This window comes from Hibiscus syriacus, unplaced genomic scaffold, assembly GCF_006381635.1.
Source record: "Hibiscus syriacus cultivar Baekdansim isolate YM2019G1 unplaced genomic scaffold, ASM638163v2 tig00117048_pilon, whole genome shotgun sequence".
Taxonomy (NCBI): Eukaryota; Viridiplantae; Streptophyta; class Magnoliopsida; order Malvales; family Malvaceae; genus Hibiscus; species Hibiscus syriacus.
The window spans coordinates 2,653,950-2,714,897 of record NW_024063538.1 but is presented as its reverse complement, the minus strand read 5'-3'; the positions used below and the strand labels follow the sequence as shown (position 1 = coordinate 2,714,897).

Sequence of the window (60,948 nt, the reverse complement as noted above, 5' to 3'; positions counted from 1 at the left end):
CGACCAACAAGGTCCGTTTTAAGGAAACAAGCGATGGAAATAATGATGAATCAGCTAAGGTCATTGACGGTCTAGGAACGATACCGCAGTCCTATGCGGCGGCTTTGGCCAATAATACTCGTGTCACATCCCACAGAGATGGGATCCAAAAGGAGGAAGAGGAGGATGTCGATATCACTGAGGAAGATTCCACTACTGGAATCAAATTTGGTTGACCTTCCATTCAGTTTTCGGATAGAGCTTATCAACTTATGGAAGCAAGCATGGCCCGAACAGCTGTTCTGAAACTTCTAGGGAGGAATATTGGCCTCAACGTTCTAACCAAGAAAATTTTGTCGCTTTGGAAACCGACTCAACTCTTCATGCTAATGGATCTTGACAAATGTTACTTTTTATCAAGGTTCCAGTCGGAGGAAGACTATGATAAGGCCATCGTGAAAGCTCTTGGATTGTTTACAGTTCAGCTGTGGATAAGGGATTTCAGCACAACCCAACCGTAACCCACAATGATTATTGCTTGGATACAATTCCCTGGGCTGCCTGAGTACATGTACAAAAAATCCTTTCTTACCAATATTGGTAAGCTCGTCGGAAAAGTGGTGAAACTGGATTTTCATAGGAACACTAGCAACAGAAGAAGATTCGCCAGAGTTCAAAAAGCCTTTAATCTCTCGAATAGTTATTGGAAACAAAATTCTAAATGTGGAATATGAAAACCTTTCGCTTATCTTCTTTGCTTGTGGAAGATTTGGCCATTCAAAGGAAGTTTGCAATTTTAACCCCCAAGAACCTAGCCCTGGAGAGAATCCGAATAACAACCATTGTCGTAACCGGTTTTCACCCGGGCACGAATTTTTCTTGGTGGAAAAACAAGTGAATAAATGGTTTTTAATGAAAATGTTTTGGAGTCGCCATCGACATTTTTGGGTTAGGTAGGTCGATTACCTCAAAATCATCTTTTAAAAGAGTTTTTAAGAAAACATCAGTTAAAAGATAAACCGGTATGCATTTAACCAAAAATTATTTTTTTAGTAATAAAAAGGGATTCGTGGTCGGTTACGTTTAGGGAAAGATTAACACCCCTATAACGCCCAAAATTGGTACCTTTTTATTATAAATTGTCTCTATTAGCAGAAATTTAAGAATTCGAATATAAATTTAATTTATGATCCTATTATTTCAGATTCAATCGGATAATTTTAAAGAAAAATATATTAAAATATATATTTTTTATAAGTAAAGAATTTACTTATTTAAAAATATCAAAAATGACATCTAGTTACTTTAAGACAACCATTTTCTTAATATTAAAAAATAAATAAATATTAATAAGAATAATTATTCCTAAAAAATTTATATTAAAATAATTTGATATAAAAAAATAAAATAAGTATATTTTTAGGATTTTATAAGAAAAATATTTATTTATTTAAAAATATCAGAATATGGCATCTAGTTACTTTAAGACAACCCTTTTTTTAATATTAAAAAATAAATAAATATTAATATTCAAGCAAATATATACATTTATATGACTAAAATAAATTAATAATTAAATTAATAAATTAAACATTTGAAATTAGAAGGGTAAAAAAATTTAAATTGCAATTAAATAGTGACTAAAACAAATAAAATTAAAACAACAAGATTAAAATGTAAAATATTAAACTTAAGGCTTTAATTTGAAATATTATGAGATTAGGGATTAACAGTGTAGTGTAACCATAAGTAATTATTCGGGGTTCAAATATAAATTATTAAAATTAAAAGGATGAATTATGATATTTTACCTAAAATATATAAATAAGCATAGTAGGACTATAATATAATAAACTAAAATTCAAATACCAAATTAAAATAAACAGAAACATGCTTTTCGGGATTAAATTGTAAAGTATACAAATTACAGGGACCGCTGGTATAATTTCCCCATGCGCAAAAATTACGCAGGGGTCCCTCCCTTAAACGATGTCGTTTAAGGGAGGGTATAAATACCCTAATAAACCGGCCCTTAAGCCATTTTTCCTCATTTTTTTCTTTTTTCATTCTCTCTCTAAAAGAGAGATGAAAATTTTCTCTCCCTTCTCTCTATGATTCCCTCACCGGAGGGAATCCGACCACCGTTGGCCACCGTTTTTCGGCACCTATCCGAAAAATGTCAAAACACCCCATATGAGAGATCCAAACGTCCTAAGGCCAATTCCAGTCTCCTTTTCCCCTAAAAACCCCTAAATTACCTAGATATACAGAAATACCTTAGGTATTTCGATTTCTTTCAGCGGCGCGTGGAAGCTCTGGTCGCCGTGCAGTCTTCCTCGGTAAGCTTATCTCTTTTTCTTTTCATTATGTTTTGTTATTTTGATTGCTGGGTTTTTTTCTTGCTTGTTGTGTGTCTTCTTTTTATTTCGTAGGATCGGTGGCCTATAAGGCCACCGCGTTACTCGCCTAGGACTGGGTAATAGAGTACCCTTCGGTGAGTCAGCGAACCTACGATGGTGACTCACCCTAGAGCAACGATGTGGACGATTGCCCTTAAGTCTTCTGGAGACTCATGTTGAAGCGGTGGAGTGTGGTAGCAGGTAGTTGTTGGATGTCAGAGGCGGTGGCCGGAGTAGTCCCTAGGGTATCATAACCCTAGGGTTTCTTCTGGCGCATCTGTGACCATTGGATCTCTCCAGATCCAACAGCTGATGGTGTTGGCAGCTGGAACATGAGATGAAAACCCTAATCAGGTTTAAGGTTACAAACGTGGGCCAGTTCGGGTTGTCTGGACTGGGTTGGGCTTCTAGGTCTCCTGTTGGGCTTCTGAGATTTGTAATTGGGTTGGGTTGTTGAATTTTGGGTATTCAATAGTAATAATAATTTATTTATTAATAATAATAATAAAAAATAAATAAAATAAAATAATAATAAATGAAAAAATGGGCAAAAAACTAGTGTCTACAACTGCCCCTCTTTGCTCATTCTTGTGTTAACAAGAATAGGGAAAAGACGAAAAAGACAATAAGTTTTTTGTCCATTTGACTTCTCTTGATTAAGATGGAAATGTTGATGTTGATCTATCTCCTTATGCGATGAATTAAGCTAAGGTTGAACAAGTTCTTCAGATTATGAACTTCTTCTTCCTCTTCAAATGAGTTCTTCTTATTACAAACTCCTTCTGGAAACGTTGATTCTACTCTGTCTCCTTCTGCGATAGAGTCAAGCATAAGGTTGAATAAGTTCTTCAGATTATGAACTTCTTCTTCCTCTTTAGATGAGTTCTTCTTATTGCAAACTTCTTCTGGAAACGTTGATGCTGCTCTATCTCCTTCTGCGATAGAGTCAAGCAAAAGGTTGAATAAGTTCTTCAGATTATGAACTTCTTCTTCCTCTTCAGATGAGTTATTCTTATTACGAACTTCTTCTGGAAATGTTGATTCTGCTCTATATCTTTCTGCGATAGAGTCAAGCAAAAGGTTGAATAAGTTCTTCAGTTATGAACTTCTTCTTCCTCTTCAGATGAGTTCTTCTTATTACGAACTTCTTCTGGAAATGTTGATCTATCAAGTGATGGATTTGAATCTTTGCTAATCTCTGGAATTCTTGTCAAATATTTGACATTGATAAAATGAATGGAAATGTCCATATTTTTGCAAATGCCTACGCATGATGCATGATATAGTTTTAAAATTGTGAGCTTATGTATTCTCATCAATTGATGTTTCATTTTCTTTGTTGAGTCTTTATCTTTGCTGAGATTTCTTCTTTGCTCTTTGCTTGGATTTGACTTGCTCTTTTTCATAGACTCTTCACTTAAATCTATTTTCTCAAATCATTCTGTCAACTTCTCCTTACTAAGAATTTCTTTTGTTGCTTTTGTGCTTTATTTGTCTTCAAATGACTCTACGGCAGTAAAAACTTGTTCGCCTTGCAACAACGATTGCAATTGTTGACATTAAGACATACTTTGGATTCCATGTACTTAAAAAGTATTAACATAAAGTGATAACCAAAAATCTGTTACTTATCTTGAGATTATGTTAATCCACTTATAAGATACTTATAAAAGAATAAATTGAAGCTCGAAAAGATGAACTTGTAATATAGGAAAATTTGTTCAAAGTCATGACAATCATAGGAAATATAGAAATAAAAGTCAAATGACCCAATAAATCATTAGCATGAGTATTTCTAAACTAATCAACTTGATATAATTTAGAGCACTGATGTAAACATATGTCTAGAAGATCTCAAACGTTGTCAGAATGTTTGTAGATGTGAAGTTCCTCCCAAAATGTCAAGCTCTGGAGAGGGTTTAATTTCCAGATGCATAATATCAACATGCATTTGAGCCGCCCTTTCAGGTTTTCAACTCAAATCCTTCCTTTGGTTGCAAGACGCCCTTTGCGGGTTTTCATCTTGACCCTCATTTTCTATTTTCTATTATATTTTTCTTTTTTTCTTCAAGCATAATATTTCTTGATAGAATCTGAGTTTATTGGGGTTATCAGAACTTTTCCATCCATTTCTGCCAAAATCATTGCTCCTTCTGAAAATGTATTTTTTACAACATATGACCCCTCCCAATTAGGTATCTATTTCCCACGAAAATCTTTATGTATAGGCAAGATCTTTTTAAGCACTAGATCACCCTCTTGGAACTCTCTCGGATGTATTTTCCTGTCATGAGCCTTCATCATCTGCTTCTGATACATCTGCCCATGGCAAATAGCTTTCAATATCTTCTCTTCAATAAGGTTTAATTGATCAAATCGAGCTTGGACCCATTCAGCCTCATCCAATTTTTACCTCCTTCAAAATTCGAAGTGATTGAATCTCAACTTCAATCGGTAGGACTGCTTTCATCCTATAGACTAAAGAAAAAGGTGTTGCCCTAGTAGATGTTCGCACTGTAGTTCGATATGCATATAAGGCAAAAGGTAACTTCTCGTGCCAATATTTATAAGTTTTAGTGGTCTTTGTAATGATCCTCTTAATGTTCTTATTTGCTGCTTCAACTGCCCCATTCATCTTTGGGCGATAAGTCACTGAGTTTGCATGTTTGATCTTGAACTGTGCACAAATTTCAGTCATCATTTTATTGTTTAAATTAAGAGCATTATCCGTAATGATTCTCTCTGGTAGCCCATACCGACATATTATTTCTTTCTTTATAAATTTGCAAACTGTAGATCTCTTAATATTGACATATGAAGCAGCTTCAACCCATTTAGTGAAATAGTTGATTGCCACTAGGATGAAACGATGTCCATTTGATGATTTTGGTGTGATTTCCCCAATGATGTCTATTCCCCACATAGAAAATGGTCAAAGTATTGTCATTACATGTAAGGGCGATGGAGGTGCATGAATCTTATCTGCGTATACATGGCCTTTATGACATCTTCTTGCATAATCAATGTAATCTGTATGCATGGTAGCCCAATAATACCCATATCTCATTATCTTTCTAGCCATAGAAAGACCATTTGCATGTGTTCCACATATCCCATTATGTACTTCCTCAACGATACTTCTTGCTTCTCTATTATATACACATCTCAATAGCATTTGATCATTGCTCCTTTTATACAAAGTCTCACCATCAAGAAAGTATCCTGCAACCATTATTCTTAGTGTTCTTTTATTAATCTCATATGCATTTTGTGGATAACTTTGATACTTGATATATTGCAAGATATCATAATACCATGGATTGACATCTGCCTCTTCTTCTACACTATAACATTGTGCTGGAATTTCATACACTTGCATTCTGATTGGCATCATCTCCAATTTCTTATTTGCTTGGAACATATCGGCTAATGTGGCCAAAGCATCTGCCATTTGATTATCCTCTCGAGGGACATAATTAAATGTAATCCTTTTAAATTCTTTTACCAATTCGAGGGTTAAATCTCGGTATTCCAACAATTTGGATCTTTTGTCTCCCACTCTCCTCGTAGTTGATACACCACCAACGATGAATCTCCATATACCTTGAGAAATTTAACTTTTCTTTCTATGGCTGCTTTCAATCCCATGACACAAGCTTCATATTCTTCCATGTTATTGGTGCAAAAGAACTCCAATCTACTTGTAAAAGGATAGTAGATATTTTCTAGAGAAATTAACACTGCCCCAATTCCTCGTCCCAAGGCATTGGATGCTCCATCAAAATAAAGCTTTCGGAATTCATCGTTTAATCTGACTTTTTATCCATGGAGATGCACAACAAATCTTCATCTAGAAAATTAAAACTCGGGGACTGATAATCATCTGATGCACGACTAGCCAAAAAAATCTGCTATGACACTTCCTTTTATTGCTTTTTGGTTGACATATATGATATCAAACTCGGATAATAACATCTGCCATCTAGTCATTTTGCCTGTCAAAGCTGGTGATTCCATTAAGAACTTTAAGGGATCAAGTCTGGATATCAGCCAAGTAGTATGATATAACATATATTGCATGAGTCTTCGAGTAGCCCACACCAAAGCACAACATAATTTTTGTATTGGTGGGTATCGAATTTCATAATCAGTAAACTTCTTGCTCAAATAATAAATGGATTTTTCTTTCCTTCCAGACTCATCATGTTGTCCCAGTACACATCTCATTGATTTTTCAAAGACTGTTAAGTAGAGAATTAATGGTCTATCAGGAACTGGTGATACTAAAATGGGGGCATTGGATAAATATTTCTTAATAATATCCAAAGTTTCTTGGCATTCATCATTATAAACTTCAGGATTGTTCTTTCAAAGTAACTTAACATTGGATCACATTTGTCAATTAATTGAGAAATGAATCGAGATATTTAATTTAATATCCCCAAAAAGCCTTGAACTTCTTTTTTTTTTGTTTTGGGTGGTAGAAGATCTTGAATTGCTTTTACTTTATTTGGATTAATCTCGACTCCTTTTTGACTGACTACAAATCCCAAAAGCTTTCCTGATGTTACCCCAAAAGTGTATTTAGCGGGGTTGAGCTTTAATTGATACTTTCTCAATCTCTGGAAAAGCTTTCTTAAATTTTGAATATATTCTTCTTTACTTCGAGACTTGGCAATCATGTCATCCACATATACTTCAATCTCTTTATGCATCATGTCTTGGAACAGAGTTACCATTGCTCTCTGATATGTTGCCCCTGCATTTTTCAATCCAAATGGCATTACATTGTAATAGAAAGTGCCCCACATGGTTACAAATGTAGTTTTTTCCATGTCCTCAGGATTCATTTTTATTTGATTATACCCTGAAAAGCCATCCATAAAGGAAAACCATGCATGTCCTGTAGTATTGTCCACTAATGTGTCTATATGAGGTAACATAAAGCTATTTTTTAGACTAGCTTTGTTAAGATCTTTGTAATGAACACACATTCAAACTTTCTCATTCTTCTTTGGTACTGAAACTATGTTGGCTACCCATTATGGATATTTGGATGCCTGTAGGAAACTTGCATTAATCTGTTTCATCACTTCCTCTTTAATCTTCAACAACATTTCTGGCCTCATTCGTCTGAGCTTTTGTTGAACAAGTTTATATTATGGACTGGTCGGAAGTTTGTGCACCACTATATCTGTACTCAAACCAGGCATATCTTGGTAAGACCAAGCGAAGATATCTTTGAACTCTTGAAGGAGATTTATCAATTCTCGTTTTATCTGGACTGACAAAGTAGTACCAATCTTCACATCTTTTATTTCTTCATTGGTTCCCAGATTTATAGTCTCAATCTCTTCTTTGTGAGGTAAGATTTGTTTATCTTATTTTTCTACCAGTCTTAACAATTCGGTAGGGACATCACATTCTATTTCATCCTCACACTCATTGATTTCTTCCAAACATATAGGCCGCTCTAAATTTATCTCAGATTAAATTCAGAATAATCATGCTATTAACATTGTGACACCTGCACAGGGAATTTAAATCGAATATATTTTCAAATGGACATAGTAAATTTAAAGAATGAGAAAAAATGAATGTAAATAATGTAAAAATGTGAAAAGAATGGTTACCATTTGAGAATTTAAAGAAAACATCTTATATTTGATATTAAGTAGACTTAACATAACTGTCATTACAAAATAACAAAAACTTTTCATATTCATGGGCTAAAGCATAAAGGTTGGTTCTGGGTATTACTCTGAGTTAATCCTAAAAACTATAGGGAGATCCTCCGCAGTCCAGTTGTTTAGTGTTTTCCCAGGAAAACAAAGGCGAATCCCAGACAAATATATGTCAGCCTTATTGTAATTTGTGATCATGTTGATGAACAATTATTTCATATCTTCTTCAATCATGCTTTGATCTTTCATCAATTCTTATTCTTTAAAAGCATCGACCAGTTGTTGTTCTACATTAACCTATCCTCCAAATTTGAATGTGAACTTCAAATGAGGAAAAGACATGCGTCCCATGAAATTTCTTTTCTTTCAATCTTGCTCTTCTATCTTCACTCTTCTCTTCATCTCTTTGCTCATTTGTTGAAAATTAGGCTTAAATCCAAGTCCAAAACGATCTCTTTTCATCTTCACATCTATAGGAATTGAACTTCCCTGAAGATTCTTTCCCAAACCTCTTCCATTTTAGCTCCTATGCCTAAAGTCTATCGTACAACCATTTTAGTGCAATCAGATAATCTAGGGTGCGGAATTTTACCTCCTTCAGTAATAAAGGTTGCATTGATAAACTCCAAAGCTCAGAAAGAACACTCAAGGGCATCATCATTTGTTTCAATATATGGAGTATCACTTGCACAAAGCAATGATTTCTTCCTCAGCTCCCACACATATCAATTGACCATCAATAACAAACTTAGTTTTTGATGTAACGACGAATGAACAACTCCTACAAATGAATCCATGGCCTCCCCAATAAACAATTATATGTATGGTGAATATCCATTACCACAAAGTCAATGTTGTATACTACTGGTCCTATCAACAGTGGTATCTCCATTTTTCCCAGTATCTCTTTTTGAGTACCATCAAATGCTCTCACTACGTTATGATAATTCTTCATATGTGATTTATCCACAGACATCCTTTGAAGTGTGACCAATGGCATCAAATGGAGACCAGATCCATTATCAATCAATACCCCTGGAAAAACATGGCCATGACAATGCATAGTAATATTCAAGGCTTTTACAGATCTCATCCCACTTTCAGGTATTTCATCATCAGTGAATGTTATGTAGTTATCAGCGGCTATATGTCCCACAATTCTATCAAGCTTGTTTAGAGAGATATCCTCAGGGATAAATGTCTGATTAAGCATCTTCATCAAAGCATTTCGGTGTACTTCCGATTTCATCAAAAAATCCAAAATCGAAATTCGTGCTTGCTGCTTGTGTAGCTGCTCAACTACACTATACTCTTTATGTTTCAAGAATTTCAAAAACTCTAGTGCTTGTGTTTCAGTTATTGGCTCATTGATTGTTGGTGGGGGCTCATCACCTTCTGTTATACCATTGTAGCTTTTCCTTTTCCTTTTGCTTTTGCATTGTCTGTTTCTTTTGATGTCTCAGGAGAGTAATATCTCCCACTTCTTGTGAAAAAACCCTACTTCACTCACTGTTTCAGTTGTCAAATCAATTCCATGTGCTTTATCTTTTTCTTCTATTTTTTTCGAAGAGCTAGGTCCTCCTACCATTGAAATGTTGGCAGTATAATTCTAAGGTACCTTACGGGTATCTTAAACAGAAATGGTAAAGGGATCCTGATAACCACTTTTGGTTTTACCGGTACGGGATTAATTATAGATGGCTTCACAGTGATAACCACAGGCTCACTTGTTCTATGCAGAGGTTTGGAATCTTCTGATGCACAGATATCCTCTTCTCTTTTTCCTTCATCTTTCTTGAAGAATTCTATCTCTTTATTGTCCATTAACTTTTGTATTAATCCCCTAAATTCAAGGCATAACTGAATTTCATGTCATTTTTCCTGGTGATATTCACAATAATCTCCACAATCATTAGGTTTTGGCTTAAAATCTTGATGAATCATACCAGCTTGGGAGAGTTGCCGGAATACCCTAGCTGATGGGACTAATTTCAGAAACATCGACCTTTGCTTTCCTCTTCATGGATTGCATTCACCCCTTTATCTCCGTGATTTGGTATTGGATGATTTGATGTAACTGGTGAATTGGACTTCAATCTCTCAACATTAATCAAATTTTGAACTACCCTTTTAAAGGCTAAACAATTCTCAATGGAATAACCAACAATTCTATCATGGTAATCACAATGTGCTTTTAGATCATACCAGTAGGGGAATGGTGATTGTATAAGAGTCAAAGGATAAGGACATATTATATCTACCTTTAATAATGAAGCATAGATCTCAGAATAAGGCACTGGCAGTGGTGTAAAGGAAAACCTCTCATCTCCTTGTGAGGTCCTCTGGATTCATTTCGATTCGTGTTTGTTTCCTCTTCTTAACCCTTGGTTGGGTTATCATAACACTTTTTGCGGTATCTTTGTTGTAAACATTCACATTATTAATTCGTTTTCCTTCTTCCGATACATGGGCTTTTTGGAACTAGATCCTTCACTGTTTCGATCTTGCCACTTTTGAGTTGCCAAAATGACCAAATCAACAAAATTCCTGGTTGCATTTCCCATTAAATGGCCTAGGTTTGGAGCCTTTAAAGTGTGTACAAACATCATGGGGCTTCCTTCTCTGACAGTGGTTGAACTTGTGTCGTTGTATCATGCCATCTCTGAGTGTACTGCCTGAATGTCTCATGTCTTTTTCTCCATATTTTGGAGAGTTCATCTGTCAGGAACCATGTCAGTTACGTGGTGATATTGTTCTAGAAATACTTTTGCTAGATCTTTCATGATCTGATATGAGCTTTAGTAATTGAGTATACCACTTGATGGATGGTCATGCCAAACTGTCATGAAAACGGTGAATCAATAATTTCTCATATTTCACATGACTACATTCTACGATAAAACATCGTGATATGGGACGAAGGGTATGTAGTACATCATATCTTTCAAGTATGAACTTTGAACTTAATAGGGAGAATTACGTTAGGACTAAACTCAACTCACTAGCATCGAACTATGGATTTTATTCTTTCTTCCAGGCTCTTGATCTATCGAGTAAATTCTTTATTGCTTTTTCTTTCTCGACTAACTCATTCAGATCCGAAGTTAGATGTTCGGTATTAACTTCCCCTATCTTTATACTTGACACAAGTGGATTATTATTTGAAGATGTGGGACCTATTTGTTGATTTTCATTAGGTCAGGCTTCTTGAGGTGTCCAAGCATGAGCAGGGATGTACATGTGTGAAACTAGGATGATAAGTAGATTCTGAAGTAAAACCTGTAGGATATATGGGGTCCTGGTCAGAAGATGTAGGATTTTCAACATGACTTTTTTTTTAGATTGTTTCTTGAATATATCCTCCATTTCTGCAGCATCTCCATTAGTGAATTTGTAATGTAGCCTCAATCTTCTCTAATTTAATTCTCATTTCTCTTGTTTTTTATGCTCTTCCTCGAGACGTTCTATCTTTTCTTCCATTCTCTTACTTGCTTTCCTAGTACCGTAACGGTGTTGTTTTTTGTTTGGCTAGGAATCTGTGATTGAAAACCTTTTTCATTTTATTTTTTGAATTTTATTTAATGAATGTTTATCTTTGTGAAACATTTTGATATTTGAATAAAAATAAGTTAATGAATTTTAAGATTTTCCAAAATGATTTCTAAGTTTTCATATAATTATAATATAAAACATACTCCAAATATTTCAAAAATCATTTTTTCCAAAGTTAAAATAAGTTTTAATCTTTACTTCAACAGCTAACTCCCCAATATACCTGGGAACTTCACTCATTTGTATCATGGCCTTGACTACCAAACTGCTTCTATCTTCACTTCATCCTTCATAAAAAACAGTCAAATTTTGTCATTGTTCATTAGTTCCTTGGAGAGTTTGCTCTAACTCAGTGATTCACACTTGACAGCTTTGCAGAGTACTTTCCAGATTCCGAATTTGCCTTCGTAGTAAGCATTCTCCTCATAACTCTCCTTAAGGTCACTAGGCCCTAGACGAACCTTCTCTTAGAATAATGATTCTTCAAGTTTCAGGATGTAATCATTAAATTATGTATTCTTGTTTCGACACTGATCCAAATCCTTTTCAAGTTTTTTTCATGTTTCTTGTGTCCTTTGATTAAGCTTCTGTATCTGTACATTCTTGTCTCTATATCGTTTCACCCAATTGTTGGTTACCTCTTGCCCTGCTTCGAGTCTAGTATTGAAGTTCTTTCTCTCCAAATCCTATTTTTCTTTTCAACATCGAACTCTTCAATTTTTTGTCCCCTAACCTCAAGTTTGACAATCATTTTATTCATTTCGGCCTAAATCCCTTGAACATGATATTCTTCTTAACCTCAAATCTCTCGAGAATGCACTTCTTCATATCTTCTAATTCTTTGACTCGATCCTTCTCTTTCTTCATTTCATTCATAACCTCACGACTCTCAGCTTTATACTTTATAATTCGCTCCCTTTTGTCGACCTCAAGTTTTTCCATTTTCTGTTTCCCTTTCTCTAGGTTCTTGAGTAAACGACCATTTTTCGCTTTCAAATCTTTGACTTTGCCTTTCTCAATGTTTAACTCCTTGGTCAACTGTGTTGTCGCTCTGCTTGATCCTGATGTTGTCCTGGATTTTTGCAGCTCATATTAATTTTTTTTTAACTTTTTCAACACACCATCTACTTTTTCTTTGTTCTCTTTGAGCATTACAAATTGTGCAGTATGAAAGTCAACATCGACACCCCACATAACTTTATCTCGTTATATATGCTCTAATTCTTTTAACCAACCCTCTTTCTCTGCTTTAAATTCAGTTCTTAGAATTTCTATCTCTGATGGGGCTATCCGAATTCGATCTTCCATAGAGATGTACTCATTTTGGTCAGATAGAGGAATAATCTCATTCTTTCTAACAGTCCTCCATTTCTTTTAATCAGGGGTTAACATTACTTTAGCTGCTTTGGCTCGAATACAGAAAGTTGTTTTCCATGCTTTAACTGCATCAAGGATGTTTCTTTTGTAATTGTTCCCATGAAATGCAAACTCAGATGAATGTAACCCAGCAGTAATCGAAAAAAATTGACGACCCTCATATTGTCTTATAACCAGGAGTGATGCATATCCAATTCCTCCCCATAAGCCTAGCAGCATCACCCAGTTGTAGTCACCACATTTATAAAAGAACTCTCTTTGTATTTGCCAAGGAGCACACTAAACGATGTCGATGCTTTGCAAATTTCTAAGGGCATCCATCTACATGTCTTTAGTGACTTGTTTTGGCCATTCTTTCTCAAGAAACTCTTTCAAAGGTGATTAGTCCATATTAAAGCGACGATATGAGACCTTTTTTGTCCTCCAAAAATGGTTGCGGATCCAGACATATAACAGTTGTACGCATCCTGAAAATTTTCCACCTCCTAGCATTCTACAATCACTCAATGATCGAAAGGTTTCTGCTAGAATTGCAGAGACATGATTGACCCTTTTTTGTAATTGCTCGAATAATCCACTGATGCAGCTTCGATATATCCCAAGCTTTCGGGAAGATGACTAGCCCATATATACCCAGAGCAAAGAGGTCAAATCGCACTTTATCATCTGGATGACTTTGAATGATTTCTTTAATATTGGTCGAAGAAATACCTTCACCTTCTCCTTTTTGTTTTGTACGAGCAACCACTCATTCCTCGTGTACTCCTGCAATCTTGGCCAATTTAATTCTGAAAGGTTGAGTTTTGATTGACCTCGAATAAATTTGATTCTTCAATAGTAGGCACCATGTCTTCTTTATTGAAAGTGAAGCAATTGTATCCTGGATTCCAGAATACAATCAAAGCTCGGAGCAACTCATAATCAATTTCAACATAAAGCAAATATGGAATGTCCTCATAACACTGGTAAAACTGCAGCTTTTTATTTGAATCTCATTCTTCCCAAATGCTTCGAAGGTCTTGAACGTCATTCCTTTTGAGAAAAATTGGAGCATAACCTGCTAAGTCTAACATATAATAATCTTGCAAACTGTCTCCCTCCTATCTTTGCAACTCTTCAGACCACTGTCGTACCTCCGAGTTTGGAACTACTTGATTCGAATACTTTTTGTCCATTGATGAATGCTTTCCAATGAGACGATTAACTCGAAGATCAATACCTTCAATCATGTATGATGCCATGCACATAACAAAAATAAAAGAAAAAAACATAAAAATAAAATGAATTAATTCAAATAATAAGGAAGGAAAATTTTATTTTTTATTTAAACATGCTTTCTACATAACATACTTTAAATAACATTGTAATCCCTAATTCACATAATTTCTAATTCAGAAAAAATAAATTAAAAGACAAAAATTAGAGTTCATTTCTCCTTTGTGTACACCTATTTTGGACAAAATTTCGGCATGGTCTTAGATCGAGCGAATTTCTAGGGTTTATTATATGTAGGGTTTTGGTTCTATGAGTAAAGGTACTCGAATTGTCCTTGTCGGTGCCCCCTTGGGTTACAAACCCTCAATCCTAGTCCATTACAGACTTAAGCGGATCAAGTTCAATTCGAGGGGACACATTTCCCTATGCCTGACACGGAGAATAAATCCTCACGAAGACATAGAGTATATGAAACCCGAAAGCTACTTGCTAGGTCTGACACGGAGAATAAATTCTCACGAAGACGTCGCTTTCACTCCCACTTAAAAGGGAAAATAGCTCAAGTATAAAGCTTATGTTTATGCAATGCACGTGTTGTGTGTGAGCATAAATTATCAAACCTTTGACAAACACTAAACAAAAACTGAATCCTAATATCTGAAAAATCAATAAAAAATATATTAGTATAGAATGATATAAAAAAAATAAATAATTGAAAGAAATAAAAAATTATAAATCTGAATTCTTGATTTTTAATTTTATAGAGACAATATATAATCGATTTAGGTTTGACCAGAGTCCCCAGCGAAGTCGTCAAGCTGTCGTAACCGGTTTTCGCCTGGGCATGAATTTTCCTTGGCGGAAAAGCAAGTGAATGAATAAATGGTTTTTAATGAAAATGTTTTGGAGTCGCTATCGACCTTTTTGGGTTAGGTAGGTCGAATACCTCAAAATCACCTTTTAAAAGAGTTTTTAAGAAAATATCAGTTAAAAGATAAATCGGTATGCGTTTAACCAAAATTTCATTCTTTTTAGTATTAAAAAGGGATTCGTGGTCGGTTACGTTTAGGGAAGGATTAGCACCCCTATAACGCCCAAAATTGGTACATTTTGATTATAAATTGTCTCTATTAGCAGAAATTTAAGAATTAGAATATAAATTTAATTTATGATCATATTATTTCAGATTCAATCAGATAATTTTAAAGAAAAATATATTAAAATATATTTTTTATAAGTGAAGAATTTACTTATTTAAAAATATCTGAAAATGATGTCTAGTTACTTTAAGACAGTCATTTTCTTAATATTAAAAAATATATATTAATAAGAATAATTATTCCTAAAAAATTTATATTAAAATAATTTGATATAAAAAAATAAAATAAGTATATTTTTAGGGTTTTATAAGTAGGATATTTATTTATTTAAAAATATCAGAATAGGACATCTAGTTACTTTAAGACAGTCTTTTTCTTAATATTAAAAAATAAATAAATATTAATATTTAAGCAAATATATATACATTTATATGAATAAAATAAAATAATAATTTAAATAATAATTAAAGTAATAAATTAAACATTTTTAAATTAGAAGGGTAAAAAAAATTAAATTGCAATTAAACTGTGACTAAAACAAATAAAATTAAAACAACAGGATTAAAATGTGAAATATTAAAACTTAAGGCTCTAATTCAAAATATTATGAGATTAGGGATTAACAGTGTAATTTAACCATAATTAATTATTCATGGTTAAAATATAAATTATTAAAATTAAAAGGACGTATTATGATATTTTACCTAAAATATATAAATTAGCATAGTAAGGACTATAATATAATAAACTAAAATTCAAATACCAAATTAAAATAAACAGAAATATGCTTTTCGGGATTAAATTGCAAATTATACAAATTACAGGGATTGCTGGTATAATTTCCCCATGCACGAAAATTACGCAGGGGTCCCTCCCTTAAACGACGTCGTTCAAGGGAGGGTATAAATACCCTAATAAACCGGCCCTTAAGCCATTTTCCTCATTTTTTTCTTTTTTCATTCTCTCTCTAAAAGAGAGATGAAAAGTTTCTCTCCCTTCTTGCTAGGATTCCCTCATCGGAGAGAATTCGACCACCGTTGACCACCATTTTCTGGCGCCTATCGCCGCCGCAGGCCATCGTTCATGGTGGTCGTAAAATGTCAAAACACCCCAAATGAGAGATCCAAATGTCCTAAGGCCGATTCCGATCTCATTTTCCCCTAAAAAGCCCCAAAATTACCTAGATCTACAGAAATACCTTCGGTATTTCGATTTCTTTCAACGGCGCGTGGAGGTGCGTTGAAGCTCTGATCACCGTGCAGTCTTCCTCGGTAAGCTTATCTCTTTTCTTTTCTTTTTGTTTTGTGGTTTTGATTGCTGGGGTTTTTTTTCTTGCTTGTTGTGTGTCTTCTTTTATTTCGCAGGATCGGTGGCCTTTATAGGCCACCGTATTACACGTCTCAGACCGGGTAATAGAGTACCCTTCGGTGAGTCACCGAACCTACGATGGTGACTCACCTTAGGGCAACGATGTGGACGGTTGCCTTAATTCTTCTGGAGGCTCCTGTTGAAGTGACGGGGCGGGGCAGCAGGTGGTTGTTAGATGTCAAAGGCGGTGGCCGGCGTAGTCCCTAGGGTATCATAACCGTAAGGTTTCTTTTAGCGCATCTATGGCCGTTGGATCTCTCCAGATCCAATGGCTGATGGTGTTGGCGGCTTGAGCATGAGATGAAACCCTAATCGAGTTTAAGGTTAGAAACTTAGACCGATTCAAATTGTTTGGACTAGGTTGGGCTTCTAGGTCTCCTGTTGGGCTTCCAGGATTTGTAATTGAGTTTGGTTGTTGTATTTTGGGCCTGCAATAGTAATAATAATTTATTTATTTATTATTATTATTATTAAAAATAAAATAAAATAATAATAAATGAAAAAAATAGGCAAAAAAACTAGTGTCTACAACCATGATTTGACTAGTTCAGAAAAAACAGTCATGCGTAATAAAAGCATAAATTCCGACAGAGCCTCTGAAGCCGATGTCCCCTTGGAAGAAGAACCGTACGACCCTTGGTTGATGGTGGAGAGGAGATGCCGGCGGCCTACAACAGGAACGACGAAGAAGACGGAGGATCCTAAGGAAACTTCAAGACCCGGATCGAGATTCACGAACCTGATTGATAATTTCAATCCTAAAGACTCATCAAAGCAAAGCAAGGGAGATTGTTGGAGAGAATCGTGGAGTTGCTATAAATCAATTATTCCCAATCAAAAAGTTAATGCTCCTGATTCGACCAATTATATGGCCTCTAGTTGTAAATTTTTGACTAAATCCAAAGGAATACCAAAGCCAACGGTCACATTCAAGGAGCTTTCACACAAACCCACTTTGACATCCAAAGTGGATCGTTGTCAGGCCTTGGTGTCGAGACCACGTGCTGATTTCTAAACCTATGGAAGCCCAACCCCTTATTCCCAATCAAAAAGTTAATGCTCCTGATTCGACCAATTATATGGCCTCTAGTTGTAAATTTTGACTAAATCCAAAGGAATACCAAAGCCAACGGTCACATTCAAGGAGCTTTCACACAACAAACCCACTTTGACATCCAAAGTGGATCGTTGTCAGGCCTTGGTGTCGAGACCACGTGCTGATTTCTAAACCTATGGAAGCCCAACCCCCTAATCTATCCCATGCTAGCCTTCTCCTGCACGAGAATCAGGCTAGCGTTGCCATGCAGACGACTACCAACCTGGCTTCCTCAAACACGTTAATTGATAGAAACTCCGGCCAAGGCTCTCTGAAGCTGGATTTTCCTAAGTCAGCTAGAGTGGTAAGCTTAAATGGTTCCAACTTGCAACTTTATTTCTAATAATAATCCTATCGTCGAAAACTCTTTGGGTGCAGATGGTCAGCTCCTTGCGACGACCCTAATCCAATTTCCACAAGGCAATCACGTTCCATCAGCTCAAATCCAACGAGAAATAACCAGTCGTGCGCTAAACTCACTTCTTCCGTCGTGGAGCACCAGCTAAGAAAGGGGAACTCTTAAGTTTATAAGTGATTGTAATTCAGTTTATTAGGTTAGCAGATAGTTAGAGGTTTGTTATTCTGTTAGGATAGCTTAGCTTTGTGTATATAAATCATTGCTTTGTAGCTTGGTTGATATGAATGATGGTTTTTGACAGGAACCTCGGGTACTATTCGTAACAAATTTATGAAATTCAAAAGCATTTCACTAGATCAGGCTACTTTTCGTGAAGCTATGAATGGTGTATTCAAGAGCAGGTTCAGTCCCAAATTATTGAAACGGAACAAACAATGATAATCGGCCTAGTCCAGGAGAGGTACCTTCTATTCCAAATTTATTTATGAATTTTACATATTTAACGTGGAATTGCCAAGGTAGGGCAGATACAAGTTTCCGAGATTTTCCAAGTGTACATGCGGGAACATAAACCAAATCTAGTGGCCATACTTGAACCGAGAATTAGCGGCGAAAAAGCAGATGAATTCGTAGTAAAGCTCGGGTTTGATTTTTCCTTTCGGGTGGAGGCTATTGGATTTTCAGGCGGAATCTGGCTTTTCTGGGATTCGTCCATCGCAGTCGATGTTATTGCAGGCGCTCCTCAATTTATTCATACTAGAATCACAGGTATTAGCTTTCCTTACCCTTAATCGTAACCTCTCTCTATGGTAGTCCTTACAGGTACAAGCGTAAGGCTTTATGGAGGGACCTTAGTGCCATCCATGTGAGTTCTGGAACCCCTGGATATTTGGAGGAGACTTCAACGCTATCTTGAATGGGTCGGATAAAAAAAAGCAGAGCGAGAGGAGTAGTAGGAAGCAATTTATTCTCCTGCGCCTCAAGACGAGTTAGGGGAAGACCATCCCTTGTGGAGACGGCACCATAAAGATACCTGTACAGTCCGATCAGCATTTCATGAGATGTAAACAATTGGGACGTGGAGGCTAAGAACTGGAATATTGCTTGGGACTTCGATGGACTGCAACGGATACGTCAATTCCTTTGGCATATTCTTCGTAAGGAACGAGCGAAAGGAGGGCTATCTGCTGAGTTTACTTGCCCGTGTGTCATGGGGAGATGAAACTAGCTTCCATGTTCTTCGGGAATGCCCGCAGCAAGAATGTTTGGGAACAATTTGTTCCTGTAAATAATATGCATTTTTTATTCCATGCCTTTGGTTGATTGAATTCGTACTAATCTTATTAATTCCACATGTCTTGATCAAGAGACTACCACTTTAGGCATTTGTTTGGATATGGAGATTGCGGAAACAACATAACAATTTTATCTTTAATGGAGAGGTTTGGTCGACAGTGGAAATATCAACTCCGCATGTACGTGCGCTCAAACCATTAAAAGCAACCGTGGCGATAATCAGCGAGGTGGCGTCCAACAAAATGTAAGGAAACGATGGCATCCACCTAAAGCTGGAACAGTCAATCTCAATACTTATGGAGCCGTCGATCTAAGAACCATCGACGCTACTGCTGGAGGTTTAATCAGAGAGAATAACAGGCAGTGGCTTGGAGCATAGTATCATATTGCGGTTGCGGTGTCCGTCGTGAATGCGGTTGCGGACGTTAACGGTGGTTGCGGGCGTGATTTATTTATAAAAAATACACTATTTCTAAAATATTACGTAACGTGTAGCGTCAATATTGCATCGTGGTAACCTCCAAAAACATTACGATGCGGCCGTTACGCTGTGTTGCGGTCGCAATTTGGTAATACGCGGCTTCCCATTGCAACATTGGACGCTACTCACCTTCCAAGTTGAGCAGTGGGCGCTTTTTGATGGTCTTCAACTTGCGTGGAACAAGGGATTCAAAGTTGCCGTAGCGGAACTCGATAACAGAGAAGTGGTGAATACGCTCATGATATTCCACATATGCAAGAGGATCCAATTATCCGAAGAATTCGAAAGCTAATCTATAACCACTGGAATGTGGAAATTTCCTGTATCCGACGTGAGATGAACGAAACGGAAGAACTATAGCTCACCTAGCAAGAAATGACAGACTCAAGTCTTTTGGAGCCTCACGACCCTCCCAGTGAAGTTCGACAAATGCTTAACATGGATAGATCTGGCTGTTTAGAGTTACACAGATGAAACTATTTTGATATGATGTCATTTTTTTAGTCTAAGTAACTTATGAAGTTTATGTAAATTCTGTGGATGCTGTCATATTGGAAGAATGTTTTAAAATACATCGGACTTTGCTCAGAATTACTGCTTCTTTTATATGTGGAAATAGATAAGATCTCTTAAGCATCTCTTATTTTAGTAATCATGCCTGCACCAAAATACGCATACAAGAATAGACACTACAAATCACGTTGGGAGACTCTAGCCACCCAAAATATAAGCTTTGAACATTTATCAGATTTTGATGTGGATTTTTGACAAAGCAAAAAACACTAAAAGAGTGGAACCTCTCTATTAAAGCTAGCCTTTGAACCAAATAGCTTTCTTAAACAAATAATGCTAACATTTACAAGTTTTTCATTTTTTATTACTATTTTAAACATTTCATTTTCACAATAATGCTTTTTTTACAAAGTAGTCTTTGAAAAAAGAAGCACCCCCTTCACTTCAACATTATCAATCATTTGTTCATTATTTTCAACCCAAACTTCACCTAAGCAACAATGTTGTAGAGCAAAACAGACGATGGAAAATGAACCAAATACACAGCCCACAGTTCACTTCTAAAATAACCAATAAATGACTCTTTCTGACCCTCAATGAAAATCTCTGTCAAGATGTTATATGCTAATAATAACAATACTTGCAGCATTTTGTGTTTCTCAATTCAGATTAGGCACTTTGTTTTCATACATTATCTCCATCAAATGCTCCAAATTTTAAACATCCATTTGACTCCAAAAGAGAATGCCGTATTATTTGAGCTAACCTGCTACTCTGATATCACATATCAAGGCTACGAGGAAGGAATAACGAGCAAACTAAGACGTCATCGACGAAAAAAAAAAAAAGAATTCTTCTGTACAGATATAGCCTCCCAAAATTCCCTACACCACTTACTGGAAGAATCAAAACAACGGCTGAGCTGGTATTGAAAATAAAATACAGAGGCCGGAAATGCTGTGAGGTTGGCACATAAGAACCGCAACGATATGTGTAGCAGAAGCAAAAACTACCACCCACTCACAGCTTTCATGTTGGAATTTACTCTTTGATCAATCGATGAGAACTCCAGGCCACCGTTTCCGGGGAAAGAATGTTCGATCCTTTACGTATTTCATCAGCTCCAGAACTGAATGGTGCTGGTAATTTCATTCAGTCAACAGTCCGATTCCATCAGGTCGTTCTACCCATCACCATTTAAGTCCTCGGAAGATTCTTTAATTGCCTCTGCAGTCATGAGAGCAACAACAGCCTTGTGAATTGCCAGATCAGCTCTGAAAAGCAATCTCTTGGCTTTTTCTCTCTTGAACTTGGCCATTTTTAATGCATGCTGGGCTGCACTAGATGCATCATGCAACGTGAACTCGTCAATCAGAATTATCCCACTGTTCCGGGCCCTGTCTTTGAAAAACCATCAGGAAGTAATGTCGCTGACTTGGCCAGTCAATAAAATCCCTGTTCCATCGATGAATTCCATTTCTCTTGCCAATTAGCCTCTGATTGTATAAATTCACCGTCTGTGCTTTGTTTGATGATAGAAAAGTGCCATACTTCTTCAACTCGGTTCTTTGAAGTTTCCGGAGGTGATTCTTATCAAACCTATCACTGCCCACTGGGAAATACCCCATGCTACCAACATCCAGTGGTGAAAATAACCTTGGTGAAGCTTGAGACAGTGGCGAATCTTCTAAAGATTCATAATTATGTGAGGAATATAGAAACTTTTCATCCCCAAACAGGAACCCATTTGATCTTCTGCCTGAAATGACAGAAAATGAATTCAGTTTGCAAAGCGAAACATTAAGAAAAATAAGAATAAAATGAAAGTGTAAGAACATTTACCAAAGGAATGGCAACCCTCGTGATCTCCCAAGGCATGTTGGCATTGACCTGAAACTGAAATTCTCCTCTGGGATCTATGCTTTGACCCTTTATTCGGAAGTTCCAAACCCGGGGTTTCATACAGAAAGCAACATGGGTGGCTTTTCAATGGATTTAGGGTTACATTTAGACATTGCTTGCTCCCACTCTCTCACTTGCTGTCGGTACCTTTCCCACAATGGCGGCTGAATGAAAACCAAACATTTTATAATAAGTTGGACATCATAAAATACTTGAGATAAAACAAAACACATGAACAAACCAACCACGGTAACATAGTGAAATTGTCATGTAAAATCAGAGCCTTGAAAGATGAATTTGAGAATTCTTCGGGCTATAAAATAAGACTGAAAATAGATGGAAACGAAATGAGTGAACTTTCCTTTGTTTCAATTTTGCCTAAATTAAAATAGAGTGTTGGGCCACCACTTGGTTTCCCAATCTCAAGTTCCTCAGTTTCTAATTACCCCAAATTATCCGACAATAATAATCTAAATATCAATACAATCCTGGTCGCTGTACCCCGCTGTTTGTGTCTTTGGTGAAAGACATTGCTTCTCTAGTGGTAGGACAGGATGTTATAGTTAGGCATATTTTGAGAGCATCCAATTGGGAGGCGGATGAGTTGGCAAAAGAAGGAATTGGATGATTCCAGTGTTGTGGGTCTGGGAGTTTTGTGTTGTTTTCAGTTGTATGTTTCTCGTCAGGGTGTTTTTATTTGTTTTGAGATGTATGTTGTGAGTGGAGGGTGTTTGGAACAGGCTTTGTAACTATGTTCTATTAATAAATTTTGACACTCTTTTCCTCCTTCCAATGTCCTTCAGGTTACTGCTGTAACATGAAGGTTAAGAAGGGCGTTTTTAATGAGGCCTCCATATATTTTCTATCAAAAAAAAAAACTCAACGTTAAGTTTTTGAGAAAAAAATGGAAGTTTAGGTACTAAAACAAACCAAAACTAATAGTTTAGGCACTAAACACATTAAGTTTTTAACGGCGGGTACTAAAATGACACAAAAACTAAATGTTAAGTATGATTTTGAAAAAAACTGAAAGTTTAGGCTAAAACGGAGCAAAACCGATAGTTTAGGTACTAAACACGTGGTTTACCCTATAAATAATCCAGAAACTACAGGATATTTTTGTCATGTTCTTTGAACAAGTACTAACTACTAAATAATTATTTGTTATTAGTTTTAACACATTAAAATGCAACCAATACTTAAATAACTGAACAATGTGATCCAGATTTTCTGTTTTGTCCTTTCCAGGTTCTTGATGGCAAGTACATGTGTTTGCGAAGAAATTACATTTAAATAAATTAATAAATGAACACTATTCAGACTATTGAATACATCTGTGCAGAACCAAGTACTTCAGGTGGCCTTGCACCAAAAAGATGTTGACTATTTCAACCTGCTAGTAAAACTAAAAGGCATTGACTAAAAGAAACAAAGGAATTAAAAAGAAGGTTTTTCGAAAAATACCTGCAGATGACGAATTAAAGACATTCCAACTCTCTGCCTCTTCTGTTGCCAATGCCCATAGATTGCTGTGATTACTTTCAGGGACCCGACTCCAGCCATGAGCTCTTGTATTTCTTCAGTAGTAAACTGAGTGCACTGTTCAGTATATGCAGCCTTCTCAAACATGTCCATAACCTTCTCAAACATGTCATCAGAAAATTCCAAAGAATTGTCAATATCACTTTGTGAAGATTTGCGAATTCTTGAAATCCACTGTTCGTCATCACTATCTATGTCGTATAAAACACGGGATGGATCCAAAACCATCTCAACATCATTTTCAACCTGGCACAAGTACTTTGAAGAACAGCGAACAAATGTCACTTCCATTGCGTTTTCATCATATTCCTCTATTAAGCGAACCCCAGGAATAGGAATGTTCTTCACAGAAGCAGCACGAACATTAAGGTTGTAGCACTCTTCATGCATCTCCTTGAAGAGAGCCCACTGACTCCTGTCTGTGAACTCCAAGATCCAATCTTTCCCCCCTTTCCACATCATAGCAAGTGTAAAACGATTGGTAATCCAGGCTGCAAGAACTGATGTGCCTTGTAAGAGTACCTTGTAGACCCCGATACTTTCACAGCCAGCATCCATTCATTATGATCAAAAGTTCAAGCACAACCTGCACCCCACCCTCACGCCATCCTCTGTCACCAATAGTAATTAGTACATTTGCATCGCAAGATAATAACTCCAAGTTCCTTTGGGAGCCTCTAGAAACATTATATGATCTCTTCTCATTTGCCCTCCTAATTCGCTTGTGAAGGGCTCTCTGCTGCTTTATTTTTGAGCTGTAATCTAAACTTCCAACAGGCATTGAGTATGATACCTGAGTTCGTGGCTTCTTAGGTCCATTTCCAAATAACTGTTGAAGAAATCAGCCGTTCCATCCGACCAACCATGAGCATGATAACCAATTGATGAACTACTTCTATTTCGATGCCATGTACTTCTAGGAGCAGTAGGATTAGGACTTGGTATAATACCACCGATCATACTCCAAGTCCAATCAGTAGGCTGTTGAGAACTGGGTAATTCACTGTCACCATACTTTCCATATTGATCAAAGGGAGGAATCTCAACCGTAATACCATTCAAAACAGAACTACAACTTGCATTCTTCTTATCACCATCAACTGGAGACTTCGAGGACAAACAAGTTGCTGGGACTCTGAATTGTCACATTGCTGCTTCCAAAATGAACCAATGGCTATGGCTCCAACTTCTTCAGGTTCATGAGAATTAACAGAAGTTCCATCCACAATTTGATCACCATTTTTGTACTTCTGTGAGGACTTCTTCAGACATACATTACCACAAACAGAAAGATCGAGAGTTGTTGACTCAGCACCAGTAGCAACATCCTTTAATGAAGCCTTCAAATTTTTTTCTACACTACTTTGAGAATTGTTGTTCATGCAGTCCTCTCTATTAGAGCGGTAATCCAACAACAAATTGCCAGAGCTTCCTGGTTTCTCAAAGGAGTCACAATCACGAAAGCTGGTGCAAGCAAGACTACGTTCCATAAGTAGCTTAAGATGCAACCTAATAAAGAAAGTAGGTGCAGCACCAAAAGAAAGAGCAAACTGGGGAATATTTCTATGCTCCTCAGAACTTCCAGAAAACTGGCCAACTTCCAGAAAACTAGACTCTCTGGAGACACCCATAAGGCTGATGACCGGCCTATACTTTATCCTTCTTAAACCCTGGTCAATAACAAACAAATTCCATACCATTTACAGTCACCAAAATGATGAAGGTATTAATATGACTGTACAGCAATTTTAGAACTCACCAGAGCTCATGGTTGATAGTTAAATGACCACAGATGATAGAACATAAAGCTAAAAACTAAAATCAAGAACTAAACCAGTTTTAAGGGAAGATAGCAAAAGACAAACTAAGTATTTCCATGCAATCATAAGTAAAACAAACAAGAATAACGACCTTTGAGGTTTAAATACCAATATCAATGGAGAACAAGCATACCTCAACTGACGAGTCTTTGAAAGCAGGAGAACCATGTATCCGATTGGTTCCATTCTGAAGTGCCTTAATGTTATCAAAGTGCACTCAAACATAGGTAATTGCCTATTAAGCAGACAATGTCTTTTCAGTTTAGAGTTCAGTAACATCCATTTTGAATGCTTCACTTCGTGGAAGTTGTAAAAAGCAAAGACAACCTGCTGCCTAAGATCTTGAAAGCAAGAAAATTTGAAACTGATTGAAGTTATAGGCAACTGCAGATCAGGACACTTCCCCTGCTCAGTAGGTCGATAAAATACCATCAGGACTTGGAAAACAAAAGCTATAGCTTGTTTCAAGGAACCTTCAAACAGGAAAAACCTCAGTCCAACTTCATTATCAACAAAAAGGATCTCCATATGAACCATTGGCCAGACAGGCATCACCATACCACACTGCAGCAACAACAAAGTACGAACCAGCCAAAGGTTACCTGTACCAAACAAGTTATTTGAGACAGAGAGCACAGGGAAGCTCAACCCAAACCTGACTTGTTTTGAATGAATCAATGAAATATTCAATTGTAACTGCCCTGCATTATCACTAAACAACAATTCTAGTTCAGGATCCAACCGTCCCATGCAAGCACCTTTGAGGTTAAATACCAATATCATGGAGAACAAGCATACCTCAACTGACGAGTCTTTGAAAGCAGGAGAACCTGTCGATTGGTTCCATTCTGAAGTGCCTTAATGTTATCATAGTGCACTCAAACATAGGTAATTGCCTATTAAGCAGACAATGTCTTTCAGTTTAGAGTTCAGTAACATCCATTTTGAATGCTTCACTTCGTGGAAGTTGTAAAAAGCAAAGACAACCTGCTGCCTAAGATCTTGAAAGCAAGAAAATTTGAAACTGATTGAAGTTATAGGCAACTGCAGATCAGGACACTTCCCCGCTCAGTAGGTCGATAAAATACCATCAGGACTGGAAAACAAAAGCTATAGCTTGTTTCAGGAACCTTCAAACAGGAAAAACCTCAGTCAACTCATTATCAACAAAAAGGATCTCCATATGAACCATTGGCCAGACAGGCATCACCATACCACACAGCAACAACAAAGTACGAACCAGCCAAAGGTTACCTGTACCAAACAAGTTATTTGAGACAGAGCACAGGGAAGCTCAACCCAAACCTGACTTGTTTTGAATGATCAATGAAATATTCAATTGTAACTGCCCTGCATTATCATAAACAACAATCTAGTTCAGGATCCAACCGTCCCATGCAGCACCAAGTACACCCAAATCCTGAAATTCATCAACACAGCCGAGGGATGTGATAGATTCAGACATTACTGCCAATACAATTGCTTCTAGAAGCCTGACATGATACTTATCTGGTGAAAACGCCTTCTAAAATATACTATAGGATTTCTATTGGGGTAACTAGTGCTATCCAAGGAAGAATCCTCAACCCTTCTGCTATCAACTGGTCTGTCAGACAATGCAGTGGCATTGAACAATTTAAATTTACTTCCCTTCAATGAACCTCCACGATGACAACCATTTTCATCTACAGCTTCATCACACGACAATTGTTGACCAGGAGAACTAAGAGATGAAGCAGCTATTTTCGTCTCTTCACAGAACGCAAAGGGCATGATTTGACACGATGACTGGAGCGAGCCAACCAAGAGATGATGGGCTCAGAATCCATATAGCTCCCATTAGCACTGTCGTCTGTAATGAATTTTTCTTACCCTCTCTTGTTGAGCTTTACATTCTTAATTCTATCATCAGAACCTCTTTCGCACTGAGTTCTTTTCCGTTGATATTTGTAAGGAAGTTCGCTAGGAAAAATCAGGAGTTTTAAATCTCTCATTCCGTAAATCAATCCATTCCTCATCACGGTCATCATATTTGACATGATGAAGCTTTTTCTCTTTATCATAGTCATAGACAAGGCCATAATACCAATTCTTGTCTAAAGGCCAGAACACCTTAATTCTTCGGTTTAATACCCATTGTGCATCCAAGTCTCTAGAGAAAATTTCATAAAAATGACACCTTCTCCTTGAGGTGGCCTTCCCTTTATGAATTTTCCTTGGTCTCAATATCCTAGCATTAACAGAAGCAGATTCGGAACCAGACAAATTCTTAGATCCAGGACTAGCACTCTGACCAGAAGATATGAGAAAAGATAAACCATTCTCGGATGGTGATACAGAAACTTTGTTGTTTGAAGAAAAGCCAGTACAGCATGGGTTAAACCGTGATGATAACATTCTTGCTGCATTTTCTTCAAGATTCTCTTCATCATCTTGAAAGACATCACAAGCCTCTACTGAACTCTCAGCCTTGTTAGCAACACTTTTATCACCCTTTACTGAATCCTTCCTCTTCCTAGACTTCCTACATGATTTTTTTATCAAAGAGTCACCGCCATTTACAGCTGAGTAACCAGCAGTACCATCTTCTTCCTTCAAAAGCTGAATCGATCTTGGCTCACTGTTCCGCTTCCTTAAGATCATCAATCTTCCTTTTTTTTCAAAGACTCATTCTGAGTGCCAGAATCTTCACTGGTTAACTTCACTTCCTCATTAACAACTTCTTTACTATTAGACCACCCTGTCAACTTCAACACTTGACCATCCCCAAATTTGCGCAGCCCCCCAAACCGCCGTTTACGCTTTGGGATCCTCGCATCATTGTTACCCAAACTAACTGAAACATCACCAGCACTGCTACCATTTTTTGATTTCTTACTCAAGCCAACTTCTTCGAGCTTTCTGGATCGTGCAACCTCGAACTGAACCCACCATTATACACTTCAGTCAAACTCTTGCTACTATTGCTATCAAGGACGGCTCTAAAACTACTGAGAGGAAGAGATTTCCTACTCTCTTTCTCTTGGAGTTATTATCACTCCTCTTCTCACCATCACTTCTTGTGAACTTTCTTTCCTCTTCAAGCTCCTATTCTTAGAGGACTCCTTTGAATCACCAGATTTGTACAACTCTTAAGATCCAAATATCTTGATTTCTTAGGAATTTCCACTCCATGAGAGTTTCCTATTCTACTTTCCATCAACAATTTCTCAATCCAAACAGGGAAACTGAATGTCCCACACATTCACATCACACGTGTTTCAGATCTGTAAAACCAAATTGCAACTTAAAAAAAACGAAAAAAAAACGAAAAATCCCTCAAATTTCTTACGAATTAACCGACCGATCTCAAAATCCGTATATAAAGATTATTTCTTCAACAAATCGAACAATTAGCAAATAAAATCGAAATAAAATGCATGACTTACCGGGATCGGTGCATCAAAGAACATCAATTTCTCCGCCGAATCGTGAATATCAAGAGTACGAGTACATGCTAGGGTTAGAATCTAGGGATTTCGAATTGAATCTAAATCCCTAATAGATTTGTCGATTTTAAAAAAATTATTTTCAAGATAAGTTTGTTTTCTAATTCCTTTCTTTTATTTATTTATTATTATTATTATTATTTTACCATGAGAGACGAGACGAGACGAGTTTAGGGTTCCCTTCGGTTTCACGAGAGTAGGGGCTTAGATCGAAAAATAACTCAAAAAATGAAAAATACGTAAAATGTATACTAAACTTGGCTTTCGATTAAGCTACGTGGCAACATATTAACCCTCGGATTCAGAATTGACATCCTAGTCGGAATTTGTCTAAAGCTACCTGATTAATTAATACGGGTAGATATTTTCGTGGAAAACAAGGAGATTAACGAACGGTCACGATTGGCTGTGCTGAAAGATGGACGGTCAGGATTTTGAATTGATATCAGAGATGTGTGGCCCTATTTGCTAAAACCGGAAAATTGGTGGTTTTATTCCACATTTCCATTTTGGTGTATTTGCAAAATGAGCCCTAATGTTTTGAAGGAATAACAAAATGACAATATAATTTTAAGTAAGAAAGTCACTCGCTAGAATGAGTCGTGACGACAACTCGCCTTATTTGGGAACACGTGGCAGGACAATTGTGTGAGCTGTGCCACATATTTATTTAAAATATTTATCTTTAAATAAATTTTAATTTTCTAATTACCAGAGGTCTTTCACGGAGCTGCTCTTAATATGAAGTTGAGGGTAGCCTAATAACCACCTTTCTCTTACTTCATGCATTGTATTTTATCTTTATTTTTAATTTTTTAATTATCGGAGGTCTTCTACAGAAGTTGCTCTCAACATGGAGTTGGGAGCAACCTACTACCCTACCTCCACTTACCTCATTACATATGAGAATAAGGTTTTGATGTTGTTGTTGTTGTAAATATTATTAAAAGAGGAAAATATTATTTTTTGTTTGATGCAATTTGGCCTCGGATTCTTTTTAAATAAAATTTATCTTTAATATTTAAAAATCTTACTTGATATTATTAAGAGAGGAAAATATGCTTTATTCTACAATGTTTTTCTATTAAGATTTTATCTAATGAGGTAGCATATTATACGTATTAAAAATATATTTATTTTTTTATTATATTAGTAAGGTTTTAACAAGACGTGTTATATTCATAGATATCTAAAAGATAATATTATGAATATTTGTTTATATAATCCTTAAATCTAATTAAGCTTAGTGTGTCATATTAGACTAATGAAGCGACAACTACTAAAAAAATCAACATAAATTGAAATAATCATAATTCAAACCATCTAATTTACAAAGCATTTAAAATAAATTTGCAAAATATATCTTTATTTACAAGTTTAGTTAAACAATTTTAAAATATAAATAAAGTTTAGGATCAAATATGAGTGACCTGTGGGTACATATACTCATCATAATACTTGAATATTGTACCGTGGAAACATATATTAAAATCTTGTGACGATGATATTCCTCGCATTATTTAAGTCTGTTAAGATGCGAACAGAAACATCCGAATACTGAAGTTCACAAGCTTAATAGTATATCACTAATAAAAAAATACATAATGAATCTCATAAAATATAAGCAGTGATGATATACCTTATTCACAATCCAAGACATGACATGTTTAAATAAGATATTATAAGGTTCATGATTTCCTCAATTCATGATTTCCTCATTGTATTAAGAGTCTAGCCATGAACTATCAACATAACCAATAAGACAATAATGACTTATACATCATCAATATATAATAGCTCTTAATCTTTATTTAATATCGAGTGTAGCCATATATATGTGATCTTTAACTTCTACAAGTGTTTTGTCACTAAAACCATAATAGTATAATATGTATACTACAATCGCCATTAAAGTCGTAATAGATAGATACTTATTCACCACTAAGACTGCATCATTGTATATATTTCCAGTGCCACTATGATCATGTATATAGATATATCGTATATGTATAATAACAATTACCAATGAAGTCATACAAGTAATCATATTACACCACTAAGGCCAACGTTATATTTTCTCACACCTGTAACACCCTGAAAATTGGGCTAGTATTTTCGAGTAAATCATTGGGCTTAGAGTTTATGATAATGCTTTAGGAAGCAATTGGGTAAGTATGACATGAAATTGGGATTAAGTTGAGCCCAAAAGATATTAAAAATGGTGTTTTTGAATTGGGGGCAAACTAAGGAGGATCATAGGAGTAATTCACCCATTGTTTAAAAAAGGTTGATCTTCCATTAAGATGTCTATGTCACATATTGGGAAGAGAAAGCCATTCCTTTGTCTTCTTATTCATCTTTTCTTTTCTTCTTCCTCTTCTTCAAGTCTCCCAAAGGTGGTAACTTTATTGTTCAACATTCTAAATTTGGATTTATGAAGGTAAGAACTACAATTTTGTAACACCCTAAACCCGTACCGACCCGAATACGAGTATGGGGTGTCACATTGACTTTTCAAACTTTGACTCTTGAAAATATTCAAAGAAAATTTTAAAAAAAAACTTTCATTAAAATAAAAATTGTTTATTTACATAAATTGACCAAAATAACCAAAATCGGTCAGAGCATCTTCAGCTCAATCAATTAGTACATGCCAACTATGTTCATATTAACCAAACACATTTAAATCATTTATTTTCTGATCTGAAACGTTGTAAGGAAAATGATGACCTGTCTTGCTCCTCTAAACTTCTCTTATTGGCTTTCCAGAACCTACGTGTAAAACACGCTAAGTCTATGACTTAGTGAGGCATTAAACACATTAAAGTAACTTTAACTACTTAATCTGCATGAACATATCATATCATGCTATCACACAAAACAATATAGCATTTCATGTAATCAAATGTACACATATACACATCATCATATCAATCATATAATACCATTCATATCACAAAAGCATATACTTTACACGTAATATCTATGTTATTATTATCTCTTTGTTAGCCCATGTACATCTGTGAGAACTGTAGATGTGTGAGTTTATTGAGGTTATGCACTATGATGTCACCACAGCTCATATAGGGTCCCACTAGGGGTATGAGATTGTCCCGAAGGACCTATGTACTGTATTGTCCCGAGGACCACTCCTTAAGAACCATATACATATTTCAATGGATCACATATGTGTCTCATAAGACCCTGTAAATGTTCCAAAGAATACATATATGTCCCGAAGGACCACGTAGAACCCTCGACTCTTGGCATGCCAACTATATCTAGCTCTCTTACAATAACATGGGCATTAGCAATCTATGTCACATATTCACATGTACACTTTCATATCACGTTATATAGCTCATAGCTTCTTTCACATATACATGTAGTCACATAGCTTCTTTTCATATTCTCATAAGATTTCATAGCTTATATCTTATACTTTGTTTCTCATGTTCACATATATCCTGTCATATGGCTATATATACATCACATAGCACATACTCTCATATCATTAATTCAAAGCATGTTAACACATATAATCATGCATACATACAATTTATGTCATGCATATACGTATAACATATATTCATGCATTCAACATAGTAAATAGACTTGTCACAAGTCTTGTTTCCATTTAGCACATAAACAATTAATATGCACTCACCTGAGCTTCACTAAGTTCCAATCCACTTTATGATTTTCCTTTCTTTCGATCGAATCTACTTCATGATCGTTCTGGAACTTGTTCGTGTTCGATATCTACATATCACTATTGATATATCAGTATCCAATTGATATACTATAATCTATCATTTCTTAGACTAAAAGAAATGTCTATTTCAATTTCCCCTTGAAGTGCATCGATGCATTCTACAGTGCATCGATGCATTCTTTAACATGTGCATCGATGCACTACCCATGCATCGATACACAAATTACCTTCGATTTGATTTTAAGGGGATGCATCGATGCACTTTATGCATCGATGCACCAATTGCATTCAATGTTTCTTCTTTAAAGAGTGCATCGATGCACATTGAATATGCATCGATACACCTTGCCCAGAATTTGCATTTAGCACGAAAATCATCAACTCTTCCCTTAATTCTTCTATTTTAAGCCTCTAATATGTCATTAAACTCAACTACCATTACTTAAACCAACTTATCCATGTAAATCATCTTAACCAAAATCCTATATTCCTTATGAAATTCAAGAATCATACTCAATTTAACATGTTCCAAATTCCATTCAATTGCTTCTAACTCTTAATTAGACCCTTGACAAGTCAAATCCAGCTTTAAAACTTCAAAAAACTTTTCTATAACAAAAGTCCATTTTTACACTCTTAATATAATTTCCTTTTTTCTCTATTCTTGATGTTTAAAGCTTATATAAGCTTTCCTTAAGCTTATATAATACTCAAAGAATCAAATCAACTTATAAATCCAAGAATTAAACAACTGAAATTAAACTCACCTTGCTCAGCACGTTGGAGAAGAAGAATAAGAAGAAGAAGAGTTTTTCCAAATACTCCTCCCCCCCACGTGTTTATCTCTTCTTAGAGAGATAAAAAATATCTTTTATGACAAATGACCACTTTGCCCTTTCCTTTAATAATTACTAACACTTTATGGAAATATTCCCAAATAAATCATTAAAACTATTTCATTTTCTACTTTAGTCACCAAATTCTGAAACTTTACAATCTGATCACTAACCCAGTTTTGAGGATGTTACAAATCTCCCCTCCTTTAAAGAAAATTCATCCTCGAATTTTCACTGAACAAATCAATAAGAACATATCTTCTATTGTTCTAATGTTACCTCCTTTACTTAATCTTTTATTCCTTTAATTCTTCAACTACCTTTTAATAGCCAAATTCGTTTTCCATCATCATTTAACCAAGAACATGACCTTAAATCTTCTTTAAATACGATTCAATACTTTAAAGAATCTTTCACATCACCTTACACACTTTCTTAATTCTATATCCAAAATTATCATCTACACTTCCATATAACCTTTATCGTATCTGATCCTTTAACTCATCCCTTTCATTTATTTATTCCATTATTCCTTTTATTTCTTATACCTAAATCATATATTTCATTTCATGTTCACATACTCTTGTCTTATCACCTACACTCATCTTTATGTACCAATCTTCATTGAATCCTCATAAGTTTGATAACCCATTTACTTATATAGAACTTTATTCTTTATCATTTCTTATACTTGTATTTTCCTTTCTTAAGGTTCCATACAAATACTTATCTTCTTTTCTACATCATAGCTTCTGATCAGAATACATAACTATATTCAATTTCACATCATAATTGATTAACTTTTTTTACTTTTCTTCCAATCTTATAACCTTTACTCTGACAATTAATCAATAACATCTGTTCAATCTAGGGCACAAACCCTAGTCAACCAATCACATACATCCTTTCCAATCGAAATTATCTCAAAATTCATTTACTTAACTTGTCAATTTCACCTCCATTCTCATACATCCTGAAATTTCCGTTGTTCAACTCAACATTATGACTTCCTTGTCTTATAAACTGATCATCGATATACACATTCTCAAACTCTTCTTATCAATCCTCAACTTATCCTCAACTTTACTACAATAAAATCCTTATTTCCTTTACTATACCATATTACTATGATCCAAATATAAACTGTATCCAGATCCAGTTCATATTTGGTTATCATATCCTGACAATATTATAATCTTATAATTCCAGTATTTTTATCACATACTCTGGTTAGCCAACGCTAACTCTTTCCATCTTAACTGCAACTCTTATCATAAACATACTCTTGTTTATACTCAATACTATCACTCGTTTCAACATAAGCTGACTTTATACTCTATACATTTGTCACTAATGCACTTATCCTTGAGTTCTTCTATAAGTACTCACCACGTCATTCGTCTTTCTAACGTTTATGGTGACACTTGTTCACCATATTCTATCTTATCCACATAATAACAAAAACTAATCCTTGTCGCTTTTCCGATTAAAACAATAATGATCTTCTTTCACTATTCTAATATGATTTCAACTTTCTGAAATCAACCTTTGATCTTATGAGGCACTTCCTGAGGTGTCCTCTCTTCCATGCTGGCCAGGGTAGGTGAATTGCTACAACCATCAGATTCACCCCCGCTTTCTTTGAAATTCTCATAATCAGATCTATACTATATTAAACTAATCTTATTCTATTAGCAAGACAACATACTCCTTACACATCAGATCATATTTTTTTTCACTCTGTTGGCATGTACACATTTTATGACACTTTGGACTTTAGTTTATGCAAAGAATCGGCTAAACCGTAGCTTTGATACATTAAATGTAACACCCTCAACCCGTATCCGACCCGAATACGAGTCTGGGGTGTCACATTGACTTTTCAAACTTGACTCTTGACAATATTAAAAGAAAATTAAAAAAAAAACTTTCATAAAATAAAAATGTTTATTACATAAATTGACCAAAATAACCAAAATAGATCAGAACATATTCAGCAGCTCATCATTAGTACATGCCAACTATGTTCAGATTAACCAAACACATTTAAATCATTTATTTTCTGATCTGAAACGTTGTAAGGAAAATGATGACATGTCTTGCTCCTCTAAACTTCTCTTCTTGCTTTCCAGAACCTACGTGTAAAACACTCACACGCTAAGTTTATGACTTAGTGAGGCATTAAACACATTAAAGTAACTTTAACTACTTAATCATGCATGAACATATCATATCATGCTATCACACAAATAATATAGCATTTCATGTAATCAAATGTACATATATACACATCATCATATCAATCATATAATACTATTCATATCACAAAAGCATATTTTACACGTAATATCTATTTTATTATTATCTCTTTGTTAGCCCATGTACATCTGTGAGAACTGTAGATATGCGAGTCTATTGAGGTTGTGCACTATGCTATCACCACAGCTCGTATGGGGTCCCACTAGGGGCTATGAGATTTGTCCCGAAGGACCTATGTACTGTATTTGTCCCGAAGGACCACTCCTTAACAACATATACAATTTCAATGGATCATATGTGTCTCATAAGACCCTGTAAATGTTCCAAGAATACATATATGTCCCGAAAGACCACGTAGAACCCTCGACGCTTGGCATGCCAACTATACCTCTAGCTCTCTTTACACATAACATGGGCATTAGCATCATCATGTCACATATTCACATGTACACTTTCATATCAGTCATATAAGCTCATAGCTTCTTCACATATACATATAGTCACATAGCTTCTTTTCATATTCTCATAAGATTTCATAGTTATATCTTATACTTTGTTTTCTCATGTTCACATATATCCTGTCATATGGCTCATATATACATCACATAGCACATACTTCTCATATCATACATTCAAAAGCATGTTAACACATATAATCAGCATACATACATTTATGTCATGTATATACGTATAATCATATATTCATGCATTCAACAGTAAAAGACTTGTCACAAGTCTTGTTTCCATTTAGCACCATAAATGAATTAATATGCACTCAACTGAGCCTCACTATGTTCCAATCCACTTTTATGATTTTCTTTCTTTCGATCGAATCTTAACTTGATGATCGTTCCGGAACTTGTTCGTGTTCGATATCTACATAATCACATATGATACATATCAGTATCCAATGTATACTCTAATCTATCATTTCTTAGACTAAAAGAAATGTCTATTTCAATTTCCCCTTGAAGTGCATCGATGCATTCTACAGTGCATCGACATTCTTTAACATGTGCATCGATGCACTACCCATGCATCGATACAAATTACCTTCGATGTTTTGATTTTAAGGGGATGCATCGATGCAACTCCTTATGCATCGATGCACCAATTGCATTCGATGTTTCTTCTTTAAAGAGTGCATCGATGCACATTGATATGCATCGATACCTTGCCCAGAATTTGCATTTAGCACGAAAATCATCAACTCTTCCCTTAATTCTTCTATTTTAAGCCTCTAATATATCATTAACTCAACTACCATTACCTAAACCAACTTATATCCATGTAAATCATCTTTAACCTCAAATCTATCTTCCTTATGAAATTCAAGAATCATACTCAATTTTAACATTACCAATTCCATTCAATTGTTTCTAACTTCTTAATTAGACCATTGACAAGTCAAATCCAGCGTTAAAACTTCAAAAACCTTTCTATAACAAAAGTCTATTTCTACACTCTTCATATAATTTCCTTTTTAATTCTCTATTCTTGATGTTTTAAAGCTTATATAGCTTTCCTTAAGCTTATATAATACTCAAAGAATCAAAATCAACTTATAAATCCAAGAATTAAACAACTAAAATTAAACTCACATTTGCTCAGCACGTTGGAGAGAAGAAAAAAAATATCTTTTTATGACAAATGGCCACTTTGCCCTTATTCCTTAATAATTACTAACAACTTTATGGAAATATTCCAAATAAATCATGGAACTATTTCATTTCTTCTACTTTAGTCACCAAATTCTAAAACTTTACAATCTGATCACTAACCCAGAATTGATGATGCTACAATTTCTCCTTTAGGGCTTCATTTCAAGCTCACCATCTCAAGCTTTAGCTATGGTGACCATGGTGAGGGTTTAAGAGAGGTTTTAGTTTTAGAACCTTAGAGTGTTCCTAATCCGTTCTAAGAGTAGAAATCATATTCTACTCTCCTTAAGCCTTAATAAGTTAGTAATTTGTTTCATTGATTTGGTTAATAAGAGAAGTTAGGGAAGCTTCAAAAGAAAGAACAAGAATAAGTTGGTGCTTTGGTGATCTTGTGGACGTTTTTCCCAATAACTATTAGTAAGATAAAACACTCCTAACTTACCTATACAACATGTAGATCATTAGGTTGTGACTTGATTGCATGTTTGTGTTTAGGGGTGAATGAGATCTTTTGATGTTTATTATACTTTAAAATGACATATTATAATCCATTTAAACTCGTAAAACTTAAATAACGTTTAATGGCCTTATAGGGTTTATAGAGGAAGTTGAGTGTCATTTATGCACTTAAAACATAGTATTTTTGGGTTTAGGTATTAGTATTGGATGAATAGTATCGATACGGTTCTTCAGATAGCCTAAAAACAATGAGTTTTTCGCTGGTGGTATCGACACCCTATTCACAGGGCATCGATATTTCGTTCGATGTTAATATCCAAGGATAGGGTATTGCTACCATATTTAAACTTCAAATTCCAGTAGTCAGTTTTGGTATCAGTACTCATGAGAGTATCGATACCATACGAGCAGGGGTATCGATACCCAACTTAGGAATATCGATACTAAAAATGATTTTCCAAAACATCGAATATAATTTTGGTATCAATACTTTTGATGTTATCAATACCCTAGAACAGAAGTATTGATACTCCAAATATGGGTATCGATACTGTCAATTTTCCTCAAATTCAGTAGCCCATTTTGACAATACCAAGGGTGGGTACCAATACTGGAGAGTATGCATCATACTAAAGGGGTCGGTACCAATACCCTCATACTGAATTGGGCAAGAAGCCTAATTTTTGTTTAGGGGCTTGAAAAGGGGTTTGATTCACCATAATTACTCTAATAAGCTTGAAAGTGAAAACTAAAAATGTTGTGTGAGAAGGAATATTATAAATGAATGATATATAAGACTTAAACTTTTGCTTGATGCTCGAGAAACGACAAGGACACCTAAGCTACTTGAATGTAAGATGTTCATTTAATATATATATATGCATGAGATAGATGGATATTATCCTATCAATGATAAGATACTTTAGTATCAATGCAAATGCACTTTTGTATCAGTGTTGAGGTACTTTAGTAGCAGTGCTAGGCATTTCCGTTAATTGATGGTAAACCCATGATATACATATCGTATTATATATATAATTATATTTGATATTTTGATATGTTTTATGTTTGATGCATTTTGTTTCCTTATAACCATACTTGCTAGCATACATAATTAATGAATGTATGTAGTATAGTAGGGTTATTGTGTGACACTGAGTTCATAGCTTAGCATTTGAAATTTGTTTCTGTTCATAGGTCACTACATGTCGGTTGAAGAGCTTATCATCAGATTGTGGATTCTAGATTTCGACAGGTTTCAGAGTACGTCTCGATTATTTTAGAGGGTGAGTAATTCATATACATTATGTGTAATTGAGTCGTAACTCTTTTATTAAAAATCAGGTCTTAGATTTGAGATATTATTTTGGGAGCCCCCTTTTGTAAACTTAAACGTTTATGTTTCTTTTAACTATGGATGAGCACTTATGTTTTGAGAAATGTTTTAAAAAAATGGTTAGCCACTTCAGTGTTTCTGTGTAATATTCAAATTCTCTGAATTTTGGGTCGGATTGGATTTAGGTGTTACAACACCACTAAAGTCAACACCAATACACTTATGTCATTAACCTCAATCATTAGGGCTCTAAGCCCATCGTTTCTTTACAACAAGGTCAACCTTAGTTTTCATTTAGTTTGATAGGGACCTCCTCATAAACATCACTTTATAAGGGTATTATAGATAATTGAGAAATTAATACATGTTATTAAGTTCAAATAAACAACTGCACTCAAGTTCCATTTCAAACAAGGCTCGTAGCCAATCTTCTCATTGTGATATTGATACTCCTACTTGAGCATCGATACCTAACCCTTGGTACCATCTCTTGGTACTTTATATCATCTCTTGGTAGTCTATATCAATTTGAGTTTTAGATTCAAATTAATTAAAATGGGTAACAATACCTTCAAGCCAATATATTGTTGCCACACTTATGGGTATTGATAATGACATAGAGTATTGATATCAATTTCAACTTCAATGCTTGAATATTTTACTTTGGCGTCGAGATCTTATCCCTGGTATTGACACCATATAAACAGTAAACTATCATGAAAAATAGTATTGATATTAACCCGTAATTTTACATAAATTTTTACTCATATTCAATCGTTATTGATACTACATGAACAATATCAATACTAAAGTCCCAAAATGAGTTTTAAGACTTCAAAATCACTTTCAAAATTTTCTCTACATGCTATCAATAAGACTAAACATCATTAAAAAATTCTAAGTGAATTTTATAGGCTCATTTAACACTTAAATAAAGTATGCTTAACACATGAATTAATCATCCAAACCCAAGCCACAAGTCATGCATAATACTCAAAAACATGCTTCAAGTCCGAAACTATACATATTGCATCATTTTTATTATTTCTATGATATAACAAAGGATTATAAATATACTAAATTGCTCAAAAACACCAAATAAAGGCCTTAGACCAACTCTCTCTAAGCTTTCATTTGCCTATAGGTTTAGAGAGATCTCTATTTTTTTCACTAATCAAACAACATTAAAAATAATTCCAAAGAATTTATAATGAGTGATATGAAACCTTTACTGTTAGTTCTAAGACTTAAACCCCATTAAAATCCTCTTCTAACCTATACTTTCAAAATAAGTGATATGAAAATTATTTTGAAGCCCATGAAATTCTTAGAATGATTCAGATCTTAGTAGAGTTGAAATTATTTCTTAATGATGTTAGGATGAAGCTTGAAATCTAAATGGGAGAGTGAGAATTATGCTTAATAAAGAACATGAGATAAGAGAATAAGGGGTGAAAATGAAATATCCGCCCCCTCTAGTATACATAGTGACATCCCAAGTCAAGCACAAAATCTTTAATTGGGTTAATTATTATTTTATTCCCTCAATCTATATGCTCTCATAAAAATTATATCTTTTTATACGCAATTAGGCCTAATTCTTTTTTTTTCCAGGGTTACAAGCCTAATTCTTTTTTTTCCAAGGTTACAAGCCTAATTCTCTTTCAAATCCGTCACAACATATATTTAGTATATTATAAATATTATAAAACATAAGGATCGCGAAATGAATGTAAGTAACTGATCATATAAAAGAATATTTTTAAGTTTTTTATATGCAATATTAATATTAATAAAAATATTGATATATCTGACTTGATATCGATAACTTATAAGTTATTGATATCAGGATAACTTCATTATATAGCAGCTTAATTTAACTTTAATTTAAAACAATTTTCAACCTAAAATGTTATCATGTTAAACTTATAAGGTTATATAAATTTGTAACATTTTCGATTATAATCGAAAAGTTATATTACAGAGAGTTTAGGGCTTACAACAAAAAATATTATGAAAAATATAATATTTTTTGTTACAACAAAATATTATAAAAATATAATATTTCTATTTCAACTTAAATATTACTCTGTTAAATTAAAAAAAATTATACTCTTAATAAAATTGAATTTTCCGTCCAGCTCAGTTGGTAGAGCACAAGGCTCTTAACCTTGTGGTCGTGGGATTGTGTCTCACGGTGGACAATTCATAATTCTAACTGCTGGAGGTCTTCCACGGAAGCTGCTCTCAACCTGACGTTGAGGACAACCTACTACCTTACCTCCCCTCACCCCATTAGATATGAGAATAAGGTCAGCTAATTTTATACTCCTAATAAAATTTTCGGTTACAATCAATTCCATCAATTTGTAAACGGAGGACTGGTTTCTATCCTAATACATACTACGAGCTACCCGTTTTACTAATGTTCCACAGAATTTGTAAACCGAGAACGGGTTAAAGTTAAATGAGTTCCCAAACAGATCGTGAACGGCTACTGCTTCAAGTAGACGTCCCCCCTCTTGCCGTGTTTCAATACTAAAAACTTTCATCGTTGATATCCAATTTAATCGCAGATCTCTTAAAATCCTCTTCTTCTTCTTCACTGTTTCTTTGATCATCAACCGCCTACCGTATTCTGGTAATTCCTCTTTCGATCTCCTTGTGATTTTCATCTTTTATTTCTTTTTTATTATTTTCGCCTTACTTTTTTGTTCATTTCCCCCTTTTTGTTCTTTGATTTTCGTTGTTTTAACTCCTCTCTTTGCTTGATCTTTGCCACTCTATGAGTTCAAGAACGTTATGTAATCGACTGAAGAACTATGTGGTTTAGAAGCTTTTCTTTACTAGATCGCTTTCTTGATTGAAATTATTTTTAAACAATTTAAAGAATTTTGTATTTTTCCCCATCTGCTCCCTGTTTTTCTGGTTGCTAATATCTATTTCTTTATCGTATGCTTATGTATACATATATTTTTGCTCAGGAAGTTAATCTAAGAGTTTGATCGCGATATTTTGTTTGATTTTCCGTTACATGTTTTGATTGAACAAAAAGCCATATGATTGTTCCTTTTTGTCTTTTATTTCCTTGATTCGTTTTAATGAATTTTGATAAATATATTTGATTATTTTTATGGTTAAAAAGTAGTGCCGCGTTGCAGTCATAATGAAGCATCTTGTAAATGCAATTTTATCATATATTATATTATTATTTGTTTGATATAGGATTTAGATGTTAATTGTTTTTATTCTTCAAATTGTTACTTGGTATCCATGCTTAAATAGTGGATGTTAACTGGAGACCATAATCGGAAATGAACCTGTTTCAGATGTGAATACTACCCAGTACCCATACTCACTGTTTGTTGTAGACCTGGCAATTAGTGTATCATTGTTCTGTTTGCGTATTTTCTTGTGTCGTAATCGTGTTTTGAGTATTTTATGCTTATATAAATTTTAACATGCTAATGATTCTTATGAGATAGTTTTTTGATGCAGTTATGTATGAGTTGTGTTCACATCTCATCGTGCTATAGTTATTTTTATGAGATATGTTTTGAGGCATATATGTATGAGCTGTGTTCACGACTCATGTTTTAGTTATTTTTCATGTTGTGTCTGTAACTCTATATCATGAGTTTTAGTTTGTTGCAGTGTAGTACTGATTTACAAACAATCTCCTGCTGTTTTTTCATTCTTTGAGCTTACATTGTAATTTTCTTTCACTATAGTACTTTTATTAATTGTTTCAACTCATATTTCATTTTTCTCTACTTTTTGGATTATTCTTTTGAAAATGAAGTTATATTCTAATATTTTTCTTTGTCTAAATGTTTAGTTTTCTAATTCTGCAAAGGCAATGAAGCCAGGAGCTTCTTCATTGAACCCCTATGCAGCATCGTACATACCTCTTGCAAGAAGGGATGCAAATGATCATATTAAGGCTAAAGATGTTGAGCATGGCAATGAGACTTCATGGTTTGAATATGCCTCGCACTATACACATAATCCACACTATAACAATGCTTCACTTGACTCTGTAACCCCTGGAGCTGAAAAGACCCATTTTGCTGAAGCGTCAGTACAGAAGAACAATGACCCGAATATGGATGTAGAATTTGACATGGATTTGGAGTATCTTCGCATGACATTCCCTGGTTTATCCAATGAGTCTATTCTAGATGTCTACTTGGCTAATAATGAGGACTTGGAAGCCACTGTTGACATGCTGAATCAACTTGAGGTAAACTGCGGCCAACTTTATTTTATATTTTACAAATATGATTGTCCTAGTCATGATGCTGAATGATTTTCCCTCCTCCCTTCTCATCATGAGTTTTTCTTTTTCCTTCTTTTATTAAGCCTTGGGGTGCTGAATGTTTGAGCTCCTCTCCTGCTGTTATATCCCGCACATTGCCAACTGCCCCACAATGAAGGGATCTAATAGTGAAGTAATTGGATTTTTTAATAATATACTGATTTTATTCTCAGATAAACATATTTCACTTGATATTACATTTTTGGCTTTATCTAAAACTGCATTGCATCTTACAGCTAGGGAGCTTTATGCAATTTCTGGCCCATTTTCAGCATGCCAATGTACTTTAAAATAGTTTTGTGCAACCTCTGATCTTTTCATGCTGTTTGGTGATGGCAATCGAAAGTGATTTTTCCACTTCCTTTGATTTCTCTGCTTTTGAGCTTTCTTCTGATCTTATATATCAATTATACGAGATTGATTTCATTCTTACTATGTGTATCAAGTATGTCACTATGCACTTTTATTGTTTTTATTCACATCACTGTTGGGTTGAATATATCCAAAATGAGGGTTGTATGGGTCTTTTTGTGCAACCATCTTCACCATTGCTTGTAGTATACGTTTGGTGAATCTTGATTAATTGATGAGCAAATTTTAATTATGCATCCTTTTACTCACTTTCATGGAAAACTGAATCGCCCTCTTGGGCAGATGCGTCCCGAGTGTTCTGGAACCCTTCCCGACACCTTGGATATCGGAGATGTCTCTGAACCAGGGTCTGCAGCACACTGTAGTTCTCTTAAGCTGAAGAATGTAGCAGGTGAAACAATTGCTTCTTCTTCTGGCTCTGCACAATCCGATGTTGCCTCCTGATCGACTTTATCAAAGCATTCTAGTGGTCTTCCTTTTTCGTTTTTTTTTCTTCAATTTTTGTGTTTGCGGACATGAAGTACACAGATGTAGGGATGTTTGGTAAAGGCTGGGAAACATTGTACTGGCCTGTATAACATTTAGAGGTTGAACTAAGGCTGTATAGAGTTGTATTCTGGTGCTTGCCTCTGATTTCCCATTTGCAAAATCATATATAGTTTTACTTCAGAAATGTAAATGATTTCCGTTTGTTGTTTGAGCATTCATTGATTTAGATTATATTAGCCATTTCAGCTTATCAGAATAATACTGTTACTCACTGAACTTTAAGGTGTGTTTCATTTTAAATTTAATCACTGAAAGGTTTTCTTCATAAAATATCGTTTCCCCTGTTTTCTTCATTTTCCTTCGTTCTAAGGGGTCGTCAGAAATTGTTTTTTTTTTTGGGTCTTTTGTTACCATCATAATATGAACTCTTCGCTATCATCTATCACTTTATCATTTTTGTTTTTCAAAGGTTTAATATCAAAATAAGTGCTCAAACTATACATTTTTCCCAAATAGGTGTCTAAACTAATTTTCGTCTCATTCAGGTACTTAACGTTACAAACGTTACCCATTTAAGTGTCTGGACAGGTGTTAATTTTCTCATTAAATGACACGTGTCAAAACATGGTAATTTTAAAATTTTAATTAAAAAATTAAAATTATATATTTTTTAAAAAACAAAAACCAAAATTTTTGAAATAAACTCAACTTTGAAAACCTTCATTTCAACCCCTAAACCCATGTCAACCATCATCTTTTGCCATCAACGAAGCTCTGCCCGACCTTCCCTCCCTCGAGAGACCAAAACACCCATGAAATCGTGACCGATCGACAGCTTATCAACGACAAATCAATGTTTTAAGCCGCTCGAACCATAGGATTAAAATCACGATTACACGCGCTTTTGACGGCCAATCGATGGAAAATACGACGGTGTACGAGTATGAGGATGACAGGAACTACGTCAATGGCGGTGGTCGTGGCCAAAAACGGCAACAACGGATTAAGGTTAGAATTTGGGATTTTGGGGTTATTTTATAATATAATTTTTTTTTTATAAATATCATAATATTTTTAATATTTTATTTAAAAAACTAAATTTCAAAATCACTAGATTGTGATACATATCACTTAACAGCAAGAATTAACACATTTGACAGCCCAAACACCTAAACAAGTAACTGATGTAACGTTAGGCACTTGGATGAGACGAAAATTAGTTTATATACATTTGAGAAAAACGGTATAATTTGATAACTTATTTTAGTAGTAAGCCTTTTTCAAAATCTCTCTAAAATTTATGTAATTAAATACATTTTTATTGGGATTTAGAGCTTTATCATATTTTAGGAGTTTGAGATATTCATTGAAAACTCTAAATGATGATAAGTATTTTATGAAAAAATAAATCCAAAAAAAAGGATAAAAATGAAAATGATTCTATAATAATTTTGTTGCAAAATAAGCTATCATAATAGTTTTAGATCAGTTTGGATGTTTCTAAAAAAAATCCGATCCGATTAAGTGCGGTTGTGCGGTTTTTGGATTCTATTTTTTCAAAATAAATTGATGCAACAACAGTGTCTCATTGTGTATGGTTCCTATATATTCCTCAAAGTTCAATTAAACATGCTACCAACCATTTCTACCCAACAATAATAGCCTAAACAAATTGATTGCAGCCTATTAACATTATTGTAAATCCGAACAATCACTAAAGCAAATCAAGACTCAAGAGCAAATAAGCAAAGCAGTCAACTTTACCAGATTCTCATCAATCTCCCCAGTTGCTGGATCTGCTAATTGGTTAAGAAATGCTTCTTCTCCATCCTTACTGTAACCTAAGCTGGAAGTCAGTGATACACAAAACAAAGCTATCAGAAACACCAAACAAATTGTTCTTATGCAACCCATGTTTCCTTTATGTCTTCAGTATCATAACAACCTATTTAGCTCTATCATCCACATTCAAACTTTAAAAGCACTCGGCACCGACTGGATTCAAAATACCCTTCAAAGGCAAACCCTTTAAATATGCTAGAAAACAAGCAGATTCTGCTAAAAAAGACTTAATGAAAGATTGGAACTTGGAATCACAACTCAGAAAGCCAAACAAAACCCTGAATTTGTCCTCCTCTGTGAGCCAAAAAGATGGATCAAAACTTTTAAAAAATAGTAAAACCCAGAAAGCTTGAAAGGAACTATACGCTGAATAGAGGATCAAAAGAGGAAAAAAAATCAATAAAATTTCAAAACTTTTTAAGTCTAAAGACCCCAAAATGGAACAGATGGAACAGGACAAAGACGAGTCCTGTTGATTATGGAATTTATGACTGAACCATATGAATGGCAGCACATTGGAGAAAACAAAATGCATAGAAAACACATATACGGCATGTATAAAGAGAAGGAGCATTCGGAGCATAAAGCAAACAAAAATAAAGAGATTAACATTGAGATGGTAAAGAAGAGGGTAAGAAACGAGACTTACATAAGAGCAGACCCAAAACCCTACTAACAGAGAGTAACGAGTATGTGGACGAAGCCCGAACGCCCCCCGCTTGGCTTTCTGTTCAAAGGGTAAAGGACAGAGGAAAGGGAATAAGATGAGAAGAGGCGGAGACGCCCAGTAAATTGGGAAAAGTGGGTTAGGGCTTCAGTTTTTAGACAGGAACTTGAAACGGTGTCGCAGGGAGATAGTAAAATATCGGTTCGGTTTGGATCGATTCCTAATTTTTAAACCGAAACAGAATCGAACCGATTGGTTTTTTAAAAAAATAACCAAACATATTAAATCGGTTTCAGTTTTTTCGGTTATCAATTTTTTGGATTGATTTTGGGTTTTTTTTTATTAGATTAAATTTGAATACCCTTAATTGAAAGGCTTGTCGGAAAAAAGATAAACCCGAGACTTTCGTTGTTAGATCTACGTCGAAGGGGGTATATTTTGAGTATTTGGACTTCGGTTTTAAGATTGGAGTGTTGAGAGAAACATTTTTTTGGAGTTGCCCGACCCTCGGTCGGATGGTTTTGGGGAGAAGATTTAGAGAGTTTTTTGGTTTTTTTTTTGTTGAAAATGATAAATTTTTTTAGTTTTTAGGTTGTTTTTAGGAGAGGGATCACTATGTAATTAATTAATAGTTAAATTATTTTCTTAGTCCCTCATATTTTGAAGTGTAATTCGTTTTGGTCACCTGTCGCAATTTTGCCTCTTAATTTTTAATTTATTCAATTTGATCCCAGTTTACATTTCTTATATTTTGTGAATTAACCCCATAATTTTATTTTTCTCTTACAGTTCACTTTTAGCATTAATTTCATTCCATAAATTTCAATTTAATTCAATTTGATCCTTTTTTATTTATTTATGTTTCGATTTTTTTGTTAATATTTATTTTTTTAATAATTTTTTATTTTTATTTTTTATTTCAAAATTTAACCCTTTTTATTTTTTATTTTATTTATTTTTTTCTTTTTCTTTTCACTCAATTTTATTTATCTTTATTTATTTATTTTATTATTATTATTATATTAATATTTTTTATTCTTTTTTCATTTTTATTTTTTATTTTATAATCTATCAATATTCTTGACTTTTTAGGGGATTTTTTGTCAATCGAGGTAAGTAATTTGAATCGAGTTTTTAAATTTTAATTTTTGCAATTAAGACAACCGACAAATTAATTGGTACCGAAAGGGCAGTACAATGGTGCTAATCCTACCTTGACTGTAACTGACTCCCGAACTCGACACATTTATGGTAAAACAGAGATCAGGTAAGATGGTGTCCGATCAGCCTAAATATTTTTTTAAAATGATCGGTGTCGAATCTAGCACTTTTATTCCCAGTCGAATCTCAATTCCGGGCCCACCTGAAAGACGGTCGCGACAGGTAGTTTACTCAATACTTTAGTTATAAACTTATTTTTACGGTAAAATAAAATCTAGGTATAAAAGAATAAAAGCTAAATCAATAAAAGAAAAGATGTGAATATTAAATTGAATCATAAGGAGTTGAATAATTCTTAAGAAGAGATTTATTAATTAATTGTTCTTTTAAAAATACTCATATTATCTTATCTTATTTTATGTGGTTTTGAATATTAATATTACTTTAAAAATGTAATATTTCTCTACTTAATTAAAAAAATCTCAAAGATAAGAAAAAAACAATATTGAGAAGTTATTTAACTTTTAAATGAAATTTAATTCGATTAAGCTCTAAATTTTATCACAACCTTGTTGTCACCAAACCAAGAGGAGAACCACTCATATATTAGCAGATGGAGTCGATGGATTCTCTTATAGTTATAGGGATTGTTTTGTAGGACGCAATAATAAAAGATTGCTTCAATCAAGTCCCTCAACGGTCTCCTCTCTCACCCTGCTGTAGAAGGCTGCCTGACCCTATTTGATGACGCCCTGAGTCGACTCAGTGTCTGCCGTAAAAGAATGTTGAACATCGTGATATCCAGATCAAAACCTGCAACTGAGGGGAACATTTTGTCTAAACATAAAGAAAGAAAGCGAACCAATAATGTGTGGCTGAAAGAGGGCACTGTCCACATTAGTTGCTTACATTTCAACCATTTAATCCGTAGGTTTATTACTCAGACAACTGTTTGGACAGCTTTAACAATGGTTGGTGAGAGTATTTGAAGCTAACACTTTTGATCAGACTCTTTTGATCAATCTGAATTTCGCCAACTAATCTTCTTTGAGTAGTTGTGTGACCATGTCCAATAGAATGTATTTTGGAGTGAATTTGATAAATTGTGAGTTATTTGAACCCTTTTAACATTGTCTACTTCGAAAATCTTGTCTTTTTACATGCATTTTTTCTGGACAGGTTGAATATAACCACATCACTTTATTTTGATTTACTTGGGATCCCAACGTATCATTTGCATAATTCATATAAGATAACTCTCAATCATTTGACATTAAACGCTCACACCTTTGACATTCATGATGCTCAAACCCAGATCTCAAAAAAAATAATTTCTTTACCACCGAGGTCGCTTGATACGTGCTCGATTCATGTTCATTTAAATTTATAATATCGTGTTTTTGTTTGTTTGTTTGTTTTTGAAGGTGTTCGTGTTCATTCATTTAGCATTCGCAAAATGTTCGACAACAAACACACTCTTTTTACCCATTTATTTGGAAGCCAAAGAAAAATGGTGAAATTACACCACTAGTCTTTAGGTTTCTTAGGTTTTAGTCATCACTTTCACTAATAATTAAAATATAAAAAAAAGTAGAATAAAAAACCAAGTAAATGAGACTATAAAGGAGTCAACAAACGCTTTTTTCGTGAATATAACTATACCAAACACATCTCTATTTTTATTCATTCGTTTATTAAATAAATATAAAAATTTTGTTCAAATTAATTTATTTAGATTAGTAAAAGAACGTTATACTAGCAGTTCATAAACAATTTGTCGACCACTCTATTTACACCCATAGTAATTTACTGCCTTATCGAGATTTTCTTTAATAATGATATATCATCATTTTTTTGTGGTGGTTAAAAGAAAATATCTATTCATAGTTTTTAATTGATAACAACGAGTACACGTCATACGAATGTAACTACTCAAATTTGGGTCTTTAAAAAAACAACATTATGTTATAGCACTTATTTCACTTAAAGAGTTCTTGTAATCATTTTTTTATATGAACCGATAAATAATACACTATCTATATCAGTCCAGGAACAGACATATGATTTTATGTTAGGGGACGAACTTAAGCTTGAGGGGCGAACTAAAATTTCAAGGGCAAAAACATATTTTAAATAGAAAATACATAGGAAAAATCTAAAATACATAGAAAAATCTAAAATATATAGAAAATATGTGATCCTAGATAGAAACAATTGTTGGTTTTTGGCAAAGTCACATTGGTTGTGTATAAGGAGGAGGGGAAATTCTTTTGTTATAAATAAAGTCATATTCCTCCTTAGTTAATCATCCCACAAATATAAGCCTTCTTCTATATTAAAGGCTATTTGTATTATTTCTCTCTTTGTAATATTTCCTTTATTAGTGAAATATTTTGGTGTTCTCTTTTATCTCTATTTAATAGATATTGTTGGGTATAGTTGTTGTTAATTATTGTCCTATTAAAATTACTTGTCTTGGTAGTTCTGTCTAAGGAAATGGGTTTTAAGAGGGACCATTGTGACCCCTCCTCTTTCCTGGGAATATAACTTGGGGTGATTTTTAGTACAATCGTTTTCACACTAGTCACCTAGATAATAGTTTCGAAGGTGAATTTTTTATTGATGGAAATTAACCCGAATTCCACAACAATTGGTATCAGCGCTCTTGGTTTATTTTAGTATGCTCTGTGGTTGCGGCTTAGGCTGATCTTCCACATCAGAAAAAAATTTCCTTGGGATAATTGACATTCCGCATTGGCAGCTATTAAATAGAATTTATAGCAGAAATGGCAGACGCTTCTTCATCTTCAATTTTGGCAAGAAATGTTGTGACAAATGTTAGATTTGCAATAGAGATTTTTTATGGCACCGGTCATTTCGGTATGTGAAAAAGTGAGGTTCTAGATGCCCTATTTCAGCAGGGTCTAGACATTGCTATTGAAGGAGAGAAACCAGATGATGTTGAGGAGAAAGAATGGAAGAGGATCAATAGAATGGCATGTGGTACTATTCGATCGTGTCGTTCTAGAGAGCAAAGTATGCATTTTTTAAGGAAACTTCTGCAAGTAAATTGTGGAAGGCACTGGAGGAGAAATTTTTGAAGAAAAGCAGTCAGAACAAACTCTACATGAAAAAGAGATTGTTCCGCTTCAACTATGTACCAGGTACCACTACGAATGATCACATTACTAGCTTTAATCAGCTGGTGACTGATCTGATGAATATGGACGTGACTTTTGAAGATGAAGATCTGGCTCTGATGTTGATGGGATCACTTCCTGATGAGTTTGAGTATCTTGAAACTACTCTACTTCATGGGAAGGTTGATGTGTCTCTCAGTGAAGTAACTGCTGCCTTGTATAGTTATGAATTGAGAAAGAAAGACAAACAAGAAAACACAAGTGTCGAAGCAGAAGCTCTTGTTGTTAGAGGCCATTCGAAGAGTCAAAATAAAGGAAGCAGAGGGAGATCGAAGTCAAAGTCCAGATTGAGCAAAGATGAATGTGCCTTTTGTCGAGAAAAAGGCACTGGAAGAAAGAATGTCCCAGTCTAAAGAATAAAGGCAAACCTGAAAGGGGGAAGGCTGTCTCAAATCAAATGTGGTCGAGTATGATGATGCAGATTCAGATTTCGCATTCGCTGCTACGCCATCAACCAGCTGTTCCAGTTCATGGCTGTTAGATTCAACTTGTAGCCACCATATGACCCCCAATAGAGAATGGTTCTTTGATTTTAAAGAACTAAAAGGTGGAATTATCTACACAACAAATAATTCCCCTCTTGACACACTTGGGATTGATTCAATTCGCTTGAGGTATCAGGATGGATCAATCAGAACCATAACATGTGTCCATTATGTACCAGATTTAATGAGAAATCTCATCTCTGTGGGAACCTTAGAGCCAAAAGGTTTAGAAGTGAGGGCAAAAGATGGGATTATGAGGATTATCTCTGGTGCACTGGTGATAATGAAGGGAATCCAAAAAAGAAACAATGTGTATTACTTTCTGGGTAGTACAATTGTTGGGACAGCAGCAGTGGCAGCTTCTACTGATGAACATGAGTCAGAAGCAACCAGATTATGGAATATGTGCTTGGGGCATGTTGGTGAAAAATCCTTGAAATTACTCATAGATCAAGGATTATTGAAGGGTGCTCGGATTTGCAAATTAGCTTTTTGTGAGCATTGCATCAAAGGGAAGAAGACGAGGGTGAAATTTGGAACAACAATCCATGATACTAATGGTATTTTGGATTATGTTCATTCAGATGTATGGGGGCCTTCCAAGACAACTTCATTGGGAGGAACACACTATTATGTCACCTTTGTTGATGATTTTTCCCGGAGAGTTTGGGTGTATCCAATGAAGACAAAGGATGAGGTGCTAGGATTTTTCCTTAAATGGAAAAAGATGATGGAGACTCAAACAGGTAGAAAAATCAAACGTCTCCGTACAGACAATGGTGGAGAGTACAAAAATGATCCATTTCTGAAAGTCTGTGAAGAGGAAGGTATTGTCAGGCACTTCACTGTCAGAGGTACACCACAACAAATGGGGTGGCAGAGCGTATGAACCGGACATTATTGGAAAGGTTCGGTTTATGTTGTATAATGCTGGGTTAGGCAAAGAATTTTGGGCTGAGGCTTTGGTCTATGCTTGTCACCTTGTCAACCGCTTACCATCGACTGCTATTGGTGGTAAAACACCATTAGAGAAATGGTTTGGAGTACCTGCTACAGATTATGATTCCTTACATGTGTTTGGTTCCACTGCATACTACCATGTTAAGGAGTCAAAGCTGGATCCAGGAGCAAAGAAGGCGATCTTTATGGGGATCACCTCTGGTGTGAAAGGCTATCGTCTTTGGTGTCCAGAAACTAAGAAAATAATCTTCAGCAGGGATGTTACCTTTGATGAATCTACCATGTTGAGAAAGGTGACTTCAGAAAAATTAGACCAGACAGATGGAACTCCCAAACAGGTGGAGTTTGAAGAAGCAAGATTGTCCCAACCAGTAAAGAAACTGATGTTGACTCTCCTATGGTAGAAGAAGAGTCAGATGAAGAAGAGGTTCAGACCCAAGAACCTCCACAGCAACATGAATCAATTGCACTCAGAAAGGGAAAGAGGACCATTAGACAACCTGCTCGTTATGCTGATATGGTCTCTTTTGCATCACCAATTGCAATTGATGACGTTCCTGCCACTTTTAATGAAACAGTTCAAAGTTCAAAACATAAAAAGTGGAGGATCTCCATGAAGAAATGCAATCCCTTCAAAAGAATCAGATGTGGAAACTAGCTAGTCTTCCGAAGGGAAAGGAGGCAATTGGGTGCAAGTGGGTATATGCAAAGAAAGATGGATTTCCTGACAAGAATAACATCCGCTACAAAGCAAGATTGGTGGCTAAAGCTACGCTCAAACGGAGGGAGTTGATTATAATGAAGTATTTTCTCCAGTTATAAAACATTCCTCCATCAAATTTTATTGGCTTTGGTAGTACAGTTGGATTTGGAACTAGTTCAGATGGATGTAAAAACTGCATTTTTACATGGAGACTTGATGAGAAAATCTACATGACTCAGCCAGATGGATTCAAAGTTGCTGAAAAAGAAGAGATGGTGTGCAAATTAGAAAAATCGTTGTACGGATTGAAGCAATCTCCAAGGCAGTGGTACAAGCGATTTGACAAGTTTATGATAGGGCAGAAGTACACAAGAAGCAAATATGATCATTGTGTGTATTTACGCGAGCTAGAAGACGGATCCTATATATATCTTCTTTTTTATGTTGATGATATGCTGATAGCTTCCAGGAGTCAGACAGAAATTGCGAAACTAAAGACTCAATTGAACAGGGAGTTTGAGATGAAGGATCTTGGTGAAGCGAAGAAGATTCTAGGCATGGAGATATCAAGGGATAAGAAATTTGGGAGGCTTTGTTTGTCTCAGAAAGAATATCTGAGGAAGGTACTAAAACGTTTTGGCATAAATGAGATGTCAAAACCAGTTAGTACACCTCTTGCTCCTCATTTCAAGCTCGGTGCATCAATGTCACCTAAGGATGATGCAGAACGGGAATACATGTCAAAGGTTCCGTATGCAAGTGCTGTTGGTAGCTTGATGTATGCAATAGTGTGTACGAGACCCGATATTTCAAGGCAGTTGGGGTTGTAAGCAAGTATATGCATGATCCTGGAAAGGAGCATTGGCAAGCTGTGAAATAGATTCTGCGGTATATTCTAAAAACCGTAGATGTTGGTTTGGTCTTTCAGCAGGACAAACAAGACGGTCAGTGTGTAGTTGGGTATTGTGATTCGGACTATGCAGGTGATTTGGACAAGCGTCGATCAACTACTGGTTATGTGTTTACATTTGCAAAGGCACCAGTCAGTTGGAAGTCCACCTTACAGTCAATAGTGGCTTTGTCTACTACAGAGGCAGAGTATATGGCAGTTACAGAGGCTGTGAAGGAGGTAATTTGGCTTCAAGGATTGCTTGGTGAATTGAGAATGGAACAAAAGCACATCAAAGTGCACTGTGACAGTCAGAGTGCTATTCATTTAGCAAAGAACCATGTTTACCATGCAAGGACGAAGCACATCGATGTTCGATATCACTTTGTACGAGAGATTCTAGAAGAAGGTGGAGTTATAATCCAAAAGATTCGGACCACTGAGAATCCTGCTGATATGCTGACAAAAGTGGTAACTGCGGTCAAGGTTTAAACATTGTTTAGACTTGGTCAATATTGTTATAAATTAAAAGATTGTTTTTTTAGAGATGTGTGTGGAATTTGCCAATGTGGAGATTTGTTGGTTTTTGGCAAAGTCCTACATTGGTTGTGTATAAGGAGGAGGAGAAATTCTTTTGTTATAAATAAAGCCATCCTCCTCCTTAGTTAATCATCTCACAAATATAAGCTTATTCTATATTAAAGGCTATTTGTATTTTTTCTCTCTTTGTAATATTTCCTCTATTAGTGAAATATTTTGGTGTTTTCTTTTATCTCTATTTAATAGCTATTGTCGGGTATAGTTGTTGTTAATTATTGTCCTATTAAAATTACTTGTCTTGGTAGTTCTGTCTAAGGAAAGTGGGTTTTAAGAGGGACCATTGTGACCCCTCCTCTTTCCTGGGAATATACCTTGGGGTGATTTTTAGTACAATCGTTTTCACACTAGTCACCTAAATAATAGTTTCGAAGGTGAATCTTTTATTGGTGGAAATTAACCCGAATTCCACAACAACAATAACAAGAAATAGAACGTCTATCATCTGCATCGCTCCCCCCAATCAGCATTAATAAACGAATAAAAAGTAGAAGGCACTGAGCATTGCGAAGAGAACCGCAACCCATAGTTCAACGTTCGTTGCAGACAGCGAAGTATTCTTTTTAACAACACTCCAATGCACATCCTTAGGCTCTTGCATGAACTGTGTAATTGTGACACAAATATTGTAAGACGCCAACTGTACTTCGATATACAGGAGCATCACATGCAAGGTTTCAAATAGCGGCCGAATAGCGGTTTAGCGGTTGCGACGGTGTCCGAAATTGCTATCGCGGAAAATAACGGTGTGAAGCAGGATCACACCAATAGCAACGGATCGCGATCGCAATTTAATGGATCGCAGTCAATCGCGACAATAACGGACCACTAATATGCTATTATTCCATTATTTTAATTTTTTTTTAAAAATAGGTTTTTTCATTAGAAAAATCAACTCCTTCGAAAAAAAATCACGATCGTGATATCCGCAATGACTACAATAATATCCGTTATATCCGCAATCGTGATAAACGTAACGCGATCGAAGATGTGACCGCGAACGTTATTTAAAACCTTGATCACAAGGACGGACAGCATCATGCTTACTCAACTTAGGTGAAGTAGCAATTGGAGTGGAAACTGGTTTTGTTGTGCTCATACCAGTCTTATTGAGTAAATCAAGAACCAATTTCTTTTGTGAAAGAAAAAGACCAAAAGAAGTATGATGTGCCTCAGTGCCAAGAAAGTATTGAACAAGACCAAGATCTTTAAGTAAAAGCTTGTCATGCAAAGCAGAAATAACAGTAGAAATATGGGATTTGTTATTACCGGTGATCAGAATATCATCGACATAAACTGCAACATAGATGAGAGTAGAACTGTTCTTGTATATGAACAAAGAAGCGTTAGCAGAAGACGACTGAAAACCAAGATTACACAGAAATTCTTTAACTTTTGAGAACAATTCCGAGGAGCTTGGCGTAATCATTACAGTGCTTTCTTAAGCTTGCATACAAGTGGCATAGAATTATTATCAATCACATGCTGCTGAAATCCAGAAGGTTGTATCATAAACATGTCTTCATGAAGGTCACCTTTCAAAAAAACATTATTGACGTCAACTTGACGAATAGTACATCCATTAAAAACAACCAAAGAGAACAGCACATTAATGGTGAAGAATCTGACAACCGAACTGAAGGTATTAATAAAATCACAGTCGGGAATTTGGGAATATCCTTTTGCAACCAAGCTGGCCTTGTACCAACTAATCGATCCATCAGGATTCTTCTTGATCTTGAACAAACATTTGCAACCGATGGCTTTACGATCAGGAAGTAAACTAACCAACTCCCACGTGTTGTTATCTAGAAGAGCTGTATACTCCTCTTGAACTGCAGCAAGCCAATGAGGATCTAGAAGAGCTTGCTGCACCGAAGTTCGAACTTCTGAAAGCTCAGCACTATATACCTTCAGCTTAAAATGCCAGACTTACTTCTTGTTATCATTGGATGGCCAACACACGGTACCGAAGAATCACAAGACACATGTTCTGACGAGTCAGCGGTAGAAGAAAAACTTGCATCCGCAGCTGGTATAACTTCTATGAGTCAAGATAGGCTGATCCATAACAGAAGCTTCTGCAAGAGAAGAGGCATCTGCGGTCGCAAATGAGGCAAAAGCTTCGGAAGAACCATCAGTAGACACAACAGGAACCAAGGTGCCTGTATTAAGAGCAGAAACATCAGCAACAGGTACTGGATCATGCAAAGACACCTCTTGAATGGGATGTAAAAAGGCAACATTAGGTACTGTAGGTAGTCGAGGATGCGAGGGTCGAGCAAATTCCTGTGAAGCAAATGGAATGATATGCTCATTAAATTGCACACTCCGAGATATGTAAATACGACCATCATCCGCAAGACATTGATAGCCATGATGCTTCGGAGAATACCCCACAAAGAGACTCGACTTCGAGCGAAAGGATAGCTTATGTCGATTAAAAGAACGAATATTAGGAAATCACTGGCAGCCAAATACCTTGAGAAAAGAATAATCTGGTGCCTTCCCATACATCATTTGATGAGGAGAAATACCTTGAAGCACTAGTGAAGGTAAACGATTGATCAAATAAACAGAACTCAATGCTGCGATCGACCAATACTGAAGAGGCATTCCAGCCTGAGCAAGTAGCATTAGAGCAGTCTCAACGATATGACAATGTTTTCGTTCAACAATGCCATCTTGCTTTGATCTGAAATATCGATACTTTAGAATTTAAAAAATGAAAAATGAGAAGGCTGCAAAATATCGATATTTTTCCACAAGTATCGACACTTTCGAATTTAAAAAAAACATGAAAAATGACAAAGTTGCACAATATCGATACTTTTTCACAAATATTGTTACTTTCACATTAAAAAAATAGAAAATGAGAAGGTTGCAAAGCATCGAATTTTTTCACAAATATTAGAGCATAAATATCGATATAAATGAAAAAGTATCGAACATCATTATATATGTATCGATACTTTGAAGCCTTCTTACATTTCATTTTTTTTAAATTCGAAAGTATCGATATTTGTGAAAAAAATATATACTTTCAAATTTTTATAATAAAAATATTAATATTACATATCACAACCTACTTTCTTAGTGAACCGTAACTTTCTTGGGCGCAATTGAATTTTTTTAATAGATATTCATAACATTTTCCAGCTTTTAGATTATTTTTTTTCGTGAGTAAATCTAAAATTCTATCAACTTAAACTCTAATAATATTTTAGGCGTAACATATACCTAAAATATTAATAATATTCATAACATTCACCGTTTATAACTTATTTTTTTACAGTTTATATCATTCTAGGTGCAACTTAAAATATTATAATATTTATAATATTTACTTTTATAATTTATTTTCTTACCATTTATAATATTTTAGATACAACTCATTATGTTATTACGATTGTTAACCTTTTTTTTCAATTTTGTATTATAACATTTTGTGTTTTATTTTTAACCTATTATTTTTTAATCGATATACTGTTTATTAACTTTATTTTAATTCTCTCGCATCATAACTCCCCGAATTAGGCATATTTACCCAAAAATCACCCTGACATATTTTATTTACCTGTCAGACACTCTTTCAGAAAATTTTACCGATCTAACACCTTTGCAGAAATATGTGGATCTGCAATTATGATACGCCAGAAAGGCACAGATCACCATCCGCACCTTTAATTATTGGTTCTGAATTTCTCAGCCTTTAAGCTCTCCCATCGCCTATAAATAACACCCCCTTCAACTGTAAGCATCACAACATCAATTCCTCATATATTTACTTCACCAGTTCGTTCGATCTTTCGTTGTAAGGTAATTTTTAATATATAATATTTATTTTATATATGATTATTTGGAAAAAATTATTGTACTAATTATTTTTTATTATTTTTGTAGTTGTAAAATTGGAAAGCGGGATCATACGTCGAGAAATTATTGTTGATACGATAATAATATAAAAACATATTATTTAAATTACTGTAAATATTTTTAAATATTTTATTACGTTATATTTTAATTCATATATTATTTATTTAATTAGGCTTATTTCAGCTATTATTTTTGCAGATATAAGACTCTCTAACTTTCAAATTCTCAGAATGACGTGAATTTAATCTATTGTTTACTATGATGGAGAAATTCGGGAAGATGAAACCGACATTGTGTTCGCATCAAATCATTCTGTTAAAATATCCTTCAAGAGAAACATAACTCTTGAGGAGCTAATAACGAAGATTCCAAGGAAAGTTCATGTTGGAAGTAATAGAAGATTGTCCTCACTTCAGTACATATTTCCAACATCGATGTTTATGTTAACTTATACAGCGTTCGAACTATCAAACGATGATGATGTTGCAATGATGGTTGATTCTCAAAATCATTATTCAGACGTCAATACAGAGATGTATGCAAAGTTTGTTGAAGTGCGTACTGTTCGTGGTATGTCATTATGCTCTCACTATGGGCTGGCTCAACAAGCTGATCAGTTGATAGCCCAACTACAGTAATGTATAATGATTTTAACGCCATTATGGGAAATCCGCATCATGGTGTCATCCCATCAAGTTAAATGGGGGAGATATTCATCAACAACTCCTTACGATCTGTACCGAGGTTGGTTTACAAAAATCTGATGGCAACATCACGTCCAGTTCAAGGGGAAGACATTCATCTGCCAATTTCTTTGACCTCAATATGGAGATGTCCTTAACGCAACAATCTGTGTAGTTTTCATTCGACATGATGACTTCAATCTCTAGGGGGAGGCATTCTACTGCGAGCTTCTTCGATCTCAATGTCGAGATGCCTTCAAGTTCAAGGGGAAGGTATGCAAGTACCAGGTTGTTCGACCTAAATGTGGACAGAGTGGAGGAACCCTCATCTCCACCAGAAGAACCGCTTCATACAGGTGCAGATGGTGCTGAGACTGGACTATTCATTCACACAGAATCACCGCAGTTCAACATAGACTCCGATGATGATGATGATGTAGATGAAGTTCTCACAAATGTGGTACACATTGAACCTCCAACACACATGTATGTAGCTGACTAAGGTGCAAAGTACGAGCCAAAATTTACGGATATACCTAATGTTGGTGACTATGGATTTAAATTATCAGTAATTGATGGTGATTTATATTTAGGAATAGAGTGTTTATGCAAAGAAGAAGTAACGATGGTAATTAAAAATTACAATATTCGTAATTTTGTTCAGTCCAGAGTCGATCGCTCTACGACCGAAAAATATGTTTCCACTGTGTCCAATGTGATAATGGATGTAATTGGATAGTTCATGTATCAAAAAAGAAGAGGAAAAACAATATATAGGAACTAACGATATACAACGGTCCTCACAAATGTAGTGCTGGAGGGATCAACCAAGATCATCCCAACTTGGACTCCAACATGATCTGCTAAGCCATCATGCCCATGGTAAAAGCAAGCTCCCATATAGTTATTTTTGTGTTGATTTTAGCTATACAATCGCAGTATGGGTATTCCGTCTCATACAGAAAAGCATGGATGACAAAGCATAATGCGATTAAAAAACTTCACGGCGAATGTGATACATTTTACAATGAACTACCAAGTTGGTTTAGGGTGGTGTGCAGAATTATGGGACAGTTATGGACTTTGAAACTTGCCATGCATACCATAATGATCAAGTTCTTCGCGATCAATGCCAATTATACCGATTTTTTTGCACTTACCCATAGTGCATTAATGCTGTAAATTACTGCAAGCCCGTGGTCCAAATCGACGGGACATTCTTGTATGGAAAATACAATCAAGTTTTACTATTGGAAATTATCCAAGATGG

General features: G+C 35.1%; 4 protein-coding genes across 4 annotated transcripts; 1 reads left to right on the top strand and 3 right to left on the bottom strand.

Annotated features, from left to right (window-relative positions):
* Positions 1-10,053: 10,053 nt before the first annotated feature.
* Positions 10,054-28,707, bottom strand: LOC120197361. Its single transcript, XM_039198912.1, has 2 exons — positions 27,924-28,707; positions 10,054-10,344 (listed from the first exon to the last, which is right to left on the bottom strand). Exons 1-2 carry the CDS (start codon positions 28,323-28,325, stop codon positions 10,054-10,056), a joined length of 693 nt encoding a protein of 230 aa, XP_039054843.1. The 5' UTR covers positions 28,326-28,707.
* On the bottom strand, positions 21,819-24,598 carry LOC120197266. The gene is made up of 3 exons (XM_039198855.1): positions 23,785-24,598; positions 22,261-22,484; positions 21,819-22,177 (listed from the first exon to the last, which is right to left on the bottom strand). Exons 1-2 carry the CDS (start codon positions 24,418-24,420, stop codon positions 22,377-22,379), a joined length of 744 nt encoding a protein of 247 aa, XP_039054786.1. The 5' UTR covers positions 24,421-24,598; the 3' UTR covers positions 21,819-22,177; positions 22,261-22,376.
* LOC120197267 lies at positions 24,624-27,127 on the bottom strand. The gene is made up of 3 exons (XM_039198856.1): positions 27,087-27,127; positions 25,816-26,440; positions 24,624-25,532 (listed from the first exon to the last, which is right to left on the bottom strand). The coding sequence occupies exon 3, from the start codon at positions 25,491-25,493 to the stop codon at positions 24,921-24,923; it is 573 nt and encodes a 190-aa protein (XP_039054787.1). The 5' UTR covers positions 25,494-25,532; positions 25,816-26,440; positions 27,087-27,127; the 3' UTR covers positions 24,624-24,920.
* A 13,262-nt stretch (positions 28,708-41,969) lies between the features above and the next one.
* Positions 41,970-44,759, top strand: LOC120197500 (polyadenylate-binding protein-interacting protein 5-like). Its single transcript, XM_039199007.1, has 3 exons — positions 41,970-42,077; positions 43,275-43,679; positions 44,409-44,759. The coding sequence occupies exons 2-3, from the start codon at positions 43,296-43,298 to the stop codon at positions 44,568-44,570; spliced, it is 546 nt and encodes a 181-aa protein (XP_039054938.1). The 5' UTR covers positions 41,970-42,077; positions 43,275-43,295; the 3' UTR covers positions 44,571-44,759.
* The last annotated feature ends 16,189 nt before the right edge of the window (positions 44,760-60,948 follow it).

Excerpts from the sequence above, each read along its gene's own strand:
- LOC120197266 (XM_039198855.1), bottom strand. The coding sequence starts at position 24,420 with ATGGATGCTGGCTGTGAAAGTATCGGGGTCTACAAGGTACTCTTACAA. Across the intron at positions 22,485-23,784 it reads CTTTAATTCGTCATCTGCAG|CCGCCATTGTGGGAAAGGTA; the intron begins GTATTTTTCGAA and ends GTTTTCATTCAG.
- LOC120197361 (XM_039198912.1), bottom strand. The coding sequence starts at position 28,325 with ATGATCTTAAGGAAGCGGAACAGTGAGCCAAGATCGATTCAGCTTTTG. Across the intron at positions 10,345-27,923 it reads CTGGTTCCGAATCTGCTTCT|ATCTATGCTTCATTATTAAA; the intron begins GTTAATGCTAGG and ends CCTTATTCTGAG.
- LOC120197267 (XM_039198856.1), bottom strand. The coding sequence starts at position 25,493 with ATGGGTGTCTCCAGAGAGTCTAGTTTTCTGGAAGTTGGCCAGTTTTCT.
- LOC120197500 (XM_039199007.1), top strand. The coding sequence starts at position 43,296 with ATGAAGCCAGGAGCTTCTTCATTGAACCCCTATGCAGCATCGTACATA. Across the intron at positions 43,680-44,408 it reads ACATGCTGAATCAACTTGAG|ATGCGTCCCGAGTGTTCTGG; the intron begins GTAAACTGCGGC and ends CCTCTTGGGCAG.